This window comes from Notamacropus eugenii, chromosome 2, assembly GCF_028372415.1.
Source record: "Notamacropus eugenii isolate mMacEug1 chromosome 2, mMacEug1.pri_v2, whole genome shotgun sequence".
NCBI lineage: Eukaryota > Metazoa > Chordata > Mammalia > Diprotodontia > Macropodidae > Notamacropus > Notamacropus eugenii.
The window spans coordinates 380471991-380544079 of NC_092873.1; the positions used below are offsets into that span (position 1 = coordinate 380471991).

The window sequence follows — 72089 nt, forward strand, 5'->3', positions numbered from 1 at the left end:
CACCCTTTTACAAATGAGTTTATATTCCAAACCACTCTTGCTCTTGGATGCCTACTTCTCCACTTGGCAAATAGTTCAAGTGTTTGCTGACTGAGGCAGTTTCCTGACTTTTTTGATATTCTCATTGTGGTGATTGGTTTATGTTAGTCAAACTTCCTTAGGAAATGGTAGTCTATTATTTTATCTCTTTAGCTTCAATAGCTTGTTTAAATAGGTAAAGTTTGAGATCTTTCAATTGTATGACAGGTCTTCTCTTATTTTTTTTTCTTTTTTTTAGAATTGGTTTTGGTCTTTGTCCTAATGAATTAGTTGTCTGACTGTGTACACAAGCAAATGATTTAAAAATGACTCATGCATCAGTAATGAATCATTTTCTTTGTGTTAAAATATAATCAATTTCATTTACAAATATTATTTGATGTTCATTATGTGCAGGGACTCTCTTCTTAATTTTATTTTTTTAAAATTAATATTAAATTTAAATTTAATATTTTAAAACATTTCCCCCAATTACATGTAAAAATAATTCTTAACATTCATTTAAAAAATTTTTGATTTCCAAATTCTCTCCCTTCCTCCTTGTCTTCCCCCCTCATTGAGAAGGCAAGCAATTTGATATAAGTTATCCATGCACAGTCATGCAAAACGTATTTCCATTTTGGGACTCTCTTCTCAAAAAGATCCATGACATATATGTATGAAACTTTTGTATATATAGTCCTCATGCCTTTGATTTCTCTGGTTTCTTACTTAACTCCTGAACAAAGTTTTCCTCTTTTCCACCTATACCTACCTTTGCAATAAAGTCAGCAAGTATTAGAATTTATATTGATTTAATTTGGTTGCCATTAAGTTCTTCCTATGATTTCTTTACTGCTTCATCCTCTGCAACAGACGGTGTATAAGCAGCAATTATCTTCATGATTATGTTTTTTTTGAAAAGGTTTATCATAGTGGTGAATACAAGCCCAAATATCCCACGAGATGATGTTAACCCAATGCTACCAATTCCTTTATTTGCTTCCCTAAAGAGAACTCATGAATCAGCCTTCCATTTGCCTGCACCTTCCTTTGGTCTTCTGATTTAATTGATAGCAAGGATATAAGAATTAATATGGTTCACTTCTAGCAGAAATGAATCCTCTCATTGGTCACTGGAGAAGGATTTTATCTCAACAGTACCAATAGCTAACATAAATAGTTGAACAATTGTGACATTACTTTCTACCCCGTTCTCTGTCCCTTTGCTGTTAGGTTGCTAAGTGGCACAGTAGCTAAAGCACTGGGCTTGGATCTGAGTTCAAATCTAGGCGAAGATATTGACTAGCTGTGTGACCCTGGGAAGTTACTTAACCCGTCTGCTTTAGTTTCCTTAACTGTAAAATGGGGATAATAATAGCACCTTGATGAGTAATGTTTTTAAAGCACTTAGCACAGTGCCTGACGCATAGTAGTTTAATAAATGCTTGTTTCTTCCCTTCCTATCACACTGAAGAAGTAGAAGAGGCATCTATAGGACAGCTGGTCATCTTATCTTTTTTATTTGCTTACTGAGCTGCCAAAGTCACAGAATTAGCCACAAAGTAGCCAGCCTCTCCAGATTTAGCCAGGTGAAAGATGTAGTCTGTGGCCAGGATAGTCTCTGAAGCTTTTCCAACATGGCAAAATCTACCAGGAGACAGCCAGTGGCTCAGTGGATAGGGCACTAGGCCTGGAGTCAGGAAGTCCTGAGTTCAAATTCAACCTCAGACCCTTCCTAGCTGTGTGACCCTAGGCAAGTCCCTTGAGCTCTGATTGCCTGACAAAATGGATCCATTGGAAAAGGAAATGGCAAAGCATACCAGTATCTTTGCCAAGAAAACCCTAAATGAGGTCACAAAGGGTTGGACTCAACTCAATACCAACAACAAAGAATCTACCAGAGATTGTATTTCATTTACTTAAGCTTCAAGAAGCTCACAGTTACCTTGATGTCATGATGAGTCATTGGAGTAGGACCTTGTGTAGGAGTAGTTCTTTGTGGATTGTGTGTCATGGTACCTAAAATTCCACCTTTAAAAAATGAATGTTTTTTCCCCAAGAGGCCTATATTGACATGCACATTTCCATCTCTCCTATTAGACTAAGAATTGCATCTTATATTTCTCAGGTATCTTCCTCTCCATCCCCTACCCCCAGTTTCACCCTCCTCGTGTCCATACCTATACCAGTGTTTGTCATAGGATTAGACCCATAACAGGGGCTTCTAACTGGTACCCAGAGGATAGGAGGTTACAGCTGGAAGGGAGTTTACTAATCGTTCTTGTTCAGCACCCTCATTCTCCCAACAAAGTGACAGACTGACTTCATGGAAACTGACCCTGATATTGGTCCTCACAAAGCTCTTATGTTTCTTTGAGTGTGATGGCTAGTGGGAGACGCTGATTATGTCTTCTTCGCTGATAGCTAATGTTTTTACTGAAGAAGATGTCTTCAGCCTTCCTCCCTATCCAGTTATCAGCAGAGAAGTTTTAGCAGAGTCCAGTAGTCTCTGCTGTCCATATTCACAGGAAAGTAAAAGATAGAAAGAGAACGGGAAAGCCAGGTGAGAGACAGTTATAAATAAGCAGGACAGGGAGAAAGAATAAGGGAGGGAAAGACAAAACAAAAAAGAGATGGCTAGAGACAGAAATAGAAAGACCCCAGAAGAAGCATTGACAGGAAGAGAAAATGGGACCTTGGAGACCATATTTCTTGTCCAATCTTTTCAAGAAGGGGCTTATTCAAGAGTTACAACTGACTTCAAGCCCAGCATCCTTTCTTTTTTAAATAAGTAATTAATTGTACAACTAACTTTAAACAGTAGCAAAACTGATTAAATATATTAACAATTCAAATATTTTCAAGTTTTGAATTTTAGTATCTTTTGTTTTTTCTATCATTTCCTTCCCCTTGTGGAGTCCTCTTTCGTTCTGGGAAGCTGGTTTAGGTTAACTTGATACCTATGGTCTATGGTGTCCCCATCTGGTTGCATACCTGTGTATATTCCTCCTCTAACTAACTGGGTCACTCTGGCTAAGATGGTCTCTGATGGGATGAGGATTGGAAAGGAGGAAAGGATTTCCTTCTGAATTTCTATTTTCATTATATCAGGGACTGGTTGGCAGTGGTGGGCCATGCTCCCTAATCCACAACGGACACAGACAGGGACTTCAGGACATCCCTGATGGGCTTGTTGGATTGGTGCTGAGGCAGATGAGCCCTAGTGGAAAAAGCAACTAGATTTGGAATTAAAAGACCTCAATTCAAAATCTGTCACTTATCCTTGTGTGACTGGGGTCAGTCACATCTATTCTGGGCCTCACTTTTCTCAGTAAAATAAGGGAGTTGGATGTGAACTTGTTTTATTCTTAGTATTTTGATATTTGTTCTTCCATATAATTGGTTTCCTTGATAATCCTATGTACTTTATTTTAGGCATTTTTAGAACTTCATTTGGAGAAGGGTTCCATTGGTTTCACCAGACAGCCAAAGGGGCCCACAAACAAAACGGACCAGACTTCTCTAACATTCTTTCCACCTCTAAATCCTATGATTCTATGAACTGACTCCTCTCTTTCTACCACCATCCATACCAATCTTCCTGAGACTTAAGGCATATGGAAGGATGGGGGCTAGGTTTTCCCCCCAACATGAAAAAAATTTGAGGAAAACAAACAATTTCCCCCACCCCCAATAACCTTAAAGTGGAGAAGCCTGGTGGGGAAGGCATCTAATCCCTTAATCCCTCTCAGATGGGCCTTGAGACGCTAATGATTTTCTTAATTATTCCCTTCTATTTTCCCATCATTCTGTAAGGACTTTGGAGAGGGGAGAAATTCCAGGCGGGGCAGTGGAATGAATGGTGGGGAGAGGGGCCCTCCTCGCCCTGATTTCAGATTGGAATATTGGCCTGGAGAGGGGATGGGAACTGGGGTGGGTTGCTCTGGGGGAGCAGAGCTCTCTTATCAGTCAAAGGGCAAGTGTTTATCATAACTGGCTCTGTACAAAGAGACAGATTTAGCTTGGGAGCTAGGAGCTGAGAGCGCCAGGTGTGGAGGAGAATTGGCAGGGGAGGGGGTCCTCTCCTTAAATATCATTCAGTGTGAATAGCCCATTATCCAATGTCAAGTATTGGCAATGGAGGGTTTCTTTGTGTCGCCCTCCAAAGGCCCTTTTAGGTGATAATCACTATGGGAGTTGGATGGTACATTTGATTATTGTTGGGGGAAGGGGTATGGGTTTGGAGGGAGGTTGTTATTTTTATAATGGGGACCAGGCACTGCTCAAAGAACAGTCAGCCATTCACGCTCTAGCCTTTGGACTGACACCCTTGGGGAATCCCAGCCTTCACAGGACCATCCACACACTATTGATGGACCCTTTTAACATTTGGCTTGATACCCTCGAAGGGAACCCAACCTCTACTGGACCATTTAAAGGATCAAGGTCTGGTGATCCACAGTGGCTCTCAGTTTCTATACTTGGGCCAGGTCCAACATTTTATCCTTGGTCCCAGGGCCTCCCCCCATCCCTTTAAAAAAATTAATTTCTAAACTTCTCATTGATCTCTGAAATAAGACGCCACATAATGCCGTCAATGAGTCGATAAACATTTATTAAGTGCCTATTTGTGCCAGACACAGAGCTCAGTACTGAATGCAGTGGATTTGGAGACTGGAGCACTGGGTTTGAATTCTCTGTCTGTGTATTAGCCTTGTTCAAGTCATCTGTTCTCTCTGGGCCTCATTTTACTTCTCTATAAACTAAGGCAATTGGACTAAATGACCTTTGAGGTACCTTCTAGTTTTAAGTCTGTGATCTTGTGAACCCTAACCCAAGGCACTCTGAGCTCCCTAGACCTTTCTCCATCCCTGATAGCTTAATTCTCTTGGTTCAGACATTGCCTTCGATGGACCTTAAATAGCTACCATTTTTTCCTGTTGTTGGACTATAACTAAACACCTGATTCTGGCCTCTGCTCCCTTTTTCCTTTTATCTTCTTATCCTACCACGATAACAACAACAACATCTGTAAATGTCCTCAACTTGGGGGGCTCTCAGTGTCAGTACTTCACCAAAGTAGACCATAACTCATCTACTAAAGCCTAGAGAGTTGTCTGGGGCAACACAGATGTTAAGTGACTTGTTCAAGGTTACACAGCTAAAGTCTTCGTGGTAGGATTTGAACTCATCTTCCTGATTAAAAGGTCAATCAATAGTCTTTACTGTTCCACAGCCATTATGTCTACAATAATAATTGATGGCATTTATTCAATATATTCCAAAAGTCTTAGTGCCTTTTAAAGCTTAAAAAGACATCAAGACTTTTGGGATACATCGTATAGGACTTTAAGGTCTGCAAAGTGCTTTACGCACAGAGGTTCATTTGATCCTCACCACAGTCAAGTAAAGTGGGCTATTATTACCCTTAAGAAGCTGTAACATGAGCATTGGCCACCCTGGTAAAGCTGTATCTGTAGACAGGCTGAATCAGGTTGAGGGGAACTGACAGGTCCCAAATCCAACAATAAGTTTGGGGTGTGTCTTTCCCAAGCATGTGAAGACTTCCTCCAGCAGAATGGGTGCATGAGAACAATTTGTTCTAATGGCCCTGAAGGTGGCTGAAGCAGGTGCTGTGGCTCAATTTAGAGCTTGGTGAGATACTGAAGATACCAAGGTCACCCACTGCATCCTGGGCCATCACTGCTTGTCTTGACTTTGTTTTGCCACTAGACTTAGATGTCTCTGGAAGAGAGAGTGAGGCTGACAACTTGGTGCAACTCTGTCTCCTTTAAATCCAATTTACCACAAGTCAAGACATCACTCGTGACATTTTATTGATTATCTTCAAAAACAAAGCATGAACAACAAAACTATGTTTCAAGCATAGTGCTAAATGCTGGCAATACAAAGATTCCACTTTGGGTCTTACTTCCCTTGCCTATAAAATGATGGCTTGGACTAGATCAGGGGTGGGGAACCTGTAGCCTCAAGGCTACATTGGTCGTCTAGGGCCCCAAGTACAGCCCTTTGACTGAATCCAAACTTCACAGAACAAATCTTAATAAAAGGACTAGATGATCTCTAAAATTCTTCCCAGCTAAAAATCCTCTGACTTCATTCCCCATTTTGGCAATAGTCTTGAGTAGAGTGACTTTGCCACCATGACTCTTACTCTGGAACAGCTCCTACAGCTTTCTCATTCTACCATATTCGACCATCATGCTGCTGTCCTTTTCTCATTAGTGAGTTCTTTGGGGCTTAACATTTTGGGGGGGATAACCAAGCTTTGTTCCTCTCTAGAGACTGTGCTTCTAAGGACTTCTTTTCACTATACCTGGCCCTTCCTCCACTTTCTAACTCCCTTTTAAGTATTATTTCCCCCACTAGAACATAAGCTCCTTAAGGGCAAATACTATCTTTTTCCTTCTATTTTTATCCCCATTGTTTGTTACAATGAATAGCTTAGGTGGTTCAGTAATAGCTAGGTGGCATAGGAGGAAAAGCACTGGACCTTGAGTCAAGAAGACCTGAGTTCAAATCTAACCTCAGATACTTCCCAGTTGTGTGATCCTGGGCAAGTCACTAAGCCTTGTTTGCCTCAGTTTCCTCAACTGTAAAATGAGGTGAAGAAGGAAATGACAAAGCATTCTAGTATCTTTGCCAAGAAAGCCCCAAGTGGAGTCATGAAGAGTTGGACACAATTGAAACAACAACTAACACAAAATGTCTAATAAATACTTATTACCTAACTGCCTACTATGACTAGGTACAGAAAAGGCTTACCTCACTTCAGCGGGACACAAAGGTTACCTCTAAAAGTTTATAAATGATGCCCAATTCCTGGCAGGCTATTTATACACTAGAGTCTCCAATGGAGAGTGGAGGTCGGAGCAGTCAGAACTTACCCCTCCCCCTCCTCCATGCTGAATTTAAAGGTGCTGATAGCACTTGCAGGCCTTCAGTAGCATGGAAGCCACAGAGCTTAGAACCTTCCTACCTAGTGAGACTCTAAAAGGGTTCTCCTTCCCATCCCCACCTTCCATACTCCCTCCCCATTGTACTGGGCTTGGTGACCTCCCCAACAAGGCTCTTACATTGATGATCCAGAATCTTTGGGTCCCATCTCCTCCTTCCCCAACCCAAGGGTGGGTCTTGTCCCACTTGCTAGGGCAGGGTTTGTAGTACTTTTCCTGGGTGGTAAGGATCCTAGTTAGAGCTCTGTTCCAGTATGGGGCTCCTGAGGTTTGGAGAATGGGTGGCCAGGACTGAATGGTGCTGCTGCTCCTTTGGACAGGAAAGGAAACAGTTCCTCCAAACATCAATGGGTAGGAGAGATAGTTTCCAAACTCAGTCAAAACCCTTATGCTTTGCTTGCTCTAGTCTTGCTGCCTGGATTATTTCCCCTACAGCCCTCACCTTTCTTTGCTCTGCCCAGTCAATACATTCAAAACTCAGTTCAAGTGTGATGAGAAATAGATTTGGATTTGTAGTCAAACAATCCTGGATTCAAATTCTTGTTCTGATACTTCCTCTTTTTGTAAACCCAGATAATTCAGCCCAAGAAACATTGAGTAAGTGCCCTCTATGTACCAAGCACAGTGCCAGGCACTGGGTATCCCCAGTGACAAAACAAAATAGTCCTTCTCCTTAAGGACTATATCATCTATTTGGTGCAAGGAGATATGTCATGGAAATAGATGAGTAAAAACAGGATAATTAGAGGAAGGCAAAGTGTGCCAATAAGTGGGCCTAAGTAGGAATCCTGGAAGACCATCCTGGAGGAGGGGGCATGAGAGTTGAGTCTAGAAGAATGGAAACTACTTGAGGGCTGTTAGCATTGTTGCCTTTAGCACAGTGCATTGCATGGAGTCACTTAATGAATTCTGGTTGAATTAAATAGAAGGAAGATAATGATTATGAGAGGGAACAGCCCCTTCTGGTTCTAAATCCTATGATTCTGTACTCTGAGGGTCTTTCTCTTCCAGATTTACTCTTTTGTGAAGGCAAACTAGGCTATCTTTTGTCTGCATTCTTACATGGTCTTTAATTACTGAATGTGTGTTGCCTCAGACAAACTGAGACCTGGGAAAGAACTTAGCTTTAAAAAAGTCAAGGCCTCCCACTATACTGGGACCATTCCCAGTTGTCTTGACCCATGTCTTGCCACTGGACTCTGTTGATTCTGGAGAAGAGAGTGAGGCTGATGATTTTGTGCAGCTCTGCCTCACTCAAATCCAATGCATTGCAAGTCAAGACATCACCCTCCTAAGATGTCTTTGGTACTCTTCGAGAATGAAGGATGAATAACAATAATGCTTCTGTAAGCCCCATCCCTCCTTCCCTAAGTCTCTCTGATCAGCTGAGAGCAGTCCAATCCAGTCTACATCAATATTTCCCTTTGAGCCAATATGGCACCTGGAGGTTTTACTGTATCAGGTATGAACTTTCCACAGTCTGATGTTGTAGAACCCCAAATCACAGACTTCTAAGCTGGAAGGAAACTTCCTGGTCATTACTTGTATCCCTATCATTTAATAGAAGAAGAAACTGAGTCCCAGAAATTGCAAGTATCTGATCCAAGGTCACATAGAGGTAGGCCTATATGTCTCACTCCTCTATAATTGTTTTAGTCATCTTTATATCATCATCATAGATAACATTTATATAGTGACTTAAGGTTTGCAAACTGCTTTGCCAGTATTATCCCGTTTTAGTCTCACAACAACCCTGGGAGGTAGATGCTCTTACCATCATTCCTATTTTACAGATGAGGAATCTGAGACACATAGAGGTTAAGTGACTTGCTCAAGGTCACACAGCTACTAAGAATCTGAGATCACATTTGAACCCAGGTCTTCATGACTCCAGGCCCAGTGCTCTTCTGCCTATGCTACCTAGTTGTCGCTAGCACCAAGGACAGGGATGCGCACATAAACTGTGCTTACTGTTGAATGAAGGAAATGAAAGAAATGGACTGACAGTATTCTTTCCTTTGCTTCCATATATGGACTTGATTGAAAAGAACTACTTTGGTGTTCCTGGGAACTTTGCTCTGAGGGAGCTGGGAAAGACCGTGACTATCATAAATTTGGTTTAAGCATCTTTTTTTCAGTACTATGTATAATTGTATAAGCACTATTTTTAGAGGGCATATGCTTCAATAGTCTAAAACAAATCTATGATTTCATCGGTGAAACTCAACCCCTCCAACCAGGGGTATACTAATAAGTATAGAAAACAACCAGCTCTCCAAAAAAGAATGTTTGCAGAATTTACTTTTAAGTTTAATCTGAATTATTGCCATTTTCTCCATCATTTTCTTAAGTCTAGACAATCAATAAATCAGGCCTTGATTTGTAGTGTTTGCCAGTTTTCAAGAGGTAAATGCTTACTCTGTAAATTTAACAATCAGCTCTCTTGACCTGATATAAGCTGGCTTATATCACCCTTGCCTCCAAATCTGTAGACCGTTTTCTTGAATTCCTGTAGTCCAGGAAAAACTTCATCACTTAGTTATAAACTTGCTGGTGATGAACTTACCACCTCTGTTAGCTGATAGACTTTCTGAACTCAGCTACAACTTCTGTGCTTGGGATAAGCACTATAAACTACCTGTATGCCTAAGACACTAAGCATAAAACGTACATTCTCATGAGCTGGAGGTGGGAGTTTGGGGGGAAGGGGAGGATACTTTTCTCTGGTGGTGATTCAGAGAGCCTAGGATCCAGGGAAGAGGGGGCTACACACACAGTCAGAATGAGAAACAGATTAAGGTAGATGGGTAGCTCACCCTAGTCTGACATCTGGTAGTTTACTATTTTAACTATTGTTCTAGATAACAAGGCACTAACGTCTGCTTTTTGTTCCCCTAAAGCTTGGCCCCTTCCTACCTTTCCAGTCTTCTTATACTTTCTTTTTTTCCTTTCTGTCCTTGAACATGGCATCCCTGACTATCCCTTTTCTCTGGCTGTCCCCCATGCCTGGAATGCCCTCTCTCCTCACCTCCACCTACTAGCTTCCTTCAAGACTCAAGTCAAATCCCATTGTTTGTATAAGACTTTCCCCAGTCTCCTCTCCACTATTGCTGATGCCTTCCCTCTTGACATTACCTTCCATCTACTCTATCTATAGCTTGTATGTATAGTTGTTTGCATTTTTTCTCTCCCATTAGAATGTGAGTGGGGTACATAGTGGAGTACACAGTTCCCTGAAGGCAAGGACTGTGCTTTGTCCTTTTTTTATATCCCCAATGCTTAGCATAATGCCTGGCACTTAGTAAGCCTTTAATGAATGCTTGGTGACTGACTGAAAGATTGCAAGTGTTGTCAGTGTTCTGTAATTATAGTGCTCTGGAGCAAAGGCCCAGTTGCCCCATCCTAGTTGTGATTCTGGCTAGATCAGCCTAGCAGCTTTTCCAGCTTAGAAGCTTTTGCCAGAATCACTTACTAACCATGTGGCATTAGGCAAATCATAATCTCCATGAGCCTGTTTTCACATCTATAACATGGAAAAGGAGAAAACAAAACTCTGTGTATTGGGGAGCAGAGAGAAAAGACTTTTTAGTTAGTGTTTACTAGGGGCCCCACCTCCCTGTTTTAGATATCATGTCTCTACACACTATAGACTACAACACTGTTTTTAAGGGTTTATATACACAGGAAAAAATATACAAATTTAGAAAAGATATTTCAGGATAAGTGAATTAGGAATTCCTCTATAAGAAAATGACACAGTCCTAGACTCAAAGCTATCTAGACCCAACTTGACTCAGAAACCCCATAACACAGAATCCAAGTCCCTGTGTACCCTAGAAGTGAAAAATCTCTTTCCCTCAGTTCTGACCAGTTTGGAAATAGCTCTCCTAAAAAGGTTTAGGCTGATGCATTCTCCAGTCCCAGGCTCCTTCTCAGCCAATTAGGAAGACTCTTAAATGCATGGAAGACTTGTGAATGAATACTCTGTTCACATTCTGACCTAATTACTATCCAAATTCCCTTTTCCATCTCTTTTTACCACCAAGAGAAAAATGAAAATATGTAACACAGAAAGGCAAGGTTCCTTTTACCTCTAGGATTAAATATAACTTCCTTCACAGCACACAAAGACAAATCCCCCTGGCCCTTCTCAGGGTAACTTTCTGTGAATACTGCTACCCAGAGGAAAAACCAAACACAAACTCCTCGAGGGTAGGGAGGATTTAGTTTTTGTCTTTTCACCCTTAGTGCTCAGCACAATGTCTTACACATAATAGGCTTATTCTCTCTCTCTCTCTCTCTCTCTGGAATAATACTTAAGGTATTTTTATAATATGATATACATACATACATATGTGCTACTATTACTATTATTATGTTGTAGATCAGAAAGAAAGTTGGAATTAGGGTCACAAGATCTTGGTTATAATTCTGGTTCTGTCACCTGTTCATGGGGTGATCTTGAATGCATCTTAACAGCATACTATTATACCATAAGAATTAACCAATCTGAGAAATTCAGAAAAACATGAGAAGAAAAACATGTATGAACTGATACAGAGCCAAGGACAATGTTTTTTTTTCAATGATGGGATAAATAGCCTAAGAAAATTACAATTGTAATGTATAGTAAAAGACAAAGGAAGGAAATGGACAGGACAACCCCAACATGGTATAAAAAAGGCACCTTGGGAGACACAAGACCAAAGTTATAGCATGAGGAGAATGTTGAGCTTTAGTCTAGATCTCATTTGTATGTAGCCAGAGATTGGTCATTTTAATTTAGATATAGTGGTAGAACAGACAAAATAAACTAAATCCAAAAGCAATGAACAAAAGGTCCCAGCATTCAATAAATCCAAGAACACAAACTGTATCACAAAAGACTCCCTACTCAATAAGGAATACTGAGAAAATGGAAAGGTAGTTTTTCAGAAAATAGGTGTAGCTGGATGTGGTCCCCAGTAACAGTAGTCCCTGACGCTGGGTAAGTGAAGATGGTAGACTGTTTGAGATCAGAAATTCTGAGTTATCAGGCTAACACCAGTCAAGTGTGTCTGCATTAAGCCTGGCACCGATATGATGAGCCCCCAGGAATGGGGGTTGCCAGGTTGCTTGAGGAGGGAAGAACTGCTCCAGGATGGAAATAGAGCAGGTCAAAGTTTTTATTCAAATCAGCAATGGAGTCACTTCATGAGTAGTCCTTGTCCTTCTAGACTGGATGAAATAGGAAGATGAAGCTTCAAAACAAACTAACAAATAAATACATAAATAAAAAAGAAGATAGGATGAGGCTAATATCTTATACCATTTCTTGCAATAAGCTCCAAATGTGTACTTGACGTAAACATAAGATCATGTCAAATAGAACAGAAGTACCTTTTAGATCTATAGGGAGAATTCCTAACCAAATAAGGAAGGGGGGGGAGGGATAAAAAAGATAAAAATAGACAATTTCAATTTAAAAGTTTTTGTAAAACAAAAATCAGCACAGGTAGAATAAGAGAAGCTGTTGAGGGGAAAATCTACATGCAATATTTCTGATAAAAGTCTGATTATGTAAACACATATGAATGATAAGACCAAGAATCATTTCTCAGTAGATAAGTGGTCAAAGGTTATGAACAGTTTTCAAAAGAAGAAATGCAAATTGGTAAACCACAGCTGGAGGGTTCAAGTCCTGTAGATAGATGCCTGTTTCTTGTATGGCCCATGAGCTAAGAATGATCTTTACATTTTAAAATAAAGTACTGTTATATTTTAAAATGTAAAAGCCATTCTTAGAGCTTGGGCTGAACAAATGCGGGGGAGGGAGCATGGATTTGATTCTCAGACTGTAGATTGCTGACCTCTGCTCTAAATCACTAATAATGAAAAAAAACAAATGAAAACAACTTTGAAGTTTTACTTCACACTCATCGAAAAGATGATAAAAAAGAGGGATATGCACGAACATGAAAAAAAGATCAGGAGTAGAATTTGTTAGGGAAAGTATATGTCTATGTATATATGTACATATGTGTACATATGTACATAAGTGTATATATGTATATGTATGTATATATCTATATCTACATAGAAATATATCCACACTTAATTATAGCCTTTTGGGGGGGCGGGTAGAGGAAAGAGAGAAAAAAGAACAAAGTAAAAAGTGCACAGCAGAGAACAAAAGGAGACTTACAAGGAATCAAAGAAGAGATGGACAGCTCTCAACACAACGTGTAGTATTAATCATACAGGCTTTCTTGAAATGAAAATTTATTGCTACATATTTTGAATCCTCTCTTATGTTCTGCTGTGCACATGCTTTTTTTCTTTTCTTACTTTGTATTTAAGTTGCAATGTCTAAGTTTATGATATGTTTCTTTTTCTTTTCCCTATTCCGTATTTGAGTTCTGGTGTTTGAGTCTAAAAAAAATTACAAGTTACTTAAAAAAAAACCCCAAAGCAAAAAGTGTACAACAGAGAACAAAAGAAAACCTACAAGGAAGCAAAGAAAAGATGGACAATCGTCAATGTATTTAACATATAGCCTTTCTTGAAATGGAAAGTTATTGCTATATATTCTGAATCCTCTCCTATGTTTGCTGTATACATGACATGTTTTTTCTTTTCTTATTTTATATTTAAGTTTAATATTTAATTTTGTAATATGTTTTCTTGTTATGTATTTAAATTTTAACATGTGTCTAAAATTTAAAAAAAGATTTACAAAAAAAGGAAGGAACCGGCTGGAGTTAGAATGTCTGTGTGAGGACAAACACTGACACATTGTTGGTGGTGCTGTAAATTGTTCCAACCATTCTGGAATTCTGTGACAGAAGTACCCTTTAACCCAATCATCTCACTACTGGATTTATGTCCCAAGGAAATCAAAGCTGAAAAACAAAAAGGCCCACATATACCAAAATATTTATAGCAGCAATTTTTGTGATAGATAGCAAAAAAAAAAAAATTGGACACAAAATGGGTATATGGATGTAATGGAATACTACTGAGTCATAAGAATTGATAACAAGGAATTTAAAGAAGCATGGAGACTTTAGTGAAATGGTGCAAAATAAAGACAAACAGCAGAAGGTTTACAATAACAATAGCAATGCAAATGAAATGATCACTTAAAGGCAGTTAAACTTATTAATTTCTTTTCCTTGGTTAAGAGGTGAGACATGTTACAGTAGATAGATAGTGTCTCAGATTTATTTTTGCCCAGTGGTTTTATGTGACTGTTTTCTTTGTGACAAGGGACAAGGAAGTGTTTCACAAGGGAAGAGGGGATATGAAGAAATTCCTGTAGTATAAAAAGCAAAAGTCATAAATAAATAAATTCAAAATACAGTAGGTCTTAATTTTCTCATCTGTAAAATGAGGACATTACCCTAGATGATTTTTTAAAGGTCCTTTTTAGCTCCAAGTCTTACAATCCTACATCCTGACCCTATGACTCACCAGGAATTAATCCAAGAGTCTAACCTAATTCCTTCCTGCTGTAACAAAAGCTGTCATCTTCTTGTGGGGGGGAAGGGGTTAGGAAGGGGAGGGGCTGAGGGGGGAGGACTCCCTGTCAGAGACAGAACAGTTCAAAGTGAAGGAGGATGATTCCTTTCCCCCAGCTCTCAAAGCCCCTCCTCCTGAAAGGCTTCCCCAACCCCCAAGAAATATCCCCTACTCATTATCCAGAACAACAGCCCTATCCTTGGCTGAAGGCAGCAATTAGATCATTAACGCCAACCCCAACCCACCTGCTCAGAGGCCCCTGTTCCTCCAAAGTGTTTTAATTATAATCCCTTAATCTTTCTCAGATGGCTGGTCTGGCTCCGGGGCTTCATTCCCCTCCCAACCTTCCCCTTTCAGCTCCTCCCCCAATTAAGAATCTGGTCCTCGACGTGCTGGGATCCCCATTTCTAATCTAAAGGCCCCTTAGGCTAGGGGCTGAGTCATTGGGTCCTGTCTCCAGCCTCTCTGAGAGATGGTCTCTCACTAGGTGTTGGGAGATCTCTTGATATGGATGTTATCTCCTCTGCAGGACTACCTGAAATCTCTTTTGCTGCATCCCATCTGGAATGGAACCGTGGTTCTAATACTCAAAGGCTGTTCTGTACTCTTATAGGATCATAGGATTTTGAAATGGAAAGGATTTGAGATGATCTCTTTCAGCTCCATGTTAATTTACCCCTCTCTAGATTTCTTTGTGATCCTCTCTCCATGTCCTCCTTCAGTCCCTACTGTGTTAAGGTGGACTGGCTTCTGGAACCCCAGAACCTCTGAGTTGGACGAGTGATCTAATCTAGTCAGAAGGCTGTCCAGGCCTACCACAGGCAGGATTTAGGGAAACCTTTAAGCAGAATTTTCCATCTGGAGCACATGTGTGAGGGCAGAGTTTGATGGGTTTGAGCTATATTTTCCTTCTTTTCTCAGGTGGACCGATGGAAACATCAGGGCAAGGACGGTACTCTCTGCATCTAGATTCCCCCACCTCTGGCCAGCATAGTGTTCCAACACAGTGGTCACTGAACAAATCCCCAAGTGATGACTGGAAGGGGAGTGGGGAACCCCGTGTCCAGGCCTGCAGTGCTTAGAAAAGTGAGGTCAACCACAGTCACTTGACTGATGGTAGGCAGGTGGATGGTTCACTTGGGGTAATGGAAAGGTTGTGTAAACAAGGAAACTGGGTTCAAATTGTGCTCTTGAGGTTTACTGCTTGACCTTGAGCTAGTCACTTACAATCCCAGCCTCCTTTAGTTTCCTCAACTGTAAAATGAGGGTGTTAGAGTAGATGGCTTCCTGGGTCTCTTCTAGTTTTAGATCTGTGAAAGCTTCTAAGGTGAAAGGAAACATAGGGACCCAGAGCTTCTCAAAAACCCTCCAGTGTCTGAGAAGGAAACCCCAGTGTGTTGATCCCCAACAAAGAAAAATAAGAAGAATCAATTTCTAATTGACTTGCAAATTATTCATTTGTCTGGGAGATTCATAACTAGCGCTAAGAATTTCTCTTACCCAGCCCCAGAGTGAAGTGGGTTTTTTTGGGGGGGGGAGATGAAAGATTTGGTAGAGAGTTATGGGAGGTTCCATTCGTTTCTGGGTTATCCTGTTCCTCCTCCTTCCCTGCTGGGGTCGGCAAGCTGGCCAGGGAGGGGGCGGTAGGCAGAGCTGGGCACTGATGCCCAGCTGGCGACACAGGTTCCCACGGCTCCAGGGCCAACAGTGTGAAAGGCAAGGGGCCCGGGTGGGGGTGGGGTTGGGGGTCCCTTCACTCCTCAGACCTTCCCCACACAAGCAGCCTTGGTCCCTTCTCACAAGCCAGAGCCAAGGAGACACCAGGAAACGGCAGGGAACTGGGGAGACGGGGAGGGGGAGCACTGCCATCAGCTCAGGAAGGAGGGCTGGGGGGGTGAGCTGGCAAAACAAGAGACACTGGCATTATGAATGGAGCTCCTCACTCCTCCCTACCCCCACCTCCAAGTCTCTAACAAGAAGGTCTCTCTTTGCCTACAATCCCTTCGGCACAAAGGCACCGGGACTGATCGTATGTGGGGGGTGGGGGGTGGGGTGGAGACACTGGGGAGGACTTGAAAGCCATGTGTCTATGCCTCCCCCCCCATCAAAGCTCATCTCCCCTATGCTGTGGACAGTGACGAAGCCAGCCCAAGGATGGCTTAGTCACTTTGTGCGTGTGGCTCTTGGGCAGAGAAGCTCTGAAGGTTGGAGGAAATAGTGTATTTCTCAGCTCCTTTCTTCTGCAGACTGACAATACTGACCCCTTCCCTTGTCCCTTCTAATCTCAGACTTGCCCACAAGAGGCAGTATAGGGTAAAGGCAAGTCGACAATCGGGAGAGGTGGGTTTTTCAGATTCACAGATTGCCAGAGCAGACTCTATAGAGGTCATCTCATTCAGGGATTTTAAACTTTATATCATGAGTCCTTTTGGCAATTGGGTGAAATCTATGGACTCCTTCTCAGAGTAATGTTTTCAAATGAACAAAATAAGTAGGATTACAAAAGAACCAAAGCTTAGTGAAAATAAAGATGTATTTTCTCCCCCAGCCAAGTTCAGGATCCCCTCAAAACTATCCTTGGATCTCCAAGGGGGCCATGGAATCCTGATTAAGAAACTCTGATGTAGTCTGTTAATCCAACTTTTATTTTTAAAATAGGGAAGCTGAGGCCTAGGGTGACTTGTCTTGAAGCTAGTAAGTGGCTGAGATGTGACTCCAGTCAGGTCTCCTGATTCTTAGACTTTTGCTCTGCATTACACCACAGTAACCTCCCCAGTCTGAGTTTTCCCACTTACTTTCTGGACAAAATTGGGCAAATCCCTTTTCTTGCCTCTGAGTCAGTCATGACTAGGAATTCTTGATCCTGGGACAGATTCAGTTGTGAGGGAGGCAGCTTGTGATCCAGTTTACCAATCTGCCATCTACCCCAGGACAGGGAGCTGTGACATTCTCTTCAGACTGCCTGACCGTGGTGCAGAAAGACATCTCCCCTCCCCCTGGCCTGAAGCATCTCTATACCAGAGATGACTTGTGATATCCCTCTGCCCAGGGCCATTCCTAGTCTATACAAACAACATGTTTCCAGCAGACACATACCTGCCTGCTCCTCATTCTGGGGCTGATCTGCCCAGGATCTGGAAACTGCTTTCTTCCCTTTCCCCTAAGCAGAGAGGAAGCATGCCCTCTCCTCCTGCCCATCCCCCCAATGAAGTTGATGTCCCCAGCTGCCCTGCATTAGCTCAGGCTGTTTCCAGGTTCCTTCAAGCCCCAAGAGTCTACAATTCTGGCCAAGTTCATCGCTGTCCATTACCTACTTCCCAATCATCCTGTCCCACACTCTGTGACTGCTGATTCAAATCTCTTTACATTCAAAACACTGGTGGTCAAAGATCTGGCTGAATCACTCAGTTGCCTTGTTTCCCTGCTCCTGTGATTAATCCCTATTTCTTGGAAGGTAAAGAACTAGTCTCCTTCTTCTTCTCTCTATCTCCCCCAGAGTCTAAGGAATCTCTGAATCTGGAAGCTAGAAGGGATCAGGGGAAACCACCTCATTCAATCTCCTCATGGTACAGATGAAGAAAATGTCCCACAGAGAAGTGAGTGGGCAAAGTCACATGTCTAGCAAATGACAGATCGAGGACTCCAACAAGCTTGCTACCTCCAAACCCAGGGGTGATAGATACCACCCAGTCTACCTTCCTTCCACTCAGTATAGTGCTCTAATATTGTGGTTATAGAATAAATCCCCAAGTGATAAGAATGGGGAACTGCATGTTCATCCTTGAAATGCTTATTTAAGTGAGGTTAACCACAGTCACTTGGCAGGTGGATGGGCCATATGCTATAGTGGAAAGTGTCCTGGCTGTGTAATCAGAGGACTTGGGTTCAAAATATGCTCCTGAGGCTTACTGTATGACCTTGAGCCAGTCACTTACAATCCTAGCACACACAGGCACCCTCAGGGCAGCATAGGAACCCGGACTGAAAGCTTGTATCTAGCCTCCTCTTCCACTCTCCAGCCCCCACGACTCCCAAATAGCAGATTATTCCTCTTTTCTAGCCTGTGAAGTTCTGACTTAGGGTACAGTGCATGTGCAGTCAGGAGACTTGAGTTCTTGGAGCTGCTACATATTCACTGTGTCACCTTGGGCAAGTCACTGTCAGTCCAGAGAAAGTGCTGACTTGTGAGTCAGAGAACCTGAGTTTGAATCCTGACTCTGACACTTATTCCCTTGAGCCCCTGTGGCCTTGAACCAAGTCATTTTACTCAGTTTCCCAATCTATAAAATGGGGTTGGACCTGAGCTCTAGAACTAGGATGATCTCTAAGATTCTTTCCAAATCCAGAACCTATGATGTGCTAACAGCATCTCTCCCCCACCCCCATCCACATACCCCTCCAGGAGACCTTTGGTCTTTCCAGTTCGGTTCAGTTATACCCTGACACCTCCAACTGAGAAGCTTTTGCTGTTTTCTACCACTCCCCACCCCCCACTTCCAGCTTCCAACAGCTCTCACCCTTCCTCTCCCTTTCCTATCTCCCTTATTCCTCTAGGGCCAGTATATCAACTTGTGATGTCCCTCCTACAATTAACTCCCATCCTTCCTGCTACAGAATCGGTGGCCCTCCTTCTGCCCTCTTGGGAAGGGGAGCCCCTTCAAAGCTCTCTCCCCTCCCTGCCTGGTACTCCGAAGAATGGGGTGGGGGTGGGGGTGAAGAAGGGGTCCTAGATCAGTGAGCTCTATGGTAACCCTGAGAAGAGAATGCCCCTTGGTCTAATTTGCATACAGAGAGGTCTAATTTGCATACAGACGGGTCTCATTTGCATACACATGGTGGGAATCTGGGATCTGCATTCCAACATGTCCCAGACTTCTCCCCCTGTCCCTTCTGGAATTGAAGCTGGATGAGAGGGGGTGGGGCAAGGCCCCATCGACCCTTGTAAGTTCCCCTAATGACACCTAAAGAACTGGTACTCCAGTCATCAGAATTAAAGTAAGGACTAGAGATGGGGGGGAGGGATAGGAACAGAGGGAGCAACCCAAGACCTAGGCTTCTCACACAACTCATTTTCATAATTTTTAAGCCCAACTCTCTCCTCACAGTGGTCAAACAAATTCGCGTTTGTGGAGTTGTGTCCCTTTACCTTCCCATCCTGTCCTCAGGGTCCCTAGATTTTGGGGAGCAGGGAGGTTGTACTGGAAAGGGCCCTCAGATGAGTGTTATCAACTTCCTTTTGGAGTTTTGAGGATTTAGACCAGATGCCAGATAAAGTAATTGAGATTTCCCCTTGCCTCTTAATTGAACTTCACAGCGGAGCAAGGTCCTCAGTGGGGGATAGTAACTCACAAAGCTTCCCAAAGGCCTCCTGGAGAGAAGGTAAGATGAGGTGGAAAGTGGAGTCCGGGGGGATAGCAAAATGGACCCCAGTGGGACCTGGGATGGGGATGTTAATTGGTCCTAACCCACCTCTAAGAATAGCACCCTCATCTCTTTGTGACAGCTGCTGCATCCTGGGTATTCTTGATTTAGGACTGGAATGACACCTCAAGAAACCAGATGATTTATTCAGGGTCATATAAGATAGTTGGGATTTGAACCTAGATTTTTTTCTTTTTGGTACCAAATGGAGCACTCACCTCATTCCACTACCCCCTGTTAGAAGACCTGGTTAAGTCAGATAGTCTCTGTTTCCTCCTCCGTAAAAGATGAGGGACTAGATATGATGTTCTCTAAGCTCCCTTCCCAATATCTGAAGCTCCTTCTATCTACTAGACCCCTACCACACAGCACACACTGGCTGAAGATTGATGCTCGGCTGAACAATGGGTATGTGTTGCTGATGACAGACGGTCAGGCCAGCCTGCAGCGTTAGGATTCCGGCACATTTACACTCTGGCCAGACACTGCCCAGCCTGCCCGCCCTCCCTCCTTAATTAGCACCTCCCTGGCCCTGCCTGACTCTCCAAAGTCAAAACTCTTTGGCTCCCTGGGGCTTTGTGCCTGTTGCTTACCACCCACCCCCACCCCCACCCCAACCCCTCCCCACACATCCCAGGCACAAATCTGGAGCTGTAGAGCTGGAAATTAGGTCCAGTCTAGGAGAGCTTGGATTGTATTGTAAATTTAGTCTTCAAACCCACCCTAAAGAGAGTGGGGGAAGGAAGGGGATGGCTGAGGATTCCCCCTCTCAGGTAGAAATCGGTGATCTGGTACACCTCCATTTCCATTACCATCCCCCACCTCTTTATGGTTAGATAAGAAGAAGGACTCAGGCAGTTTAAGATCGTTATAATCCTCATCATCATCATTATTATAGGATCTCCAACGACCTTTTCCTTGGCATGGGAGGATTTCTGAGATTTTTTCTGGAAAGAGAGGGGAAATCAACCGGAATATCTAGTAGGTATTAGTATAAAATAGTTAATGAAAGTGTTATCCTCATGTTAAGGAAATTCTCCCTCCGAGGGGTTAAATAATAGCTAATATTTACATAGCCCTTTAAGGTTTGAAAGACCCTTTATATAGATTATCTCATTTGATCCTCACAAGAGCCTTGTAACGTAGATGCTATCTTTATCCCCATTTTATAGAGGAGGAAACAGACTAAAGGAGAAGAACGGTTTGTTTAGGGTGAGAGAGGCAGATCTTCTGGTAGCCAGAACAGTTTTCTTTGAACTCCACTGGTCTATGTATGGTTTCAGAAGCCCTTCTTTCTCTGCCATGCCTCTCTCTTACTTTGTTCCTCCTTTTCGTGCCTGCCCCCTCTTTCAAAGTGTCCAGGAGAGATTTCTCCCATTTCCCTATTGCTGGTAAGTCAGACCTATGATCTAACCCCCATCTGTTTTGCTGCAGTCACACAACGCCCTCTGACTTCATGGAGGTAGGAGGAGAGAGGGAAGCACATTGATACTTCAGCAGGAGAGATGTTGGTTAGATTGCACGAAAGATTTTTCGGTCATGAAGGATAAGATGACTTAGTGCATGTGGGACTGCCCTGTCTCTGTAGGATCTTTCACCCTAGGAGAGTTTTTCCTGTATGGATTAGGTAAGACTGGTGTCAATGACCTTCTGAACCGGAAGTAATGTATCCATGCCTCTTTTCCCATATGGTGCCAGTGAATAGTGTCTAGTGCATTATGGATTCTCAAGGTTTGGATTCTCCTGGAAAAGGAGAAGGCATTTTCTTGGCAACCTTGATATGAGGGACCTAAGGAGGGAGGATGATGTTAATTTTTCTACCATCTAGCACTGTCATGAGTAAGTCCCTATAATGGCTATTATCCATGCCTTCTACAATAGGATCAGCTCCTTCCACTGGCACCTTCATGGAAAAGTAACTCAACACACACCCCTTGCACATTCCTTTTTAGAACCAGGCATATTCCCTATTCCCCAAGACTTTTCTTCTCCAGACAGGGTTTTTAGCCTCTCCTTCCTCCTTTTTTCTCTCCTTACCCCCAGCTCTGAGTTTCTGGCCTATAAAACCTTCTTCTCCAAGGACACTTTACCCCAACTCTGATCCCAATATAAACTTCATCAGTCATCAGGATCTAAGAGCTTTTATTCAATAGACTCAGTTCCTGCCCCCATGGGGCTCCCAGGCTAGTAAAAATACACAGAAATGGGCAATGTGTAAAGTTCAAGTACTCCTATCCCAGACAGGAACAGGACAATTCAAGTGCTGGTGTTTTAGGAATCCTGAAAAACTTCCTGGAGGAGGGCTGATGTAGGCAGAAAGGGTGATAGGAAGGTCTCTTCTCTTTGTCTCTGGAGTTGAGTGGCTGCTGTTACCTGTCCTTCAGTCAATCCTGGAAGGCTGCTTAAGGGATGTGGAGGCCAATGGTGCTAAGGCTTCTCCGAATGTATGCCGCTGACCCCTTGCCCCTCAAATCCTCTTTTTGGTCTGAAAGGGAGAAAAGAGACAGCACCATTTGCAAAAAGAGAATTCAGCAAGGGAGATGGATGGCAGAAAACAGCAAGGACTCCCTGGCAATTTGGGAGGGACCTAGCTCCTATGGCTGAGATCCCTGGCCCACTTTCTCCTTACCGGCCCACCTATGGATCAGTAAACATTGATTAAGCACCAACTACATGCTAGTCACCATGCAAAGCAAAGAGGCAAAAGACTAATGACATAGGATGATAGAATCATTGAGTTTTAGTGAAGGAAGAGATTTTAGAGAGATGATGTAGTGGGGAACAATCTCCATGGTCTCCCCCCACTCCAGTGAGGGGTGGATTGGATGGGAACCCCTCCTGTGTAGAAGGAGTCTCTCAGGTTATGAAGAATGCCTTGGGGATGGTGACCTTCGATCTCAAGCATATGAGGGGATTAGATCTAAGGAAACAACTCTAATGAGGCGGCAGAAGCTTAATTCCCTTCTTTTACAATTCCCCTAACAAGGCTAGCTTAAACACGGGGCAGGAAGAGCCAGTAACTGGATGGGATTTTAGGGAATTTAAGCAGCTCCAACTACTGCCCTTTGTCCCACTTTCTGTCCTGGACCTGCCTGGGGACAGTTGGCCAAGCTTTCCTGCCAGGAACACAGTGATGATAATAAAGACGGCTCATATATACACAGCCCTTTAAGACTATATCGAATAGGGTAGGCAGATTTAGTAGTACATGTATTGGCATACCCATTTTGTAGAAGAGGAAAATGAGGTAATAAGATTTTAAATGATTTGCCCAAGGTCATACAGCTAGGAAGTTTCCAGGGCCCCAGAATCCAGGTCCAGGACTCTCTCTATTCTATATTATTGCCTCCTTAAGGGGCATATCTTTCTCCTTTCGACAACAGATCTGAGGGTTTCTCTTGCTGGTGATTCAGCCTTTCTGTTGTCTAACCTTAGACCAGCTGTGGTCGAGGCCACACATGGTCCTCTAGATCCTCAAGTTCAGCCCTTTGACTGAATCACCTTTGAGGACCTCGAGGCCTCAGGTTCCTCACCCCTTCCTTAGTCCATCTTGACAAAGTCAGAAATCTTTGTTTCATAAGAATTGTAGGATTTAACAGCTAGAACCTCTCTGCCTTTTAGAATCTCTGACTTCCCTCAAGACTCAGTTCAAATGATACCTTCTACATAAAGCCTTTCTTGACACACCTAGAAGTTAGTGACTATCCCTATCCCAAAATTAACTTTGCAGGTATTTCCATATACACACACACACATACATACATACATACATACATGTTATATTCCTATCCCTCTTAATTAAAATGTAATCTTCTTGACGACAGGGACTGCTTCATTTTTGAGGCAGAAAGCTAGTTAGGAAGACCTGAGTTCAGATCCAGCCTTAGAGACACTTATTTGCAATATGTCCTTAGACAAGTGACTTAACCTATGTTTGCCTCAGTTTCCTCAATTGTAAAATGGGGATAATAATAGTACCTACCTCCCAGGATTGTCGTGATGATCAGTTGAGATAATACTTGTAAAAAGTCCTTAGCATGGTGCCTGGAACAGAATAAGACCTACATAAATGTTATTTATTATTGTTATTCTGTAGTCTTTGTATCTCCATTGCCTAGAACAGTTGAGTGGCACACTTGTTATTGGATTGATTAGTTTATCGATTCTTTATAACCTTAAAGTGTTATAGAAATAGGAGTTTTACATTTGGGGAAACTTGGGTCCAGAATTGTTAGGTGATTTGTCCAAGATTGTTCAGGTGCCCAGTTTCCTCTTCTATAAAGTGAGGGGTTCAGAAGATCTTTCACATTACATATACTAAGTGACTTTGTATTCAAACCCATGTCTTTGGATTTTAAATCCCATGTTCTTTCTACACCATCACACTGCTTCTGTCCAACCTTTCCTCCCCATTCACAGCATCCATTCTGTGTTCCATTCTAAGCCTTCCCTGCTCCCAGTTTGTCCCTCCCTCTGGGGAGGTCAGTATAGTAAGGAGAGGTGAAGGCAAAGGTGAGAGTGATGGTGATGGTGATGGAAAGGGAAATTCCTGCCTTAGTTTGACCAGAACCCTCCAACATGAACCCAAAACAAATACCAGGACTGCAGAGAAACCAGGCATCAGAGGAGTCGTATATTAAACAATTTCAGACCTCAACACAGGTTCCCCAATTTCTCCTTCTTGAAGCCCAGGAAGTAAATCGGGGGGTTTTGACATTTGCACAAACCCTACATGTCCTTAAATCTCTCCCTTGGCCTCTCTCTGTCCCCAGTGATGTGGAGGCCCCTCTCCAATCCCCTCTCCCTTGGCTGGGGTGGGGTGAGGAGGGACAAGTCCAGATGGAGTTGTTTCTGCTTGTTACCACTCTCCCCCCCCCCCAACCATACAGAGTGAGGATCTCCTAGCAACCATACAGTAGCAGGGGGCTGGGAAGGGGAAAGGGAGTCAGGAATATGAGGAAAGAGGAACAATGATATCATAAATTATCCCCTTGTCCTTGGGCAGCAGGGGAGGGCTGAAGAGCAGGTTTCTTTCTCTCTTCCCTCCTCCTAGCTTTCATTCTGTCTTGGTTTTGAGAGGGCTAGAGGAAAATTACTCTTCCCACCTGCACGACTTGTGAGAGCTTGCAGTCCTCACTTAGCCTACCTGCCAGACTAGAGGGAGGCCTATCGTGTGTCAGACTAGAGTGCATCCTAGAGGCATAGTCAAGAGAGAGGAAAGAGATTTGAATTCTAATTGTGTTACTCTAGCTGTGTGATCTTGGGCAAATCCCTTTCTCTCCCTAAGCATCTGATTTCTCATCTGTAAATTGAGGGGAAACTCAAATTATAGATGACATCATCTCAAAGGCATCTTTCAACTTCAAAATACTGTGATCTGATGACTTTTCTTAAAGACTTTCTGTGTTAAATGGAGAAATCTTGCTGATGTCTGCCCTCCATTTATTAAGATGGAAAGTGGTCATCTCCTGCTTCCTCAGGACCCCACTTCCTTGCCCAGACAAAGTCACTGGATGGTCCTGTTCTCTGATTAGAGTCTTTACTTTCAAGAACTTTAAATGGTGCCAACAGCTCCTAAGGAGAAACTGAGGCAGAGAGAAGTAGACTTGACTCAGTACCCATGTGCCCTAAAGCCCAGGCTCCAGATTTCCATAACAAAGCAGAGGAAGTCAGTTTCAAGGATGGAGGTTGGATTGATGGGGGTATGGGATCTACTCCACTTCTTTCTCTTGCTTGGTGAAACCAAAATCCAAAGAACTCAGTGCAATAGAAGGGCTTTGGGCTATATTCTTATTGTGGCACTGAGTAATGTCATGAAATCACCTGACTCATGGAAGGCAGATTCTGTATAGGTGCAGGCAGGGGGACGGAATGAGTCCTCAGGTTTCTGAAACATAATGGTTGATCCTGAGTTCATTAGAACTGAATATACATATGAATGCATGTATATTTAATAGTAATATATTCAGTGACTACTAAACAGTACAATAAGTAGCAACGGTGACAGCTGTTAAATATTTATAATATATAAATGTTATACATACATATATATGTATAAATGTTGTGTAATATTGATATTATTGTTATACAAAAATGGCACAGAGGGTGGATTCCCAGGTGTCTTGTCTCCCAGCCTACAGGAACCCCATGGGAAGGTCCAGGCAAAGACAGAGCCAAGTACAAGATGGCGGCCAGTCACCATAGCAACAGTTCAAGAAGGGGACTGGTTGGTTAAAGAGAGTGGGGGGCGGCACAGGGGAGCCAGCTGGTCCCAGATGGACAAAGCCAAGCAGATGGCAGCCCCACCCGGGTGAATCCCATGCCCCCTGTGCCCACATCTCTCCTTCCATATGCCAGTCTTAGCCTAGCCCTCCCCAACTAGGCTCAGATGCCCCATTGCTATCTATATGGTGTGATGCCAAACCCTTCCCTCCTCTCAATCCTGGTTCTTGAAACCACATGACACGGGGTTCCTGCTTAGAGACAAAAGACCATCCATATCCAACTCCCTTGGCCCAGGGTGCAGAAGGGATATGAATAGATTTGAATTCAGTTCAAATCCTAAATGAGCCATACACTCAACTCCTCAGAGTCACAAAATGGCCTCCTGGGCCTACAAGATATGATTCTGAGGTGCGATCTTGGGTCTCTTCAAGATGGAGGCTTAATCTGTTTTCTTTCTTCCATTGCTTTCCCTTCTGCTACCTTCTCCCTACCCCAATAGGCTCTGAGAACGCAGAGATGAAGGACTTGCAGGAAAGGAGAAATCTGCCCAGATGGGAATAGGGTTGGGAAAAAGACAAGACTGCTGTATTCTAATATTCCTGGCCAACTTCCCAACCACTACCATCACCACCATCACTGCTACTAATCATTACTTCCCTTAATATATGGAAAGACGAAAAGAGTTGGAATAATGAACTCTAGAGAAGACTGGGAGTGGGGCAGGGAAAAGTGGAAGTAGAATAGGAAGGACCAGAGGGAATAAAGAGATGGTGGATAAAGTCTTCATTTCCTTTGCATGAACAACTGAAATCCTGTCTCTTCCTTGGTCTTCATGAAGCTCCATCCTGTCACTGTCTCTCTAGCTGCTAGAAGCAAAATTCTCAAACACCATTTTTATCCTGTTGCTCAGCTACTCAACAACCCCCCAAATGGCTGTAGCCAACCCACCTACCACTCTGTCCTTCTGCCACCCTAGAAGCTCCCTTAGTGCAGCATCTGAGTCTCAATCATGCAACCAGGAATTCCCAGAGGGTAGGGATTCCATCCTTTCCTTCTAGAGTCCCATCTCTTTCCATCACACAGGATAGGATCCTGTCCACAGAAACTACTTAGAACAAATGGCAAACAAATGTAACTTTCCCTTTCCAGATTCCTTGTCTTAGTCAAGACTTCCTGCTCTCTGGTCTGCATACTTACTGTACTTTTTTCTACTCATGATCCTTTTTACACACTACTCCCACCTAGGTCCTCTTTCCTTCTCTTCTCCACCAAACTATGGTTCTCACATGGTCTTGCTCCATGTGGCCTTCCTACAGGAAGGATATTTGGTCCCAGCTTTGCTTGTATAAACTTGTGTCACCTTGTACCTTGTACAGGGCACTAGATATGAAGGGAAAAAAGAAACCCACTTTCAGGAGGACATAGACACAGAGATCTATGAGAGGAGGGGTTTGGCAAACTTTACCAGATCACTTTCCTTTCTGAACCCTGGTTCCCTCATTTGTAGATGAGATTAGAATGAAATAACCATTTATAGAGCACCTACTATGTGCTGTTCCTAAATGCTTTACAATTATTATCTCATTTGATCCTCACTATAACTCTGCAAGGTAGGTGCTGTTATGATTCGCATTTTACAACTGAACAAACCGAGGCAGACAGAGGTTAAGTGACTTGTCCAGGGTTGCACAGTAAGTATCGGAGGCTGGATTTGAACTCAAGACTTCCAGATTCCAGGGCCATGACTCTATTCACAGAGCCACAAGCTACCTCAATATCCAGATGATCTCTAAGATTCCTGGCAGCTATGACATTCCTATTCTGTGTACTGAAGAATTCTAGGGCAGGGAAAGCACAAAGCCCATTAATGGTTAAACTCAGGGGGTCACAAAAGACAAAGAAAGAAATGGGAAGGCAATGGAGTTGGCACCAGGAATCTCTATCAGCTGGAATTAGATAAATCACAGGATGACACTCTTTAGAGCTGGAAGAGATCTTAGGAGATCACAATATCATAGATCTGGAGGAAACCTCAGAGACCACAAAGTCTAACCCTTTCATTTTATTGGTGAGGACACTGAAGCCAAATTATTTTTTGAGTCATTTTTCAGTGGTGTCTGACTCTACATCTGAGGTATTCTTGGCAGAAATACTGGAGTGGTTTGCCATTTCCTTCTTTAGCTCATTTTACAAATGAAGAAACTGAGGCAAACAGCATTAAGTAACCTCCCCAGGGTCACACAGCTAGTAAGTGCTTGAGGCTAGATTTGAACTCAGGTCTTTCTTGACTCCAAATCCAGGGCTCCTTCCACTCTACCATACTTTCTCAGAGTAGACATTTCTTTCATCTCTCTTAACAGATTTTGCCAAAGCTTTCATCTAACAGAGTCAAGAGAGTAGCTCACATAGATAGGACTTTGTGCAGAAGGAGAACAAGGAGGGAAGCCTAGGGAAGAATGGGAATGGGAACCATTATTAAGAAATATTCTTCTGAGATTTCAACTTTTGGACTGTTAAGGATTTGTGAGTGTCCTGTGTCCACAGGTCACAGACTCTCCTCTCTCTCCTTTTAGAGAACTACCCTTGACCACATCTTCTCCCTTAGGATGATTAGATAGGCTGTTCCCTGGATAACCTCCCTCTACATCTTCCCAACCATGTGCCATACTCTAGGAAGCCTGAAGCCTTTCCTCACTCTCATGACCCCTTTCGTCTCTGTCCCCTTTGAACTTACATATTACATGTGTGCTATATTTATAGAACTACACAGAATTTTCTTTTAGAAATGACAGGGACCTGATCATTTAGTTCAATTCTTTTATTTTATAGGAGAAGAAATTGCAACTTGCTCAAAACCACACAGAACATTAGCAGAAAAACCCAGGCTTCCTGAATGTTCTCTCCGCTGTACTATACAGTTTCCTTTACCCTTGTACACAGTTTGTTATGTGTTAGTGGACTTTCTCAGTACAAGATCTGGTTCCCAGGGGCCCTGGGTTCAGTTCTGAACATTGCTACTTATTACTTGCATGACCCCAAATCAGTTAACCTCTCTGGTACTCAGTCTCTCTAGCTGTTTGTTGTTGTTCAATTGTTTCAATTGTGTCTGATTCTTTGTAACCCCATTTGTGGCTTTCTTGGCAAGGATACTAAAGTGGTTTGCAATTTCCTTTCTCAGCTCATTTTACAGATGAGAAAACTGAGGCAGGATTAAATGACTTGCCCAGGTTCACACAACTAGTAAGTATCTAAAGCTGGCTCTGAAATCAGGTCTTCCTGCCTGCAGGCCCAGCACTCTATCCACTGAACCACCCAGCTACCTGCCATCTCTAATTATCCTTCTGTATTTAACTATCCACTTATTCCTTGCATACCTTCTGCCTAACCGAAGGAAAAGGAGACTCAACTGGAGTCAGAAACTGATTCCTGTCCTTAGCCCAGAGTGGCCTTAGTCTCTTGTGGATGACAGTCAGCTCTCATAAGGACCCCAAATGTAAGAGACAAAGGGGTTGAGAGAGGGTGTGTGTGTGTGTGTGTGTGTGTGTGTGTGTGTGTGTGTGTGTGTGTGTGTGTGTGTGTAAGGAGAACCTATCAGTTCCTTCTTTCCTTCCCTCTCTCCATCCTTCCTTCCTTCCTTCCTTCCTTTCTTCCTTCCCTCCTTCCTCCCTCCCCTCTGTCCTTCCCTCTCCTTTCTTCCCTTCCTCTTTCCTTCCTTTCTTTATTCATTTAATGAAAAAACTAAGCATAGTGCTAGGTACTATGAAGAGATACAGGTTCCCCTCTTGGTGAAGCTAAACCCTTTTTATTGAACATACCTTGTATTTTCCTGATTTTGAACCTTTATTCAGCCATAGTCTATGTCTCAAATAGTCCTCTACCTATATCTCTGCCTGGTGAAATCCTAGCATTCTTCAAGGCTCAGCTCCCATGTCACCCTCTCCAGAAAGCCTTCCCCAATCCACTCAGCCTGATATGATTTTTCCTTCCTCTAAAATCCCTTAGCATTATATTTCTACCTCCATTGTGGTCCTTGCTACAACCTGCCATATATGATAGCTGTTTGTTCATCTTTTGTCTTCCCTACTGGACTATAAAGTCCTTGAGAACCAATGCTGTCTTATTGATCCTTGTACTAGTGCCAATCATAGGACCTCAAACAAATAGTTCACATTTATAATAAGTGTATGCGTTTTTTAAATGAATCATAGAATCTTAAAGCTGGAGGTGACCTTTAGAGACTCAGCCTTTACAGGTGATTGATTAGTCAGGGTGACAAAACTAAATATCTGCCAAAAGTTCAATAATAATAAAAGACAGCATTAGAGTGAATTTCAAATAAGAGAGAAAAAATGCTCTAACACAGAGGACATTCTCCAGTTAGAAGAACCAGGAAAGGCTTCATGAAGCAATAGAACCATAACAGACCTGAGAGATCTTTTAGTTACAGAATCACATATTGAGATTGGAGAGGGATGTCAGAAGTCATTTAATCCTGTCCTTTCATTATATAGGTAGGGCTCAGATGAAATGACTTGACCAAGATCACATAATGAATAAGTATCAGAGCCAGAATTTGAACCCAGGTCTCTTGATTTCAGATCTGTTTCTCAAGGGGGGTTTTGAGCTTAGATTCGAAGGAAGGGTAGGACTCAGCTAGGTAAGTGGGATGAGGTAGGGGGCACTGTATAAACAAACATCTAGATGTGGAAAAGGGGTAGGACTTTTGGGTGAGTTAAGTGGGAAGCTGCGATGATTCTCACCAGTAGTTAGCATTCTCTCTCTGATCTTATGATCCTCTATCTACTTATTTGCATATGTATTTCCCCAATAGAATATAAGTTATTTGAGGCCAGGTACTTGTAATCTATAAATACTTAATAAATACTGGCTGAACTGAATTGGATTGGGTAGACTAGTCTTTCTGGACTATAAGCTTCATAAGAAATAAAGTTGGAAATAAAGACTGGGGACAGCCTATGGAGGACCTAGAATGCCACTCTAAGGAATTTGAACTTAAATCTGGGATCCCTGAGCAAGAGAATGACTTGATGAAGGTGACACTGGGGGAAGATAACTCTGATGGACTCTGTGAGATGAATAATAGTGGAAGAGACTATAGGCAAGGAGACAAGTAGTGAGGTCATTATAATAGTTGAAAGGAGAGGTGATGAGGAAGGTAAGCATGATGAAAGTGAGGGTAGAAAAGAAGGAATGGACACCAAAAAGAACTGGAAACAAAGTAGATGCTCATCTGTTGTAGCATAGCTAAACAAATTATGGTTCCATGAATGTAATAGTGTCATTTTTCCATAAGATGGATATGAAGAACTCAAAGAAGAATGAGAAGACGTAAATTGAAGCAGCCTTTAGTCAGCAGAACCAGGAAAACAATATACAAATGACCATATAATGTAAATGAAATGGACAAAAGGAAATCAAAATAGAATGTTATGTAATTATAGTGATGAAGGTTGGCCCCAGAGAAGGGTTGAGAAAATGTACCTGCTCCTTTTTTTTTTCTTGTGGAGGTAGAGGACCATGGATGTGGAGTATTGCACATAAGCTCAGAGCTGATGTGAAAGCTTTACTTAACTGTTTTATTTCCTTCCTCTTCCTTTTAAAATCTTTGTTACAGGGATGATTCTCTGGGTGGGGGAGGGAAAATGGATATATTTGGAATTAAACATGATATAAAGACAAAATGCATCAATGGGATGTAAAAGGAGTTAGTTGTTCAAGGGGCTTAGTGGCTTCTTAGAGTCCAAGAAAGGGAGAGGAAGTCAAGTTAATTGAGGTTTCAAGCCTGGATAACACATGAGATAGTAATGGTATTGATAGGGTAGGGGAAGTTAGGAAGTCAATCTGGTTTGGAAGAAAGGATAATATGCTATGTTATGAACATATTGAACTGGAAGTTCTGTGGAGACAGCAGGTGGAGATGTAGATCTGGTGTTCAGCAGAGGTCAGACCTAGAGAGGAAGTCATTAACATAGAGGTGGTTATTGAAAACCATAGAGGTTACTAAGGTTACCAAAGGAGAGTGTAGAGAGACAAGAGAATAGTAATAGGGACAGAGAGGCTTCAAGGGATAGAGACATTTAAGGGTTGGCAAGGGAGAGGTACCACAAAGAAGTCAGAGGATCACTTAAAGAGGTAGGAGGAATCTCATGATAGTACAACATCACTGAAAGTTTTCAGAAAGGAGAGACTGCTGAATAGTATTAAAAGTTGCAAATTAAGGATGAGGACTGAGAAAAGGCACCTATATTAGGTAATCAGGAGGTTAGTAGTGACTTTAGAAAGAGTAGGTTCAGCACAGCGGTAAGAGATTGCAGGGGGGACCAAAAGTTGTGGGGAAATGGAGGCAGTAATGAGTAGACTGACAACTCATTGAAGAATTTTGGCAGTCACACCTGCTTCTCCCATACCCCTCTCTATCCTTCCTAGCCCATCCTCAGTCCACAATATGGGCATCCAATACCAGCTTCTCTCCTGCTAGGCAAATTCAATTCAATTCAGTTCCATGTTTATTAAGCTCTTACCTACAAGACACATGATCACTTTTGCCCATACCACGCTTCTACTATTCCTGTGTCCTAGCTTCACATGGTCTGGATCACCCATCTTCCTTTCTCCCCACTTGTCTTCTCCACCTTCATTTCTCCCCATCTTCCCAAAGATACTCCATATGCTCTCCCAGGAAGTCTTTTCTTGGATCTATTCTTCCAAATCCCTCCTCAATCATCCACACCTGCAACACTGATGTATCGGGCTCTGGCTGGCCAGACAGACTGTCCTTGTCTTTGTGTCTTTCTTACTGTGGTCTGGAACTGGGGAAAACAGAGAAGGTATCCTGATTTCCCTATCAGACTGGAAATTCCCCTTAGTCCTCTTCTGTGGTTCTCTCCTCAGTATAAGATAGTGCCTTGAAAACTATACCCTGAGTAAATGTTACAGTCAAACTGCTAGCCTCTAGGGTATCCACAGTTCTCTTAGTTATGAAGTGATTTGTATTAAATGACCCAAATGCCTCATTAACTCTTCTGAGAGTGGACATTCAATGGTCTTGGCTGCAAAATGTAGTGTGAAACAATAGGTTTGTCTATCTCTTGCTTCAGGGATGGAGAATCCCCTTAATCTTTCTTCTCTAAGTCCTAGCTTCCTAGCCCCTCTCCTACCCCCTTGCTCCTGGATCCTTTTTCCTTTTACTCCTCATTTTCTTTTTTTATAATTCTCCAATCACAAGGATTGTCAAAAGCTCCCTCACTTCAGGGGCTTCCAGAAGGTCCTTCTCATTGTCCTACCTGCATCCATTAGGTTGAAAACTAAAGCCTCCTTGGAGACCCACACCCACTCACATTCGGCCATTTTACAGGCACCAGCTGTCTAAGATGGTGGCCTTCTGCCTATGTCTTCTCTCCTATCTCCTTGCCCTCCCCAAAGACCTCTAGCCTTCTATTCCTGCCCATTTCTTCCCCAGCTCTGCACCCATGAGGGTGGGAGGGCAAGCAGTAAAGCCAGGGCTGCAGGAGGGAAAACAAAAAAGGAGAACAAAGTCGGTCCCTTGGCATCTCTATTTGGTGTTTGTGTCCATCAGACAGAGGGAGGGAAGAAAGACAGTAGTGTGAGTTGTTCTCCCTGCCTGCTCCCCCCTCAGCTTTTATAAAACAAAATCTCTCCCCTTTTTTCTCTTCGATACAACCCCCCCCCTTTTCTGGCTCCCACTATGAGCCTCCTGGAATGCAAATGAGCTTCATTATGCAAATACATGCAAATCAGGCTTAACGAGCGGAAGGAGGGGGCAGAATGCCTAATGAGTGATGGCTGTAGGTGCAGATGGAGGGCGGAGAAATGGCCTTCTCTTCTCCTTTCCCACAGCCCCCCCCCTGGGGAATATGAAGTTTAGGCTTCAGACCCTCAATGAAGAAGGCCCCATGGGTTTGTACTTGGAGCTAAGTGCTGAGGATAGGGAACCATTCACCCAGACAAGGGGTTTGGAATGGCATAAATCCTTTCCTCTAAGGTTAAGCATCTGTGTAAAGAGGGGACTGAACAGAGGGAAATGGTCAGGGAGACATACAACCCCTTGATTTTATTGGAGAGTGCAGTTTATGTATGATCATATCTCATATATCAGAAAATATGGTAGCTAGAAGCTCTTGATTTCCATTGGAGGGTTCTATTCAGGCCCAATTCTCCCATGGGATGAGATGGTGTGTGAGGTGGGGTGGGAGTTTTCTCTCTTTGTATATGGGAGGGCTGCCATGGCAACAGGGCATGGAATGCCCAGCTCCTTATTCCCCCAGAGGACATGGGCATGGAGTTCCGGGGGAGGAGGGAATGCCACCCCACCACCTGGCACTGCCAGCCGGAGACGGCTGCATCAAATCCTGGAGAGAATGGTTCTTTGTTTCTTGGCTTGAGGTGGAAGGGAGGAGGGAGGTCAGGCAGACCCAGGCACACATAGAGGCCTCCCTTCGGCTCCATTCCAGCCTGGGTGACCCCCTCCACCCCCACGCTGGCATCCTTTGCTCATCAGAAAATCCTTTGGAACCTCCCTGGCAGTCCCCCTGCCTCCAAGCTCTGCCATGTCACAATATTATTCTTCTTAGGAGGAGGAAACTCTTAGATCCTCCATGGGAAAGAGGTTCTGCAGTTCCCCTGCTCTCTTCTCCACTCTTATAAAGTTTCATCTCCATCCTTCCCATTGAAATGATCACCAAATCCTGATTTTCTACTTCATGGAAAAAGAAAACAGTTGTAGATAATGAAATTATAAGCTCTGTGGGAGCCCAGTCTATGTCATATCTATCTTTGCACACTCAGTACCTTACTCCTTGACTAGACACACTTAAGACATATTTGTGAATTGAATTAAAATATTCTCTCTCTCTCTCTTTCATACACACACACACACACAGAGTCCCCTTTGAAAAGGTGTGTGTGTGTGTGTGTGTGTGTGTGTGTGTGTGTGCGTGCCCTTTGAAAGATCTTCTTGTCTGGGGCAAGACTGTCTTCCTACATCCCAGTGCCAGAGGGAACTACTGAATTGATTGGTTCCCAAGGAAGGAGATCACCCTAAAGGCATCTACAATGTAAGGCAGAGGAAAATCTCTGTATTATGTTAAGAGTCCTGCATTCTAGTAGTGGATATAATACTAATCTACTATGTGACTTTTGGCAAATCATACCCATTCTCTAGGTATCAGTTATCTCGTCTCTGGAATAAGGGAGTGGACTAAATGATATCTAAAGTCATTTATGGCCCTAAAAATCTATGATCCCAGGGTCTCACACTCCCAGAAAAAAGTTTCCCTAATATAACCACATTAACTTTTTTTTCATTCTAAGTCCTACTTGGTACATTTCCCTTACATTGGACCTGGTTCTCTAGCACTAAGAATGACAACATACCCTAAACCTTATTTGCACAGAATTGTAGAATCACAAAATCCCCTAGTTATTTGAGAGACCAAGTTGAACATCTAAGTACTAGAGCAAGAAGCCTCCCTCTTTTACCCTAAAAGGGGAGATAGAATATCCAATTTGTAGTCCCTTCTCAAGGACTTAGATCTTTAAAATCCCTTCCAAGACTAAAATTTCCAAGAGAAACCAGCATTGGCTACAAAATGTTTTTCTCAGATTCAGAAATTTAACATCTTGGCCTTTGATTAAATAGAGAAGTCCTCCCACCCTAGCTCTCCCCATCAACTCCACAGTTCATGGACTCACCCCCCTAGTGCTGTCCAAAGTGCTGAATCTTGATCCAGAGTTTGTACTGCAGAATGAAGAGAAGGAAGAGGAATGCGAAGGCCAAATCAAATAGAAGCTAGAGGGAGGGAAAGAACAAAGGTATTTGTAATAGGTAAGGGCTAAGGGAAAGGACACAAACAATTCTCCAAGTTTTCTCTCCAACATTGACCTAGTTAGTAGGGAGACAGCACCACAAGCTTCCTCTCCCAATATAAATACTCCCCATTCCAATTTGACCACAGATCCCTGCTTACTCCCTATTTGTAGAGCTTCATTCTTGATTGATCAGGAAGACAGCTTCTTCCTTCGGGAAGCTTCAAGTTTGATGAGGAAAACACAGTACTTGCCCTCCTCAGTCTGGTGAGGGAAACAGGACATATAACTACTACCACTACTTCCAGAAAGCAGATCTCTAAGGTCCCTTCTAGTTCTAAATTTTATGACTATAAACAAAACTGAATAATGGACATAAACAGAGAGAAAGGGAAAAAAGAACAGAGGGAATTCACCCTGATGGAACTAGAACCATCAAGTACTAGGGTAGCTGGGGGTATGAATCATTCCTGGAGGAACTGGGGGATAGTATGGACCAGGTTTTGGAAGGGAGGGTAGATATTGAAGAGTTCCCCAAGCAAAGTAATCTGTCTGGATGAAGATTTGAAGCTAAGAAAATATGAGAATGGATATAGGATAACTACAGGTTTGTAATCCTATATCAGAGTCTAAAAGGGGGGAGGCATAAAATGGCAGTATATAATAAGAAAGTGAGAAAATAAAAACCAAGGCACCCAAGTTCTGTCTCTCCTTCACTTCTAAACTTCTCCCTAAGCAGGATTTGTTCAGCTAGCCTGATCCGGATTGGTGAATCATCCAAGGTGAAGGATTGCATTCTCTATGGGTCATAACCAATAGGTTGTGAACATTTGCTCCATCAGCAGCAATAAAGTTGAACCATCTTTCCATGTAAGTACCTAGCAGGAAGGCAAGGGAATGGGTGCAATGACCCTGCTGGGGCTCGGCAACAGCGTTCACCCCTAGAGGTTCCCAAAGGAAGGTAAATACAGTAGTGACAATGATCCCTTTCAGAGTGTCCAGACTGGAGTCCTTCAACCCAATTAGCAAACACAGCAAACACATCGATTCAGCCGCCTTCAGCTGCTGTCATAACAAACCCAAAGCCGCCTTAATAGTGGGATTAGGACTGGGGGAGGAGAGGAGGGGGCCATTCCGAGACCTAGGAGAGAGAGTGGAGTGGGGGGCCCCCTCTCTTCCTTCATACTCTATTCCCACATAGCTTTCCCCTGTTCCATTAATCTCAAAGCACTAAGAATGATAATTTTTGAAGGATTATCTCCTTTCAGCCAACAGTCTCAAAGCACTCATCCAACTTGGATTCATTCATCCCTTAGGGTGGTTAGCTTTGGAAGGAAGTAGACTTGTCAAAAGTCAGAGTGTCATAAAACATTAGGTATGAAAGGGAGCCTTATAGGATTATCTAATCCAATTCTTTCATTTTACAGATAGATGAGAAGGAATTCAAGAGGGGAAGTGACTTACCTAAGGTCATACAGCTAGTTAGTAATTCTATCCATTCCCCTACCTCTAGGTATAAATCTTTGGAATCATCAAGTATTGGAATGCAGCAAAGGGTAAAGAAGAACAATTCATCCCCATGGTAATGGGGATGGAGATGGAAACATGAATACCCAGAGTTCTGCTGCTCAGAGCCTAGTAACAAGGGAAAGCAAAATGGAAGGGCTCCAAGACAGACTTCAGGAAGGATGCTTTGACAGACAGGGGTGCAGATAGAGTTTCAACACCAAGAATCTGGACTTTGAATCAAAAGAGGAGGGTTTGAATCTAATATCTGACACTAGCAATGTGACTTGGAGCAAATCAACATTCTGGATCCCGGTTATTTCTTTTGTAAAATGACCTAGATGCATGAGACAGTCTTCAAGATCACCTTTTAGCTCTGTCACTCAGATTCTATGAGTCTCATCCAGGGGTGGGAATATTTGGCAAGAGTAGAGCTAAGATAACTTTTCAAGGAATTCAATGATGGAGAATAGTCCAGTTGTTTATGATTAGGTCCCTAATTGTTTCTTTTATTAAACTCACCATAAAATTGGGTTCTCCCACATAAAGAACTATATTTCTAAAAAGTGCAGTGACTCAAAAGCAAAAATTTGGAATTTTCATTCACACACATCATATTTCACAGAATTTCAAAGTTTGAAATAGCCTTAAATGTTATCCAGGCTAAACCTTACCTGACCAAGAGTATTCTCTACAACACCATGATTGCTGATAATACTGTCTCTGTTGAGAGATCTCCAGTGCTGGGGAACCCACTTTCTCCTCAGGTAGGTCATTTGCCTTTTACACAGGGCTGATTGTTAGGAAGCTTTTCCTCACAAGTAGCCTAAATCTGCCTGAGATTTAATCACTCATTACTTTCTTTCCTAATTTACATGCTGCATTTTTCTATACAAAAATTGAAACTCTAAGCAAATGGGAAGAGTGGCTGTTAGCAAATCCCAAGCACCCCCAATTCCTTTCTATTAGCTAAAAGATATTATTTTCTCCAGGTTCCTTTCTCCTCCCTAGGGACTAATCCTTTTCAGCTGAGGATGCTAGTCTTCTCTATCCTCTGCTGTTCCATTCTTGTGTTCTAAAGAACACTCCACTGAACTCTCAGAGCTGGTAAGGAGCAATGAAGTATGTTTATGATACTAAGTGCTATGAGATCTTTAGACTGGCACCAGGGAGGTGATGTGATTTTCCCAAGACAAAAGGATTAATATCTGGCATTTTGTGTCCAATCATCTACATCCTGCCCTCTTCTATACTCAAAATGCAGCCTCTTTTTCACTTTCTCCAGACAAAGCAAAGTCATCCCCGCTCTGTATGTCTATCTCTCTCTTTGCATTGGTTTCAAAAGCCTTTCCTGGTATGTTAGTCTGAGTGTGAGGAGAACACATAAAAATTTTTCCTTCCAGCCACCAATTATCTGTGATGGAGTCAACCATAAAAGGTGGTGATTTTAGATAAGAAATTCAGGTAACTGAGGTAGAGAAAACTTCTCAAAGAAGATAAAGTAGAAATGTTGTGGGTAATACAGAAATTGTGTTTAATACCATTATCAAATCTTAGAAGCTCATTTTTTTGTGTCCTCAAAGAGAAGGTACCACCCCCTGAATTTTTTAATGCTTATTTTACCTCATACCCAGGAATATAGTTCAATATCAAATAATATAAGACCTTTCTTTTGAAAAAAACCTGCCTATACTTGCTTGAGGCTGCCTGGCAAGTCTGTTTTAAGTAGAAGATATGGTCTTCAGGGTCTATGAGCATCCTTCCCTGGGAGCCCAGAACTGGTCAGAATTTGATAGGAGATTGGAAAACCTGAAAGGATGAGGGAGTTAACCTAGGGCTAGTATTTGGGGGTAGACTGGATAATAGCTAGCTAGACTGGATAATAGCTAGTTATTGTTAAGCTTGAAGGACAGGAGAGAAAAAAGTGTAGTAAGAGGAACTGAGATTCAATTGTATGAAGAACTTTCTGATTTGAAAGGGTGTGAAGTAATTAGAAAAGAAGCACCTTTCCAGGGTGCTTCTGTCATCAGGCTGGACTGAGGGAGGAGGTGTCTGGGGGATACCTGGCTCTACAGACTGACTTGATCCTCGGTCCCATGGAAAATTTCCCATAAGGGCCTCTAGCTCCAACTCAAATGGTTTAGTATAATCTGAACCTTATGGGAAACAACAAATCCCTGGGACGGATGGAGTCACACACACAGAGTATAATAATAACTCACATTTCTAGCATGATTTAAATAATTTAGACCATTTTAAAGTGGTTTTCTTAAAACTACCCTATGAGGTAAGTAGTATTGGTATTATTACAAACCCCATTTTATGGATAAAGAAACTGAGACTCAATTATTTCCTGTGGTCATACAGCTAGTTAAGTGTCAAATACTGAATTTCTTTTCAGGTACAGTATTCCTTCCATTATATTATAATGCCTCTTGATAGTAATAAACCATAAAGTAGTCACATAGTTACATACTATACTGTCACATAAATAGTATCACTATACATATTACGTAATGAACAGTCCCAAATTGAAATGGAAAGATCACTGAATGTGAGGTCAGAAGAATCCAGGTAAATTGGACGATTTGCTTTGCTTGATTATGCATATTTGTTACAGGGGTTTTGTTTTTTCTTTTTCAATGGTGGGAATGTGAGAGGTGGATTTTTGTTGATTTAAAAAAATAACTTAAAAAAAGATGATGGCCCAAGACTTTACTCTAACAGTTACTAGTTATATGATTTAGGGCGAGGGTCTTCATCTCTTGACCTCTCTGTATTTCAGCTCTAGCATCTGTAAAATTGGGATAATAAGACTGCTTGTGTTACCTCACAGTGTTGTGAGAAGAATGTTTCGTAAACCTTGAAATGCTACATAAAAGTGAACTACTATAATTGTCTCACATCACATACAGTGCACAATCACTCTTATTCCATCTCACACCACACAGTTTCCTACCAAAATCCTACTCATACAGTCAATATGCAATAACAATCACCTAGACCTTGATATTCAGGGTCATATCCACCTCCTTCCCTATAGACAAATATAAAAAAGAGAGAGACAAACATATACCCTTCTCCCTCAATTCTTCTATTTTGCCTTTCTAAGGTGAAACTCAATAGGTGTTTGTTTGAGCCTGGGGGTGAATTCTCAGATCCCACCTACTATAGGGATGGGGAACCTACAGTCTCAAGGCCACATGTGGCCCTCTAGATCCTCAAGTGCGGCCCTTTAACTGAATTCAAACTTCACAGAACAAATCCCCTTAATAAAAAGATTTGTTCTATAAAACTTGGTCTTAGTCAAAACACCGTACTTGAGGACCTAGAAGGTTACATGTGGCCTCAAAGCTGCAGATTCCCCACCCCTGCACTATTCCTTTTCCCAGTGCCTCAGAGCCTTCACAGTCCCAGACTTTTGTTGTCTTCATGGGAACACGGCCTGCCCAGGGATGATGAGAGAATATATAACCTAACAAGGGAACTAAGGATTCACAACAACAATCTAGGTCCTATAAATTTCATTACTTAAGTATCTGTGATTTCATCCATGAGGAAATGATGCTCTATCAATTCAGGGTTGTGCCTTTTAAACCTTAGTAGATGGTGAGTCACTTTACCTTTGTTCCTCAGTTTCCTCATCTGTAAAATGAGAGGTTGATATAGATAGCCTCTGAGATCACTTAGTAGCTCTAAATCATGATCTTATAGTCTTTGGGAACTTCTGTGACTGAAAACTGCTTCACTTCATGGCCAACCTTGAGAAAATAGACATCTCTATTTATCTATCTTCCAGATTTAAAGCTACTATCCTATGATGTTATCTATCATAGCACTAAAAATTTACCAGTGCTGAGCTGAGTCTGAGCAGATTTCAAAGATACATTTATAGCCAGACATATAACAAGGTCAAAAGATCTCAAATGAAAAAATAACCCTTCTTTCTTGATGCCCCTTTGCCAAAAGCCTTCACCTCACCATCGCTGTTTCTGGCATCCTTTACCCTCCTGATGCACAGATCTGCAATTGCTCTAGTCACCTCTGTTTCACTCCCACTTCTCTAGCCTGTAACCCTAGTTTCCATTTATTGCCAATGAGTTCCCCTTGCTTTATCTCCAGTGTGGTAACTTTCTCTAGCCTTTCACATCTCCTCTTGCTTTAATCCTTCCCTCCTTCCAAACTCTGTTCCATGTTCCTCTCCTTCAAGAAATCTGATTGACTGCAGCAGGATGAAGTTTAGATAACATTAAAGATTTTCCAAAAAAGGAGACCCTAGAACAGAGGAGTAAATGTTATGAGATGAATGGAGACTCTGCTGAACACTATCTAGTGGAAAAAAGAAAGAACTGGGTTGCAAGTGGCAAAATAGAAATTAGATGTCAGGAAGGACTTCCCAAATGAACAGAAAAGTACAGAATATCAAAAAGCCAAGGCACCTTTTGGGATTCAATGATTCACATTTCCTGGGGCTCCCACCACCAAATTTATTTTTTACATTTCTTTCTATAATAGAAAATTAGTTGGTTATGAAATAAATCTGTGCCCTGTGGTTCCAAGTGAGCCACAGAATCTGGCTACCTGGGAAACTGGTTAATTCCTCTAAATTCTGGAAGTATAGATAACCACTTAGGTTAATGAATTCATATTTATCTTTAAGCCTTTCTTCTGCCCCTGTATTCATTTGATTTTATCTGGATGTGACTTCAAAGAAGGAAGGGTAGGGTGGATTTTAGGTCAGTCAGTTTGGTCTACAAACTCCTGGTATTTCTATGGCAGATTTCAGGTCACAGTCTGGATGGACAGCATTTTTGAGATATTGACCTGGGAAAAGGCAGGGGATCTGAGATGGAGAAGGAGCATAGTTCCCATTCTCCCACAGATCTGCCTCCAGGAGCCACCACAAAACAAAAGGAAATGTGATATAATAGAAAGAACATTAAACTTGAAATCAGAAGTCTTGGGTTTGACCTAGCCCTGCCACTAACTAGCTTTTTGACCTTGGGCAAGACACTTCATCTCTCTTGACCTCAGTTTCCTTATTTGTAAAATTAGAAGGTTGGATTAGATGATTTCTAAGATCCTTTCCAGCCCCCACAAACCTATAAAGCTTCTTTTGACCCTTTATCCACCTTGCTGGAAGACTGAGAGGAAAAAAACTTCAGATCTTCAATGACCCTCCCTCAATTAACCATCCACCAATCATTCTCCCTTTTTGAATCCACTCTGCAAAAGAGTGGATGCTGTCTACCTAGCTAGGGAACAAAGCAAAACCTGCTCTCCCTCACTTTAATAGGGTTATTGAAGTCCATCCCAACCTCACTGGGTTCCCATTTCTATCTTTGCAGGAGCTGGAGTTGTTTGGAATTTGGGGAACATCATTTGGAGCCTCAGTTCTGGGAAGCCTGCCACTTTGGGCACAGCCATTAGAGCTAGGGAATAGCAGCCTGGAGGTAGAAAAGGTTTGACCCTGAGAACTGCTATTTGAATAAAGCAAATCCTTAGTGGGATCTCTTTGGGATTATAAAAGGGAGATTTAGACTGTCAGAGCTGGAAAAATCTTAGAATAAATACTTTTTAAAGTGCTAAAGCAGGAAGAGAAACAGAATCTCTGTTCTAGTGCTTTCGTTTTACAGATGAGGACATTGAGGCCCAGAGTAGGGAAATAATTTGACTGAGCCCACACAGCTATCACAGTTATCCATAGCTAAAAACCTCGACTCCTGACTCCCAGGCCAGGGCTCTTTTCAGTACATCAATGAGGATATTCTCTCATCTTCTCAGTGTGAAAAGATCTTGCTGCAGTAGCAGCAGGGTCGAATGGGACAAACTAAAGGAAGAAGGGAGGACCAGAACGGTTCTTTCACAAGATGCAGAGATAGCCAAAATTCTGGAAGACTGTAGAGACAGGAGTGACAACGGGAGAGGGTGACTCCTACCTTGGAGATTGGGGGGGGGGACTAGGTGGCTGCCATCTCGGAAGTCCCACTAGAAGCAAAACGTCTTTTCCTCCTCTTCTTTTCCTTCTGATTTTCCTTTTTCGTCTCTTGGCTCTTCCTTCGCTTTTCCTCCCCTTCGTCCCCTTCCTCCCCCCAGCATCAACCCGGGGGGCGCCTAGCTCCGGCCCGCCTTCCTTCGGGTTCGTGTTCCGCAGTGTATGGGGTTATTTTTACTTTCGGTTATCTAGCTTTATGAAGACTCGACACCACTCATACAGCTAGATAACCAAAGATAACAACCAACCCCGCCTCCCGGCTGCAGCCGCTGTCAACGCCACCGCCACCGCCACCGCCACCTCCAAGCAGACCCCTGGGCTCCACCGCCACCACTACTTCCGGGCATTCTCCCGGTTCTGATGGTTCCCGGCCCTGGGTGGGTAGGTGGGAGGAGGGAGGGGGGGAATAGGAAGAGAGAAAAAAAAGGGGAACAAGAGACATGACAAAGCCCTACTCAGCTCTGGTCCATCTCGCAGCCCTCCGTCCACTCTCTCATTCCCAATCCCAGTTTCCCCTTTTGTAAAAATAATGGTTTGAACTAGAGGATCTCAAAGGGCCTTTTCAGCTCCTGAGCCTGTGTTTCTATCTCAATCCCGAACCAGGAATGAACCTGGCTTGAAGAAGCGGGGAGCTCACGAGTGCTGGCTTGGATTCGATTTATCAGGCAGACTGAACGAAGGACTCATGACGGAGAAATCCCCACTGTGCCGGCTCCTTCCTTTCCTTCTCCCCTGAAAAAAAAGGGGTGGCCCTGGAAACCTGCACCTTTGCCTCAGTCAGGAACAGAGACCAAGATCTCAGACCTATTGAAGACCCAGTGTTGTACCATTGGCCCAGTGAAGCGGGAATTCCGATTCTGAGTTGAACCCTAAAGCCGAGGAGCAGCGAAGCCTGGAGGAGAGAATAAAACACCAGGGATTGCTTACTCCCCTCCTCACACATGCAGAAGAATCAGAGGGAGAATCTGAATGTCAGCGAGGCAGAGGCAGGCCCAAGAGGTCAGAGTCGGGAATAGAAATGGGTATGGAGATGATGAAGACTGCGATGGTGGGGGAAAGGGTCGAAACTGGAGATCCTGGGGTTGGGAATGATAGGGGTGGAGATGGGAATAAGGATAGCGGGGACAAGGATGAGGGTGTTATCTACTATAAGCCTTGCATATAGTAAGTCTGTAATAAATGTTTGGTGATTTGAATGGCGGGAGCAGGAATAAGGATACGGTGAGGAAGAAAGAGTGGACGGGAAATGGAGATGAAGACAAGGAAATAGAAATTATCAGAACCGAGATGATGGAGATAATGGAGATAGAGATGAGGTCGGGGAAGACAGAAATGGGCGGAAGGCCGAAAAGATCCGTCACTAAACTGAGAGGTGAGAGGCAGCTGCAGAAATCGTGGGGAATAAGGATCTCGCTTCCAGGGGAGCAAGAGCAGGGGAAAGTCAGAGGGTTTCATCTATATAACTGCAATCCCTCACTAAAGCCACGTGTGGACGATTGCGGGACACAAGGACTTAAATAAAGAGGAGTTGAATAGGATTCGTAGTCTCCTGGGTCAGAGGGCCGTCGGGGCCAGAGAGGTTCCCCACCTCAGGTTCCCTCCCCAAGTCTGTCCCCTGAGTCCACCCTTCTCCCGGAAAGACCACTTACTCCGTGCTCCCTCTCCTGTGGAAGGCTTTCTTCTGCAGCGTCCGGCTCTCCAACCCTCTTTCTCTATGCCCCACCCCCAACAACACGCACGTAATTCGGAGGCTCAGGGGTCGCAGAGGGGTGTCCGAAGCCTAGGAGAGGTGTATGAGACTCAGGAAGGGGAGCGTTGGTTCCCAACCCTTTGCAGTCCCCCAATCCCTTCGCCTCATCTCTCTGCTTGCAGCTTCTGTGCCCGGCGCGCTCTGGGCTCGCGACTTTTCATTCATCCTTTCACACTCCCTCCCGAGGTTGGCCTCGGATTGGCTTCATTCAGCCTGACGTCACCACTCCCTCTTTTCCCTTCTCCGCCCCTCTCCCCTGCAGCGTTCTGGACCAAGGAGTGCAGAATTGAGTTGAGGGGTGGGAACTGGGCTTTACGTAGGGGTTGGAGGAGATGTCTCTCATTACCTTCTTCCACTCCCCAAAAAACCCAGTCCTCACCTCCAAATCAAAAACGGTTGATTGCAAAATGGATCTCCAACCTCCCTGTATTTTTGTAAGTCCTACAATTTACATTTGGATTCACGGTATTTGATGTAAGATCTTGACAGGACTGGATAAAAAGAGGGAAATAGGGAAAGATGAATTTTTATTCAGATAACCTTTCCTCTACTATCACAGTCTTCCCCCCTACCCCATTCACCACCAACAGAACCGAACGTCTATTGACTCTGCCAAAACATCACTCCACCCCCATCCCTACAACACATACTTCCAATCTAAGGAAATCAAGATCTGCAGGTTTAGGGAGCACCCAGACGACAGTGAAAAGGGCCGCCTGCCCCGCCCCCCAATCCTTTGGTCTCTGACTGAGCTTCTAACATCTGTTTTTAATGGCAAGCACTGGAGAAAGAGGGCTATGAGGAATTTGGATTTAATAAAGAGAGGGGAGAGACCTAGTCGGGAAATCTGGAGGGTATGGGAAGTTCTCTGGAGCTAAACTGGTTGAAGTCTAACAGGCTAGGGAGCCTGGCCTCCGATTTTGGAATGGGTACTGGCCTCTGTCCTCTCTCTACGGTTTCTAAATGTAATCTCTAACTCCAAGGCCCAGCTCTGTTGTGTTTGTTTTCGCCTCTGCTTCGGATTCCTAAATTAAAATCTAAAGCAAGCCTACGGGGAGGGCAATGAAGAGAGGTTATAAGCCACTTTCTGAAACAGAAAAGAAGCCAAGACTTTAGCCGCCACTTCGGCCCCAACAGAAGTTTGTCTTTCTGTCACCCCCAAATGTTAAAGCTCTGATAATACTCCTAAATGCTGGTATCCAAGCCAAGGCCTGCCTGGGCCTCTCCAGACAGAAATAGGACTCAGGGGTGGACGGTTGACGCCAGCTCCGGAAGAACTGGCTCATTTCACACACTATGGCTCCTGGGCACTCTGCACCACATCAAGGGTCAGTAAGGGCACAGGGCCACTCCCCCTCCCCTTCGGCCTAGTCCTTCCCGCCCTTCGGATAATCCACCCTTCTAACACAAGCACACAAAGCGGGGCGTGTGTGTGGGATCGCAGCATCTCTTAATATCATCCCCGTCTTTTCAGTTGCATAAGAGTCCATGTCTGAGAGACTGGGCAAAGTGAAGGAAGGGGAAGTCGAAATCCCCTGTTAGACTTCCTTAGGGGACGAAGAATGGAGAGGAGGCGAGTGTCTTGCCCTACTCTCCGCTCCCTTTCCTCCCACTATCCATTTCCTGTATAATAATGCGCCTCGTCCACACCCGCGCCTCACCCTTAGCCCCAGAGAAAGACATTACTGGGGACCGCGGTTCTAAAATCGAAGCCCTTACCTCAAACCCCAAGAGGTTCTCCCCCTTCTTAACCCTTCCTTTCAGGACCAAGGATCTCTTTCTATTTTTCCGGAGTCAGAGAACGTCGGCCAGAATCGCTGAAGCGTTGGCTCAGACATTTGGGGTTGGGAAATTATGAATCCCTCCCCCACTCCCAGCCCCATAGACGGCGAGTTTTATATTAAAAATTATCACCAGATTCGGCGGATTCTGCTTTCTACTCTGAGGGCCCTGCATTACACAGCCCTCCACTATACCGAGCTTGGGCAAGAAAACGATTGCTTGGATCGATGTGGATGTTCAATTCGTTTTAGGTTCACACTCGCACCCCACTCGACACCTCGCGAAGGTTTTGGAAGATGCAAATAACAAGGTACTGGCTGAGGAGCAGACAGCGAATGGCACGGCTAGGTCCTGTAGGTCTGCCTCCCATAAAAACGGCTTGTCAGATTGAAGACAAGGCTGAGCTAACGAGTAACTGAGGCCCAGTGCCTTTTTCCCCGTCCCAGTCTAGGAGGAGCGGAGCTGCCTCTTCGACCCGTCACACATCTTAGGTATCTTTGTTCCTCCCTCCACGAGGTTCAGTCCTCTGGCAGCTTCCCTTTGGGAAGGGCCAGCCTGTATCTCACTCAGTTTTAGCTCTGCCGAGCTCCCATCGTGGAGATGGGGGAGGGGGACAAAAATAAAAATGAGGGGAGCTGAGGTAGGAGTGAAAAAAAAATAGGGAAATGGGGGACCCGTGAGACGACCTAAGGGCCTCGCTCGCTCACCCTTTATAATCACGCTCCATTTATTCTTTCTTACCCTGGCCTTAGTCGTCTCGTTCCCCCTACACTTGACTTTCCTCCACTAACTCCCTGAAACCTACAGCTCAAGGCTGGAGCTGGGGTCCACCAGACTTCCGTCCCATTCTCTCCCTCAGTCCTTGGCGTCTTAGCCAATTGATAAGTCCTGGACTTTGCGCTGTCCTCGGTAGCAAAGACCTCTTACCTCTCTTTGCAAGGAACCTTAACTTCTATGTCCAAATGCTTCCGTAAGTACCCTCCATTACTGCCTTGGAATACCTCCAAAATCCTCTTCCCCTCTCCCCTAGAGGTCACAAACACCCTTCACATAACACACATGCATATGTACATACATTTACATATGCACATACATATATGTAGTATGTAATATCTTTTACACACCCCAACACCGCCTTTAATAGCCAGAGATGCCCCTCCAAAAATTCTATTAATGCTCTGAATGTCTGCATACTCCAAAATATGCTCTCTATGTTATACTTCACTTCCTCCCAGAAACACCTCACATAAATCTGGCAGTATTTCCTTAGATACTTCTTCATTCCCATTCTAGGAGAGCCATTCTTGGAGGCTGGAAGAGGAGTTTACTAATAAACTCTCCTTTACTATCCTTGGGAGTGTATTTCTATTGCAAAACCTTACCCACCATCCTTAGAAGGAGAATGGTTAGAGGAAAGAGCTTTCCATTCTTTCTGCATGTCCCGACAAAGAATTCTCCTCTCAATCCCTCCACATCCTAAGGCAGTGTCTACAAGGGCAAGAGGAGAGTTAAGCTGCAACTGGAATGAATCTAGCTGCTTTAGTTATTTTGCCATGACCTCATCCTCTCACCACCTTTACTGGTGGTGGTGGGTGGTGGGTCAGTGGGGTAGAAGGTTCAGAAATAGATTATTTCAATTTCTGGAGGCCTGTGAACAGACATAAGCAAACCTCAGTGAGGTCCAATTTCTGGAATTTTTAAATGGGAACATTTTGCCTTAGATCTGGATTTTTCTAAATATGTAGATTTCCTCCAAATAATCCAACTGACACTTTTGAAGTCTTTTAAATAGATATTTGCTTTACAATGGCATTGGGATCAAGGGTAGTTCAGATTAGAATGGATGGAAGCTTTTGACAGAAAGATCCATAAAATCTGGGCTCTCCCTTGGAGCTATTAATGGAGAAAGTCTCTTCACCTGGGGTATATTTTTTGAGGCCAGCCTCAAAAAAAAAAAAAAAAAAGAATGCAATAATTGCCATATTATCCTGACTCCAGGCCCCTATCATACTCTCCATTCCTGAATGAGTCAACTTTGCACTTGGACTTGTGTGGAGAGATGCTACTCACTTTATCAAGGATGAAGGAGAAAGAAATGTGCCTTCATTTTAGAAAAAGACTAATGGCTACTGAATCACAGGTCATGCCTACACAGCCTTAATGAAGGGAAAATCTGCCAACCAAATGATCATTTGCTATTAGGTTAAATATTCCTTTATTTATGTGTAAAAAATAGTCAAATAAAAATTACCTTGAGTCCTAAAATGTCAAATATATCTGCATGTGTTTGTCTGTCTGTGGTATGGTATTGTAAATCCACATTTTATGTATTGTTTCTGTATTGTGTGTATTGTGTATGTTTCTGCATAAATGTCATATGTACTTGTATTTTATGTTGTGTAGGAGAGAGGAGGGATGGTACTTGAATTAAATTTTCCAGTATCTTGTTCTATCTCCTTTTTACTCTGTTTAGTGTAAATACAATTCATTCTTTCTGTGTGACTAGGCTACTGTGTTGCTGAATAAATGCATTAGCTAGGAATTTACATGGATTTTAGGATGGGGTGGTGTCTGAGCTCTCTCCTTCTCTGTAGATCTCCTTGTCTAATGAGACAATATTTGACATATTGGCACTTAAGATCATGAACCTTCAAATACCCCATAGTAGCAAACTATATTTCCAGTAAATGCTCTTTGGATTAGATAGTTATATAGGTCATTCAAGTGAGATATTGAAGACCAGGGCAGATAATTCAATGCTGATTCCTAATCTCAATCCTTGGGCCTCTCCAGTACGCTTTTTGACCTCTATTCCTGATGTCCACCCATTGTCTGTGTTCTTGCAGAGTAACATTGCTGTCTGGATGCAGCTTTCATCCATAAACATAAGTCAATGAGGTAGATTGGATACTATTACCCTCCCCACCCCAAAAAACCTCCCCACACACATATACATACACATATATTTTGGTTTCATGCCACTCTCTTTTGAAATATTAGAATACTTGAAGCAAAGATGTACTTTTTTGCCTCAATTAATTAGGTTGATTTGAGCATATGTAGTTGTATTCAGTAGAAAATTGTCACCAGAAAGGGATTTGTGTTTATCTGTGTTATACATAAACCATTATCGCATGTATTAACATGTGCTATGCTAAGAGATAGTATATAGAATATCTATGGGGTATTTCTAACTATCTAGGATTGCTATTAGTCAGCTGCAAAAATCTCAAATGAAGGTTATTTGAGACTCTCTCTGGGGTGGAGCAGAGAACTGAGACATAATGTGGATAATCTGACTCCTATAGATACTGTCCTTTCCTCCAGGGATATTTTTTCCTCAGCTGCAGAGTTTTGGAGTCTGTTTTATCCTGAGAATTCCCTTGGCTTGTTCAGGCCCTTCCCCATGCATCTAGATCTCCAACCTTTTGGACTGGGTATTCCCATCCTCCCTTCCTTCTCCCAGTTCCATATTTCAACATTCACCCAAACCTGAAGCATAAGAAGGTGTCAGCAAAAGGTAGAGGACAATGTGTTTGGTTGTGGGATGATCTCCCTCTTTATAATTGCATCCCCCTTCAGCCCTCCCCACCCAGACTTTCATCTCTTTGCCTTAAGTCAGGGATAGCTGGTTTGGGTATCAGTCCCTCTATACTCTCAGCAATGAGTGAAACCATCCTCTTGAGAGGTGCATATACTTAGAACCTCACACACAGCCACATACATACCACACTCATGCAGATGGAGGCACACAGACACAGAGAAACAAGGCACACACACTTAGACACATAAAACATACCTTTATAGCTACATGCAACATACAAATGGACAAATGCAGTTGTCCACAGATCAATAGAGTAACATACAGACAACCATGCATACAACCAACAACAATCCACCCCAGATATACATGTCCTCACAAACACACTCACTCCTGTATGGAAACCTTTCTGCACTTCCAAATTGCTGTTCACACTACTTGGCTCTTCTCTTTCTCTCCCAGTTTGGGTTTCTTAGCCTCCCTCTCTGTTCTTAAGGATATCCCTATTGGAAGGAAGATGGATAGGGAGAAATCTAAAGGCTTTATTCACCACAACAATCTTTCTCCTAGTTTCCTACAAAGCTAAGCTTCATTTGCCAATTGCCCTTTACCTCTGAACCCCATACTATTGACTGTATAGATCCTACTGAAAATTGAGTTAGCAAAGAAACAGAAGATGGAAAAGATAGGGGTTGGGGTGAAAGTGGGGTTGGAGAGGGTGAAAGGCAGAAAAAAATAGGAAATGTTGAGTCAGTCATCCTTCCCCTCACTCCCTCCATTCCCCCACCCTAAAATCCCACAACAAGACAATAAATACCCCAGCTGGAGAGCCGCCTACAATGGTACCAGAAACAAATGTGGTTGCTTCATCTGGGTGTTGGTCCCCTGTCAAGGAGGAGAATACAAAGGTTAATCAGGCTCTCTGGAGAGGCTCTCACTCTCATGGTCCTTCTGGCTCCCTACTTCTCTAGCCACTCCCTTTTTCTCTATTCTGATGTCCCATGGTCACCCTACCCCCATCTTTTTGCTAATCTCAGCTCTCTTCCTCAGATTCCACACTTACAGAACACCAAAGACGGCCTCCTGACAGAAAAAAAAAACCCTGTGGAGACCAATAAGCCAACCCAAGCCAGCCAAAACCATGATCCCATGCCTCTTATCATAGCTTATTTCCACATCCTTCCCAATATAGAACCTCCCCATACAAAACCACAAGGAACTTCCTTGGACCTATTGGTTTGACCCTATAGCATTGATTTCAGGCCTACAAGACCCTGCTTCTCCATCGCAGAAAGGCAATCATTGACCCCCAGAACATCTAGACTAGAGATTCCAGAAAAGGTAGGATGGTGAGGCTGGGATCAAGGTTGCATGCCTGCCTGTCTGTCTGTCTGCCTCTCTGCCTCTCTCTCTCTTCCCACCTATATACCTCATCTGTCTTTTATCTGTCTTTCCCTATAAACATATATATAGCCTATAAAAACAGAGCTTTATCTGTTGATTTATAGTTTTCTCTTTCACATACACGCACCCCGGGCATGACTACAAAGTAGGGAGACTGATGTCTACGCGTAGTGGATAGAAAACCGGTCTCATTACTTTACAGACATGCCGCCTACATCGCCATCTCCAGGGTAGAGCTGGTTTGGGATTAGGACATGGATTCCAAAGATAACTCAGCCCCCGGAAAGAAAAAAAAAAGAATAGAAAACAAGGGAGAATAGAACTGGATTAATATCTTTTCTCTTCCCATTACCCCAATCTCAATCCCATGTCTGGGATTTTTCAAATGAGAGACCATTTTATTGAAGGTAGGGAAAGAGATAGAAGGCGGGAGGTGGAAGGCAAGCAAAAGGATGTAGCAAAGGGATGAAGATGTTCCTAGTCCTACATGAGCACATGAAAGGAATGAAAGGGGACTAGGAACAGGGGTTTATACCCAAATAAATATCAAGTCTGCTTCTTCTCTGGACCTTTGGCCAAGGATGTAGGGTAGGTGGGTAGGGGTGCTCTAAACTCCCACTCCCCCAAATTATCCAGTACCTTATGTCTCACTTTTGCTGACCTACTCATTTTACAAAGGTATTTCTCAATCTGAAATTGAGGTTTTCACCCCAAAGGAATTAAGGGGACCACCCCCACCCCCATCTGCTGATATATTGGAAAATAGGAACAGGGAGAGCTGAAGAGACAATCATCTCCCTTCCTCCACCCCAATGCAGTGTCTAAAGCAGATTCCATCTATCTCCTGCCCTGACTCTTCCCCAAAACAAAATGATTTTTAAAATTTTAAAATCCCAGAGGTGATATTGAGATTGGGATGGCACAGAGAGGGTGAGGAAAGGGCAAGGAGATGAGGTTTGCCTTAGCTCCCATTTTTTTCAGCAAGAAAAAAACCTGGGGTAAGAGGGTGCATCTCTATTGTCATCAGTTTCCCACATGCACATGCACCCCCAATATGCCCTGGGTAGCATGCTAACTGAGAAACATGGGTTAGGTAGCCATGTAGCATACATAGACATATATGATATCTGGCACCTAGTGCTTCTTTCTTATCCACCCCATTCTATGAGGTCCTAACAGCATTCTGTTAAGCTTCTTATTCCTCCACCCCACAAAGGCCTGATTCTCAGCTCCCAGATGAGGGGAGGTCATATCTCTTGATCAGATCCCCTAGCTCTTAAGAAAAGACTATTGGATGGGCCTTGAAGAAACCCCATCAGCATCTATTTCTTCACAATTCTTAGCTTTAGCTCTTCACCCCCACCCTCTCTGCCGCTGAACTCCCCTCAGCTCTGGGTAAGGGGGATGGAAGCAGGATAAATCCAATGCTATGGGATTCTTCCCTAGTGCTTGGTTCCACCTTTCGTGTAAAACCCAACCCTCACATTTCATCGGAGCCTGAAATCCAAGACACTTCACCTCCCCTAAGGCAGGAGGGGAGAGAGAGAGAGAGAGAGAGAGAGAGAGAGAGAGAGAGAGAGAGAGAGAGAGAGAGAGAGAGAGAAACTGAAGACTAGTCCAAATTCGAACTCTGTTCTTCCTCCTAGCTCCTTGACAATCTCCCCTTCTTGCTTCCTCCAGTGGGAGCATTAAGATGTTCCCTGTCTGTCTTGGGTGGGGGGTGGAGGGAGAGAGAAGGAGGGGCAGATTAATAGGATCAGTAGCACCGTGACCCTAAAGCCCCCCTGAATCCGGTTGACAAACTTAGTAAGCTGTCGGCCCACTGTTGGGGGTTGGAGGGGAGGGCTGGGTTACAGAGGCTTTCTGAGTCGGCTGGGGTGGGTGGTTATCTCTAGCCCAATGCTAGGAAACAGGAACCAGGCAACAAAATTCTATAGGTTCATCGGCTGCCCATCTCACCTAATTCTTTTGGGTTCCCCCCTCAAATTATGGACCAGCATTTCCTGTCTGTCACCCCAGCCCCCATCAACCTCTGGGAAAAGTGGGGAGGGGTGGAGTGGGAGCTGATTAATTTAGGAGGATTTCCCCTTCCTTCCCCAGTCCCAATTCCTGAGAGAGATGGATTTTTCCAATATGGCAAGGGTCGCTTACCCAGTTCCTGTGAGGAGGAGGTGTCTATCTCTCAGGCCCCCACGGCTGGTCTGCTTCTCTCCCCCCCAGCTCCTAGCCTCTTGTGGAGTAGAGGCTGCAGCCCTGATGACGTAGCATCTGTCTATCCATTCAGGAATTTCGCTCCCCTCTCTTTCTTTCTCTTGCAGCTCTCCTTGGCAGATAGCAAAAAGGGGGTGCTGCCCCTGCCTGAAGACCTCCCCCCTTAAAAAATAAAAGCCCATCCCACTCTGCCTTATTGAAACCCCTTTCTCCTTCCTTCTGCTGCATGGGTGAGAAGAGATCAGTGTCACCTCCAGCCTGCTCCCCCTTACCACCACCCCACCCCAGCACAGCCCTCTCCAACCTGAGGCAGGAGGATAGGGGGAGCGGCGCAACAACACAGCTATTGTTTTCCCCAACACCTCCCTGCCAGTGTAAAAGTAGTCAGACAAGGGGTACCCACTCTGCTTCTACCTTCCACCCCCAAGGTCCTCTTCAGTTTTTTTTTTTTATCCACAACAGACTTAAGAGATGAAAATATGGTGGTGCTTTTGAGGGGCCATGAGGATAGAGGTGCTTTGGGGATTTGGGGGATTCCCCGTGGGATTCAGAACTTGACTGTGAAGGGGAGGACAGGGACTAAGAGATAATAAGTAAGCTGGGTAGGGAGAAAATAAATTTTCATCCAAAACCTCTCTGGGTTGTGTATGGGGCGGGGGGGGGGGGGGGGGCTGTATGCAATGTGCACAGACAAGAAAAAAAGTCTAGACAAGAAATGGGGCCACAAATTCAAAGTGGAAGATAAATTATCTTGCTCTTGTAGGAGGGAGGGAGCTTTGGGGGTTGGTTTCCAGGGCTGGGGTCCCAGTGCTTGGTGGAAGCTGGGGACCAGAATGGTACAATGGGTCGGTCTCTTTTTCTCTCTTTCTCCCCTACCTCCTCAGTCCCTCCCCTTTTCTCCCTCCCTCCCTCCCCCCTTGGCCTGCATGGGAACTCGGCCGGGGCTCAACTTGACAGACAGCAGGCCTGCATGCTAATGAAGTCTGTCTCAAGTTCATTGTCAACCCCCCCAATCTCCCCCTAATGCCCCCTCCTTGTGGCCCCCTCCTCTCCTCTCCCACACACAAATCTCCCTCCAACTTTTGTCCCACAGACCCGGAGGCCACTTGAGCCTCTGCCTGCTCCCCTCTCCCACCCTCCCCCACAACTCTCAGCTCCAGACTCCCCCTCACCCCAGAGGCTCTCTACACTCTCCACCTCAGTCCCCTTTACACCACCCTCACCCATACCAGGGTAAATTGAGTTATTCTGAAGGGAATCATACAGAATAAGACCTGAGTCTATAAACCTAACCCCCCCCCCCACCCCACTCTTCCCTACCATAAAACGAAGAGTCTGGGGAGATAGGGGATCAGGAGAAGGGAGAGGATGTCAGACTCTTACCACCCTAGGTACTTTGCCCCCCAATTTTCTGTCCCATCCTGTCTCCTGCATTAGCCTTCCTCCTCCCCCCCCCAGTTCCTTTCCATTATGATTATTTTTTTTGCTCTCCCCTTGATTACATCTGCTTCACTAGCTCAGAAATAAAGATCCTTTGAGACTAATTTCCCCCCCCCCCCAGTTCCCCACCCCTTCCCTCCCCCCCTTCTCTCAGACTAGGGCTCCTATTTGCTCCTTTCTCACCGACTAGAAGACATTGAGTTCCTTGTCTAGGGAGCTGGGGGGCTGGTGTGTGGAGGGGGGGTGTCAGTGAGATGAAGGGGGGGGGGTCTCTCCAGCTCTGGGACGTGTCCAGCAATCCAAACCTGTCCCTCTTTTGTTCCTGCAAATCTCTTCACACTGTCACCTCCCTTTGGAGTCTGCCTTTCTCCCAGCAACCATGGGATGGGAGGGGGGAGAGAAAGGGGAGGAGGACCCTGTGCTCACCCCCATTCCACCCCCAATTCTAGGGGAAGGGGGAGGGGGAGAAAAGAAAATTTTTTAAATCCCCCCTCATTAGCAGAAAGGAAGCGAAAAGGGGATAATTATAATTAAAAGCAGACAGCTGTAGATTGCATCTTTTATGTTCTTCATAGCTCCTCCCCATCCCCCCCAACACCCCTACACAACACCCTGCAGATCTTCCTCTATGAAAAATGAGATGGGTGGAAGTATTGGGTCCTTAGGGTGCTGGAGGGGATGACTGAAAATACTATATAAGGAAAGGGGGCCCTGGCTGCAGGAAGGGCCTCTATTACTTCTCAGCATTGGGATGCGTGGTCTTAACCATTCTAGTAAACTATTGGAGCTCTGCCTTCTGTTCTTATCCCTCCCACCTGTATCCCAAACTGGGGGCTGCAGCTGGGCTAGGGAAGTGATAAGAGCCAATGATCAAGCTCTTGGGCATCTCTGATTTTCGTAATAGCATTAGTAGGTTATTAATAATCATTTTAATACCGTGAATTAATTACAGCATCCTACATACATCCTCATGCCCATCCATTCACTCATCATTTTCCTTAGAAGTTTCCTGGGAACACAAGAGTAAATGGTGGGGGAAGCCCAGAGTCTATGTTTTAGAAAAATTTGGGGAGGGAGACAGTCTTAATAAAAGGGCAGTTTGGATATAGGCAAGAGGCAGACGCAGCATGCCAGAGTTGAAAGCTTAGTCCATAGACTATTAGAGCGAGATGGAACCTTAGAATTATCAAACATAATAGCCAGTGAGGTCCAAATGGGACCTTGGAACATAGAACGGTAGAGAACAGGATATCAGAACTTAGAAATCATAGCCTAATCTCCTCACTTTGAAGATATCTATATGGGCACATATACAGAGCAGGTGTAGTTTGGGGGAGGGGGGGAGAATATGGGGTGTGTTGCTAGGCCCAAATATCTTGCCCTTATATATTTATAGAACTTGATAGTAGGCCAGAGCAGCAGGGTAATTATGTACTAATTAGCATATATGCAAATGAAGTAACCTATATACACTGAATGGAGGCAGATTATTATTTATTTCTTTTTCTTTTCTCTCCCCCTCTTCCTTCCCGGGCAACAGCTCCTGCTCCTCTGAGCTCATACCAGCAATTATCTGACATTATAAGAGGGGTTGGAGTCCGGGAGGAGGGAGTAGGGACAGGAAAAAAAAAACCACCACTCGATTTATCTCATTTTACTTTATGTCATTCTCAGAAGGGTGGGTAGAAGTCTCTGAATAAACAGAAGGGGAGAAAGGTCAGGGGACTTAGGGGTGAGATGAGAGTCAGAGACATAGAACCGAAGATAGAGATGGACAGGGAGACAGAGACAGGAAAACCCAGAGGCACGAACACAAAGGAGAGACAGAGAGACAGGAGATCTAGAGAGACATAGAAATGCAGTCTGTAGATTTGGAGATTACCTCTCCAGATTAAACTCAGCCTGAAAGCAGAGGAGAGTGAGGGATTGAAACCCACTCTATTCTTCCTCCCTGGCTCCGATCTTTCCATACTTTGTCTCCACCTTCCTTTTATCTCTACGCGCAATACTCTCACCTATAAAAAGACTATGGGATCAACAAAGTACTGGGGGTGAAAGTGGGCTTTATTTCTCTGTTTTAGGGCAGAGCTAGGGAGCTTAGATTCACCGCGTCCTAGCCTCAAAGACCAGCTTCAAGGCTATGTCTTTCGCTCCGTCCATCTTCGTCTCTGAGCCTCTGAATGTTTTTCGGCCTCTAGGTTGCCTTTTTTATATGTCTCTGTCTTCCTCTCCTCAGAAGGGTATTTATCCCCGTTCTTATCTTGGGGGCACAGAGTTTTTAAACTGTCAGCTACTCTTTCCACCACCATTCAATTTAAATAACAAGGAAAAAGACTCGCTCCTCTTTTCATGCCTACGGATCCCGCCGCCCCCCTGGCTTGAACCCCTGGTCAGCTAAGGGCTTGACTGAGGCTCTGAAACTAGTGACTGTTATTCTGAAGGGTAGCCTCTGCTTCTCCCTCAGTCCTCTGCCTCCTACGAAGCTCCTCAGAGATCTTTTCCTTGTGGGGACTTTTTGGGGGAGATAGTGAGGTAGTAGGAGGAAAGGATCCCCATCATCCCCAACCGCTCCCCCTGCACACATATATCCTCCCTCTCTATTTGACATCCTCCCCTCTTCTGTCGTTTCAAATCCGTTGGATCTGTGTGTACAGTAATTTGGGATAGAACCCTCACCGACCCAAAAATCCACCCCCTCCGACCCAAATTCCAGAGAAGTGAAGGATAGTGTTGGAGGGGGTGGAGGGGCGCTGTGGCAGCAACTTTGTGCCCGTCCCGTCCAGAAGGACCACATTAAACAGTAAACTTATAGAGGAAGATTCCTGGTACAGCTCCCGAGAAAAGGAGACAGTGACCCGGTCCGGACCCGGATAAGCCGAAGCAGCGGCTGAGTCTACGTGGCGTCAAACAACCTTGGCAAAAAGGACATCTTTGGACGCCGGGAAATAAGGGAGGAAACTGGAAGCGTTATTCTTCAATATCTAGAAGTCTGACATCGCAGAAACGCAACTTGGGCTAAGTAGGTCTAGACTACTTAGACCGGAATCAATGCAGGTGAATTTAACGCTCTGGGCACCTATATTTGTTTATGAGTGCCAGGTATTCCTGAACCCTTTTGAGAGTTAAAATTTTCCTTGGGCGTCGATCTCCCACTTCAGAAATCCGGATGCAACCTGGGTTTGTCTCTGCTTTGGACAAACATTTCTGTAGTTATAAGTAGGGCAAATTAGCCACTCTGGACTTATGGGTCGCTGCTCCTTGTGATATGGACACCTGAATTTCTTCGTACAAAAGATCTGCACTCTGTCCATTAAGAGATTCTTTTTATTTTCTCTCTCTCTCTGTCTTTCCTTCCCTCCTTCCAAACATACATACATATATGTTACATCTAGGCAGGACATCGAGAAAGATACACACAGACAGAAATACAGTAAGACAGAACTAAGCAGATAAATAAAATGATACAGATATGTGATACAGTATTCTAACTCTCCCCCCCCCAATACACACAACACTTTTGTCTCCATATAGGTAAACTTCTTGTGTTTGTATGTGTATCCCATTTCCCACAGTAGAGACTCTTTTGGGTTCCTATCTATATTCACATGTATGTTCATATATATTATATATCATATATATATTTTCTATATTTCCTCCCCTCCCCCCTCCCAACCAAACTCCTCCACAGAAGTATATCTCGGAATAGATGCTACTGAGTGGTTATTTAGAGACCTATATCTCATCTTCTAAATAAGGAATGGTTTGAATTTATATAAATGATCCATTTCAGCTAATGTCTCTTAGATAAATACGTCTGCATAGAGCCAAAGCTGGGCGTTGGTAACCAAAGATTCCATTATTTCATGATGTGTAATTATCAGGACCTTGTCTGTACATGCTATGTACATGGAGTATGTATATGTTTGCATTCCGCACCCCTGAATCGCCTACAGATGAGCGGCAACAGGACGGGTGCAGTGGGGAGCTGTCGCCTTAGCCATGTGGCAGGCTAAAACGCTTTTTTCTCGGTGTGCGTTTCTGGGGAGGCCGGTTTGGTCTTGTGAGTGAGCTAGACGCCTACTACCTTCCCCTCCTCCTCCACCCTCCTGTGTCTCTCTGTGAATTCCGTGTACATGTATATGTAGGGAGGAAAAAGGTGAAGTCTTCGTGTAAACCGACCATTCCTCTTCTTCTCCAACCAGGGAAAATGATCTATTCCCTGCTCTGTGCTACTCCCTCGAATTCGACTGGCATCTAGACTTTGTCACGTCTGACCGAATGATATGTGGCATATATACCCTGCCCACACCCCCATCTCCAGAGAAATGTCCACAAGCTGAATAAATCTACATATATCACAATCTATTGCATATGATGTGAAATATAATATATGATTGTATACTATATGAAATATGTGAAAATATACACTTATTTCTCCAACTCCTTAAATCTGCTTTTATCTTTGTAATCCCACTTACTCTCCCGCTTGTTTATCACAAACACAATCGTCTCTCTCTAGCTATACCTGGAGAGACGCTTGTGTGTCTTCCATACACAGCATGATGTGGTAGCACACTTAGATACGATATAATTATGTGATGACTATATAATTTCCTCAATGTAGCTCCAATGTATGCTTATGTTTATATGAGTCCCTCATCAGTTTCACATAATTGTCTCTAGATATAAATCTGGACATAGTTATATATGCCTCTCTTCTTTCCCACTGGCACATTATCCGTTTAACGCAGAGATGACTTTCAGAGACGGACACATCTGACTACAGTCATCAATCTATTGCTTTCCTGGGTACCGACACCTGTGTGCGATCTCTGGTATTGAAACACGAAGACAAACTATAGACATCTTGGGTAGTCCCGACTCAGAACAACTGCTGTCGCCCACCCGCATTATATTCTTTTCTCTCTCCTTTCTCTTCCCGCCCCTGTGTATAGTCACCTACATGTATATAAGTGTATGTGTAGAAGTATATTTTATATGTTGATATACGTATATGCCTGCAGTCTAGGTTTACTTGACGGTAACTCTTGCCCAATTTGGGCATCCTGAGAATACCACTAATTTGCTACATACTTTTAAGAATGGGTTTGTATACTTGTAAGTGCATACATATGACTGTGTGTGAGCTCTTCTGAGGTGATGTGTGGGATTAGGTTTGTGTGCATGTATGAGTGATTATGCTTTGTGTAAATGTGTGTCTAGGTATCTGTGATTAGTTATGTGTCCCTGTATTCCTATCTAAACATGTATAATACGCATATACACACATATCCATATATATGTATAATATTATATGTCTCTGCGGCACACAGTGGGGGGAGGGAGAAGGTGAAAGTGTATCTGCGGTACTTAATGTGCCTATATTTGGATGCGTACGCCCTCTCGGTGCCCAAACATTTTCTGGTCTCCAATTCTTGCAATGGCCCGTAGGATAAGTCCTGGCATTAAGTTTGCTCCTCTTTTCTCAGCGTCTGTCTGCTCCCCCGAGCTTCCTTTATGCTTTGTCCTCATCTCAGTATCTTTTTCTCCTGTTATCTCTCTCTATCCCTGTCCCCGCTTCTAGGAGTGCCAGGGAAGAGAGTCACGCCGCGGCTGACTGGCTGCCCGCGTCGGACAAAGTGATAGCGATTCGCTCGGTCCGGGGTTTGGTCAGAGTGGCTGGGCCGGGGGAGAAAGTGGAGGCAGGAAGCGCAGACACTTTTGGGGGGGTGGGGGGAGTGGGCATAGAGGAGGGAGAACAAGTCAACGGAGTCCTGCAGGGGCCAGAGTGGGAAAGGAGGCTAGAAATAAGGCAGGAAGAAAGGGAATGAAACTGAATGAATCTCTTAAAAGCAAAACAAACCCCCCAAACTCGAAGAATATAAGCGTGCAGAGAAAATAGTGAAACGAAATCCAGATGAAATGAGATGAAAACCAAAGCAAGAGTCGCATGATAAACCTGAAGAGACCGAAGGGCAGGACAGCTAACTAAGAAGGCTGTGGGAAGACAGGAGGCAAACGCCGGGGTTGGAGGCTCCAATATGAGGGCGGCAAAATATAGCCAGAAATCTCCGCGAGTCGGGAAACCGAGGGAATTAGGCGAGAGTCGAGGGACTACCCAAATCCGAGCCCAAGGCAGCCAACCTGACGGCCGCTTCCAGCAGATCGTTTTGGGGAGGGCGGCGGGTGAGCTGGTCAGAGTTGAGAGGGAGAATTCCCTGAGAGTCCCAGCGTCCTAGGATGCTGCACCTGGATCCAGCAATGGTCATGATACAAGATCTCCACGCCGTCCCCCTTAAGTCTGGCCACTTAGCCTTGTTCTTCCCCTCCCTCTACCCCCGCTCCTGCGAAAAAGTATGGTTAGTGGGTATTTTCTGAGGATTTATGTGAAATGAGGCCGCATTTACAAAAACACCCAGGAGAGAAGCTGGAATGTGAGTCGATGTGGCTAAACGGAGACTACTTGGATCTTCGGCATCCTGACACTCACCACTGACCTCCTAAACCCTGACTCTTGTAGGCCTTAATTTCCCCAGAGGAATTATCTACAAGAGCTAAATGTAGACACTTCCTCCAGGCTGTGAGATTAGATTTGGGGCCCAGGAAAAACTAAACTGGCTTTGGTGAAACCTCACGTGTAGGTGAACTTTTGCCTAGCCCCAGAAAGAAAGTCAGAGACGCTGGTAGGGGAGAAGGTAGTTCCTTAATCTTGGAACCTGCCTCGCAGCTTCTAACAAATCCTGTTCCCTATTTTCCGCCTGGACAGAAAAATGGAGTGGAGCTTCTGACGATCTTGGTGAAGGGAATTGTACGGAATTGTTAATAATGAGTTATTCCAGGGAATAGAGTGGAGGAGAGAAACAGAAAAAAAGAAGACGGAGAAAGAGAGACAGACAGACAGAGATAAAGAAAGACAGAGAGAGACAGAGGTAGGAAAGAGACATAGAAAGCTAAAAACAGAGAGATGGAAGAGTGACAGAGAGAGAAGACAGACCAAATATAGTCAGTGTGGGATTAATAGATAAGGGTATTAGGTTTGGTATCAGGAATACCTGGGTTCAGATTTTGCCTCAGAGGCTTATTAACTGGGTGATTTTGGTTAAGTCACTTAGCCTCTTTGTGCCTCAGTTTACTTGTCTGTAAAATGAAGGAGTTGGAGTTGATGGCTTCTAAGATCCTTTTCAGCTCCAATTCCCCTTTGAGAATCAGAAACCTAGAAAGAAGACAGGGAAGAGATATAAACATGGTAGAGAGGAGAGCTATGGCACAGAGTAAGAACAAGATAGAGAGGAATTTGAAGCAAAAGGAAAAGATAAAAAGAGAAGCACACACTGAAATGGGATGGGGGTAGAATGTTGACAGGGAGTGGAGAGAAATTGAAAAGAAAAAGAGAAGAGGGAAATCAGAGGATATTGTGTTGAGTGCCCCCCAGCTGATTTCAGATGTACTGTAAGAAACCTAATTGCAGGAGGATTCAAGCCCCAAATGCAGAGGAAACCCCAAAGTATGAAAATTCGGAAACAGTTACAACCTGATGGGCCAGCTGGCATCACTTCCCTCTGAGGCTATTTCCTTTATTCACTCCACGTCTGGCAGGGCACCTGTCTGGCCATCAGGAAGGATGGATCCTAAGAATCTACTCTTAGACCAGCCTCTGCTTCAGAGGACTAACAAGAAAGATTAGGGGAATGAGGGGGATTTGGGTAATCTCTGATAGGGAAAGACAAACTTAGATTGAGACAGAGCAAAATACAGAGACCCAGAGCCACCAGAAGAGGGGAGAAAAGGGGGAGGGCTATACTTAGGGATAAGTACAGGGTCGGGAAATGTGTAGGGAATGGCTGAGTCTGGAGTACATTAGTCTTCAAAGGGTGATGGCAATTGCTACCACTGGGAACGGCAACAAACATTTCTTTGCATGCATTTCTCCTTTAAAAGTGTTTTCCACCTTTCCAAGTGTACTTTCCCACCCACTCCCTTTTCTTTTCCTGTGACACGTGTGTTGGGCCTTGGGGTGGTGGTAGCAGATCTGTACTTGGGGAAGAAGTAGGGAGAGGTAGAATGAGAAACTGTTGCCAAGGGAGGGAGAAAGGGATAAAGGAGGCAGTAAAGAAGAGGACAATGCAGGGGGATAATAGGTCCTTGATTCATCTTAACTCATGCTGAACTGAGGGTCAGGATGTTATTAATAATTTAAAATACATTTTATATATTTTAAACAAAATACTATCAAACAGACAATAGTGACTTGTCCAAGAAATCATTCTTTATGATCAAATGGAATTTACACCAGGGATATGAGTGTTCAACATTAAGGAAGCAATCATTATTAATCATATTAAAAAACCAAACACCCCAAACTATATGATCATCTCAATACATGCAGAAAATCCTTTAACAAAGTACAACACTCTTTTATGCTAAAAACCCTACAAAGTATGAGTATAGAGGAACCTTTTAAAAACACAATAAAAAGTATTTATGTAAAATTAAAAGCAAGCATCACATGCAATGGGGATATACTACAATCTTTCCCAATCAATATGGAAGTAAATCAAGGATGCCCACTCTCCCAATATTATTTGATATAGTCCTGGAAATACTGGCAACATCAATAAGACATAAGAAAGAAGTTAAAGGAATAAAGATAGTAAAGAAGAGATAAAGCTATCCCAGTTTTCTGATGATATGATGGTTTACTTGGAAAATCTTAAAGAATTAGTAAAGATATTAATTAAGACAATAGTTTCAGTGAAATTGCAAATAAATAAAATGCAAAAGAATGCATAAAATATCTGGGGATCAACTTATCAAAGCACACAAAAGACTTATACAGATTGAATTACAAAGTCCTCTTTAGAGAAATAAAAATAACTGAAATAGCTGGAAAAACATTCAGTGATCATGGTTAGACTGTGCCAATATAATTAAAATGACAATACTACCAAAATTAATTTACACTTTTAATTATATACCAATCAAATTACTAAAAGAATATTTACAAAAGTTAATAAAATAATAACAAAATTCATTTGAACAAACAAAACACCTAGAATATCAAGGGAAATTATGAAAAGAAATAAGATAAAGGGAGAATAGTACTTTTAGACCTCAAATTTTATTATAAAAAAGTAATCATCAAAACCATCTGATATTGGTTAAAAATAGAGAGATAGATCAATGGACAGGATAGACAAGAGAGCATTAGAAAAAATAGAACTCAATAACCCAGTATTTTATGAAGTGGAAAATATAAATCACAGAAAAAAATTCCTAATTTGATGAAAACTACTGGGAACAATGGAGAGCCATCTTAAAGATCTTAGGTTTATACCAACACTCATACTACCTTCCACAATACATTCTAAATGGTCATGTGACCTTAATATTAAAAATCATACTATTGAAGGAAAGTAGAAGAGAAACAGATCATATACCTCTCAGAGTTATGGGTAGGAAATATATCCTTAACTACACAAAAAATAAAGGCAATTACAAAAGATAAAATAGATAATTTTGATTGCTTAAAACTGAAAAGCTTTTGCATAAACAAAATCAATGCAACTAGCATAGTAAGAAAATTCAAATGGGGAAAAAACTATCAAATTTCTCTGATAAAGGTCTGGTTTCCAAGTATGTAAAAAAATATACATGTATAGCATATTCTACATAAGACTAAAATCTCATCTTCAAAAGATAAGTGATCAAAAAATATGAACAAATACTTCTCAAAAGAATTGTAAAGTATTCACAACATGAAAGAATGCTTCAGATCATTAAAAATAAGAGAAATGCAAATCAAAACAACACTGCAATTTTACCTTACTCCTTGAAAATTTGGGGAGAAATTTAAATCGCAATAATCAATGTTGGAGGGATTGTGAAAAGACAGGTACACTTTGGTGGTGGAGCTGTGAAATAGTACAACCATTTTGGAAAGCAATTTGGAATTATGCAAATAAAATTACTAAAATGTCCATACCCTTTGAACCAGAGACTCTATTATTGGGACTTTATCACAAGGATATTTTAATAAGAAGGAAAATTGTCTGTTCATATCCTTTGACCTACTGTCAATTGAGGAATGACTCCTATTTTTATAAATTTGGCTCATCTCCCTATATGTTTGAGAAATGAGACCTTTATCAGAGAAACTTGCTTTAAATCCTCCTCACCTCCAATTTCCAGATTTCCTTCTATTTTTGACTGTATTGGTGGTGTTTGTGCAAAACCATTTTTATTTCATGGAATCAAAATTATCCATTTTACTCCCAGGATCCACTCTGTCTCTAGTTTGATCATAAACTTTTCTCTTATCCATAGATCTAACAGGTAATTTTTTCTATACTCCTCTAATTTGTTTATGATATCACCCTTTATATGTAAATTATGTATCCATTTTGATCTTATCTTAGTATATGGTGTAAAATGTTGGTCTATGCCAAGACTGCTTTCCAATTTTTCCAGCAGTTTTTGTAAAATACTTAGTTCTTGTCCCCAAAACTTAGATCTTTGGGTTTATCAAACACTAGAGTACTGTGGTCATTTACTTTTGTACGTTGTATACCTAATCTATTCCACCAATCTACCATTCTATTTCTTAGTCAGTTCCAGATTACCTTGATGATTACTACTTTAAAAATATAGCTTGGGGGCAGCTAGGTGGCACAGTGGATAGAGTATTGGCCCTAGAGTCAGAAGGACCTGAGTTCAAATGTGGCCTCAAACACTTGCTGTGTGATCTTGAGCAAGTCACTTAACCCTGACTGCCTCCAAAAAACCCCAAAACAAATGAAAGATAGTTTGAAATCTAGTACTGCTGGGCCACCTTCCTTCACTTTTTTCCCACTGATTCCCTTGATATTGTTGACCTTTTATTCTTCCAGATGAATTTTCTTATTTTTTTCTAGCTCTGTAAAATAACTATTTAATAGTTTAACTGATATGGCACTGAATAAGTAAATTAATTTCAGTAGAACTGTCAGTTTTATTATATTGGCTCAGCCCCCCATGAACAATTACTATTTCTCCAGTTGTGTAGATCTGTCTTTATTTATGTGAAAAGTGTTTTATAATTGTGTTCATAAAGTTCCTGGATGTGTCTTGGTAAGTATTTAATATTGCTTGCAGTTATTTTAAATGGAATTTCTCTTTCTATCTCTTCTTGTTGGCAATATAGAGATATGCTGATGATTTATGTGGCTTTGTTTTACATCCTGCAACTGTTAAAGTTGTTCATTGTTTCAACTGGTTTTTTTGTTGATTTTCTAGGGTTTCCTGAGAATATACCATCATATCATCTGCAAAAAGGGAGAGTTTTGCTTTCTCATTGCTTATTCTTATTTCTTCAGTTTCTTTTTCTTTTCTTATCACCATAGCTAGCAAAATTTGTACAATAATGGTGATAATGAATATCTTTGCTTCATCCCTAATCTTATTGGGAAGTCTTTTGTTTACCCTCATTGAAGGCCACAGGAGTTATATATGGCACATATTTTCATATTTTTTCAATGTATTGATTAGTTGTGCTGATTTCTTTACCTTTCTAAAAAATACTATTTGTCATATGAGATGAGTCTCTACGGAGCTGCAGGGTAGAGTTAGGACAACTATGATCATGTAAGAAACAAGAACTATTAATTAAAATTCATCTTAAAATAAAATACTTTTTACAGTATTTTGTAAATGATAAAATGCTTCCCTCATAACAATCCTGTGAAGTAGTTATAATAAGGGGATTAATATTCTCATTTTACAGATGTAGAATTTGTGGTTTGAGGAAAGAAAGTGACCCACTCATATTTTCATAATTAACTTAGGTTCTCTGACTGGAAGTTCAAAGTTTTCTACAGTTCCAGGATGAATTGGTCTATAATTCTGAAATGATTTGGGCAGCAGGAACAAAAGGACACCATTAGGCTCTCTTTTGTCTATTTTCTTTACTTCCACTTCCCTCAGTAATGATAAACTGTTATGGTAGAAGGAGGTTTCAGCTGGGATGTAAGAGATGGGTTTAGTCCTGGTTCATATACTTGAAGGCTGAATTTTAGCAATTCATTTTGATATTCTTTAAAAGTCTACTGTGTACAAGGAATGGTGCTTGAAACTAGCAATGCAAAGGGTGAAAAATAGTAAGTTTTAGCATTACTAGGTCACAGTATTTACATGTAGCATATATGCACCTAAACTGTGTAACTCTGATATAAATCAAGTGCAATAGCAGGAAAAGAAAACTATGGACAACATGCTCTTAGAAAATTTGAGGATGGAGATTATTTTTAGCCATGGGGATCAGTAAAGGTTTCATGAAGAAGATGGCACCTGATATTGAAAGAAAATGATTTCATGTTGTAAGTGTGGAAGGAAAAGGAAGGAAGGCCAATCTAAGCTGCAGACTCCCTGAGACTCTCTAAGTACTAGAAAACAGCCATCATCTATCTTCATAAGTTTTCTCTTATCCGAGCTAAACACTCCTAGATCCTTCAATTAACACTCATATAGTACCATCTAGAAGTCTTTCAGTATTCTGGTTGCCCTTCTTTAAAAGTTTTCTAGCTTATCAATATTCTTCCTAAAATATGACAATCAGAAATAAATTCAATATTTCATATACATTCTGACAAGGACAAAATACAGCAGGAGATAATAATTTCCCTGGCCCTGGACACGATGTCCCTCATACCACACTTTTAACTCATTGAGTTTGCAGGTCCCAAAGACCTCCAGATCTTTTTCAAGTTGGTAAACCACATGCCAACCCTGACCCGAGTCTTGTAGTTGTGAAGTTATTTTTTATGCCTTTACATGTATCTCTTTTTAATTTCATTTTATTCGATTTAACCCAATGTTCTAGTTTGTCAAAATATTTTTAGATCCTGGTCCTGTCATCCAGTGCATTAGTTATTCTTCTTAGCTTTCTGTTATCTTCTAATTTAACATGTATGCCATCTTTGCTTTTATCCAAGTCACTGATAAAAATCATAAATGGAGGATTTGATAGGAAAGAGAGCTTAATGATAACGTCATAAAAAGAAGAAGAATAAACATGGTGCATTGAAGGATCTTAAAAATTCAGAGAAGAAAAGACAGTTAGTTCAGAGGGAAACAGACAAGCAGGACAACTTTGAAAATAAGCTGAATTTATTATAGGCTTCTTTTTTAACAGACAAGGAAGCTGAGGCAGAGTGGAAGCAACTTGACCAGAGGGACATGGCTACCAAATGGCAGGACTGAGTTCCAGTCTTCAGACTCTCAAGCTAGTGATACTTCCCTTACACCAGGACACTTTTATTTGCTACACTACACTCATCCTTGGGATAGGGCATGTTATTGGGAAAGGGTTGCTATAATTCCAAAGTCTTGATTTTCCAGTCAGAGCACCTTGGAAGCTTTAGGAAGGGGGAGGCATCCCAGTCTTGGGAAACTAGGATCTGGAAGGTTCACTGATCACTGTGGAGGCCTCTATCTCTTTTTTTCTCCCTGCTCCTCCCTCCCTCTTCCCCCTCCTCCCCTGCCATTAACATTGTCCCCCTACCTACCTCTTTTAATAGCTCTCTCTCATCTGGACTTCAAGTTTCTAGAGAGTTCCTTTCCTCTGGGATAGGCCCTATTGTACTCCATCTTCACAGAATGAGGGGAAAAAATAGATTGAAGTGGCCTCAGGACAAATGAGGCTTAAACTCCAAAAACATTTTATTTTGGGGCGGGGGGGGGGGGGAGAGGAAATAGAGAGATGGAACTGAAAAGACTCAGGAGGATGAAGGCATCAGGGCAGCCCTCTTCCTTTTTCCAGGAGGAAAGAGAGTAGGACCGGTGGAAAGGGATAGTTCCTGAGCAGAGACAGAGGGATGGCTTTGATGATATACACATAGCAGGATGTTTGTGAGAGTATGGGGGAGGGGGGTCAGAGGGTGCAGGGGAGAGCATTTTTACTTCTTCACTCTCATAGGGACAGAGGCCAGCATCATTCAGCTAACGAACCTCCTTCCAAATTCTCCAAGTTGGATTTGGCCTATCCCAGAGGGGGGTCTTTTATAACAAGGTGCCCCCCCTCCAGTCCTGCCCCTCCTTCCTCAGGAGCTGAAGCGTCCAAAGGTTCCTGGAATATAATGGATCATTTTCAATTTACCAGAGTCTTAGAGATTACGCCGCTAATCCCATCAAAGACCATCTGCTTACATTGTCCCTCCCGAGCCAAAATAAATAGATCCTTTACTCCCTCCACTTCAGCTCCTCTGGGGTATTGTCAGGGAGAAAGTTCGACAAGGCCCTACCCATTTCCCCCTCCCTCCTGCTGGGGGCTGGACAGAAAGGGAGAAAATACACTTAGCTAGTTGGAGGTGTGAAAGGTCACTTATGCCCCTGACCCACATTCTTCTCCAGAGCAGAGATGATGGGAATGGGGAGAGGGGCAGACCAAAGGGCTTTGGGGGTCTCCAGGGCTCAGTCCCCTGCCGAGGCAAAGGGCAGGACTGTTTATGAGATGAGGCACGGTTCTGCCATTCCCCTGCCTCTGCTCTGGGGTTCCCTTCTCCCCAGCTCTCTCCTGGGTCCTCTCTGCCTTGCTCCCACACCTTTGTCAGTGTTTCCCAGCCCTAAGTCTGGGGAATTGCTTTCTGAAGTCTAACCTCCACTTCTCCTTTAGGAGAAAGTGTGGGTATAGAGAGCTATACAGCATTTATAAGGAAAGCAAGATGAATATCTACACAGATACCAAAAGTTCATAGTATTTAAAGCTGAAATGATCCTTAGAGATCATCTAATCCTCCATCTTTAGAAAAGAAGCTAAGGCTCAGAGAGGTTAAATTACTTTCTAGGTCGCAACAGGTTGTAGAACTGGAATTCAAACCCAGGGCCTATGACCTCTTTCACTACACTTGATACCTACGATTTTGGTTCCAGTTTGAGATCATTTGGTCTATGGGTTCATAAGTTCTATAGGACTGTGGACAGTAGATAATGTTGGAGTCAGGAAAATCCGAGTTCAAGTCCTGCTTCTGATGTGGCTATGAAACCATGAAGAAATCATTAACCTCTTAGTGCTTTAGTAGATGGAGTTTCCACAATGGAAGTTCACACTGATAAAGTCACAGGTCTGGACATTGATGTGCCATTAAAAAAAAAAAACCACAACAAGATGATACTACATTAAATCACAGACTATATCTAGAAAGGACCTTAGAAATCTCTTCAGTTCCTCTATTTTGCAGATGAGAAAAATGAGGCCCACCATTGTGACATACTGAATGAATTTCAGAACTGGATCAATATCGAAATCTCCTGACTCATACTATGAAGGAATGGCATTGAAAAATAGTTAATTTCTTTCCCTGGATTCTAAATGAGAAGATGAAATCTAAAAAAGGATCCAGGGATTTGATCTGATCTCAAATTTAATGTGAAGCATCATTTTGATGGAGCTGCTAAAAACATTTTTCAATCTCAAACTGCATGTAGTTAAAAGGATGTTGTCCAGATCAGGAACGGTGACACTCCTACAGTTTCTGCCTGCCCAGGCCACATCTGCAGTACTATGTTCAGTTTCTGACATTTGTCCTTTAAGATCTAATGAGATAACATGTATAAAGCACTTAGCATAGGGCCGGGAACATGTTGTTCAGTCATTTCAGTTCTGTCCAATTCTTCCTGAAAATGTTCCCTTTCCCTTCCTCAAAGAGAAAAACTGACAAACAGAAAAGCATGGAGAGGAAGGAGGCAATCAACATGGTGAGAGGATATCTCAACCTTTATCACATAAGGATTAGTTGGAAAAGCTAGGGATGTTTTTAGCAAAAGCAGAAGTTCCCAAACTTATTTGGTCCACTACCCTCCTTTTTAAAAAAAAGTCCTCATTAATCCCCTGGAAATCTACTTTCTTTAGCCCTTTAATGGTTGTTGTTTTTAAAGAATTTGCATCATTTAAAAAATAAATGAAAATTTTTTAAAATGACACATCTCAAATTTAAAATTTATTGTAAGTTTCTGGGTTTTTTTCTGCATTGAAATTTTGATGATGCAATATTGTGTCATGCAACCGTAGCACATTGTAAACAAGTCATTACATGAACATATTCCTGCGAATGCCTGCTGGACTTCCGGACAATGTACAACATGCTCACCTGCCAACACTTACTTGTTAAGACCTGTTGGCAGACTTGACACTGTTCAGTTATAACTTACATTTTGTGTGTTTATTTGGAAAATAATGTAATCACTATGACTTTAACTGTTTTACAACTGATGAAACATATACAAAGAGCTTTTAAAAATTTTCTTCTCTTGTTTCCTTATGCTTTCACCATCCCCTTATTTTTATTCAATGCCTACCCCCACTCCCAATTGCATAAAAGCCCCCCTGGATCACTCCAGTCCCCCCTTCCACAATGGGGTGGTATTTCATACTTTGGGAATCTATGAGGTCACACAGTAGTTCCCTTAGAGTTTATGAAGCATTATAAAGGAAAAGAAGAG

The 72089-nt window shown here is 43.0% G+C and overlaps 1 long non-coding RNA gene across 3 annotated transcripts; it reads right to left on the reverse strand.

Annotated features, from left to right (window-relative positions):
• Positions 1 to 22064: 22064 nt before the first annotated feature.
• Positions 22065 to 43636, reverse strand: LOC140524063 (uncharacterized). Of its 3 annotated transcripts, none has more exons than XR_011973553.1 (4): positions 43436 to 43636; positions 35877 to 35973; positions 23902 to 23963; positions 22065 to 22404 (listed from the first exon to the last, which is right to left on the reverse strand). It is a non-coding gene; the product is annotated as an uncharacterized lncRNA (long non-coding RNA). The 3 variants fall into 3 exon arrangements; XR_011973555.1 differs by having other exon boundaries at positions 23902 to 23980; XR_011973554.1 differs by lacking the exon at positions 43436 to 43636 and adding an exon at positions 37455 to 37788.
• Between the last annotated feature and the right edge of the window lie 28453 nt (positions 43637 to 72089).